Genomic DNA, 72,089 nt, shown 5'->3' on the forward strand with positions numbered 1-72,089 from the left:
GAGTCACTTTCCACAGAGTCACTTTCCACAGACTGACTTTCCACAGAGTCACTTTCCTTAGGGTCACGTTCTACAGAGTCACTTTCCGCAGAGTCACTTTCCACAGGATCACTTTCTACAGAGTCACTTTCCACAGAGTCACTTTCCACAGGGGCACATTCCACAGAGTCACTTTCCACAGAGTCACTTTCCACAGGGTCACTTTCTACAGAGTCACTTTCCACAGAGTCATTACCCACAGAGTCACTTTCCACAGAGTCACTTCCTTCAGTCGCTATCCACAGAGTCACTTTCCACAGAGTCACTTCCCACAGAGTCACTTTCCACAGAGTCATTACCTACAGAGTCACTTTCCACAGAGTCACTTCCTTCAGTCGCTATCCACAGAGTCACTTTCCACAGAGTCACTTCCCACAGAGTCACTTTCCACAGAGTCATTACCCACAGAGTCACTTTCCACAGAGTCACTTTCTACAGTCGCTTTCCACAGAGTCACTTTCTACAGAGTCACTTTCTACAGAGTCACTTTCCGCAGAGTCACTTTCCAAAGAGTCACTTTCTACAGTCACTTTCCACATAGACATTTTCCATAGAGTCAATTTCTACAGACTCTTTCTACAGAGTCACTTTCCTCAGAGTCACTTTCCACAGAGTCACTTTCTACAGTCACTTTCCACAGAGACATTTTCCATAGAGTCAATTTCTACAGAGTCTCTTTCTACAGAGTCACTTTCCACAGTGTCACTTTCTACAGAGTCACTTTCCACAGAGTCACTTTCCACAGAGACACTTTCCACAGAGTCAATTTCTACAGAGTCTCTTTCTGCAGAGTCACTTTCCACAGGGTCACCTTCTGCAGAGTCACTTTCCACAGAGTCACTTTTCACAGAGTCACTTTCCACAGAGTCACTTTCCACAGGGTCACTTTCTACAGAGTCACTTTCCACAGAGTCACTTTCCACAGGGTCACTTTCTACAGAGTCACTTTCCACAGAGACACTTTCCACAGATTCACTTTCTACAGAGTCACTTTCCGCAGAGTCACTTTCTTAAGAGTCACTTTCCACAGAGTCACTTTCCACAGAGTCACTTTCTACAGTCACTTTTCACAGAGTCACTTTCCACAGAGTCACTTTCTACAGAGTCACTTTCCACAGAGTCACTTTCCTTAGGGTCACTTTCTACAGAGTCACTTTCTGCAGAGTCACTTTCTACAGAGTCACTTTCTACAGAGTCACTTTCTACAGTCACTTTCCACAGAGTCACTTTTCACAGGGTGACTTTCTAGAGAGTCACTTTCCACAGAGTCACTTTCCACAGAGTCACTTTCTACAGAGTCACTTTGCACAGTCACTTTCGACAGTGTCACTTTCCACAGAGTCACTTTCTACATTGTCACTTTCCACAGAGTCACTTTCTACATTGTCACTTTCCACAGAGTCACTTTCCACAGAGTCACTTTCTACAGAATCACTTTCCACAGAGTCACTTTCCACAGAGTCACTTTCCACAGAGTCACTTTCCTTAGGGTCACTTTCTACAGAGTCACTTTCCACAGAGTCACTTTCCACAGAGTCACTTTCTACAGAGTCACTTTCTACAGTCACTTTCCACAGAGTCATCTTCCACAGGGTCACTTTCCACAGAGTCACTTTCTACAGAGTCACTTTCCACAGAGTCACTTTCCACAGAGTCACTTTCCATAGCCTCTTTCCACAGATTCACTTTCCACAGAGTCACTTTCTACAGAGTCACTTTCCACAGAGTCACTTTCCACAGAGTCACTTTCCTTAGGGTCACGTTCGACAGAGTCACTTTCCACAGGCTCACTTTCTACAGAGTCACTTTCGACAGAGTCACTTTCTACAGAGTCAATTTCCACAGAGTCTCTTTCTACAGATTCACTGTCGACAGGGTTACTTTCTACAGAGTCCCTTTCCACAGGGTCACTTTCCACAGGGGCACTTTCCACAGAGTCACTTTCCACAGATTCACTTTCCACAGAGTCACTTTCCACAGAGTCACTTTCTACAGAGTCACTTTCCACAGAGTCACTTTCCACAGAGTCACTTTCTCCAGAGTCACTTTCTACAGAGTCACTTTCCACAGACTCACTTTCTACAGAGTCACTTTGCACAGACTCACTTTCTAAAGAGTCACTTTCCACAGAGTCACTTTCTACAGAGTCACTTTCTACAGAGTCACTTTCTAGAGAGTCACTTTGCACAGACTCACTTGCTAAAGAGTCACTTTCCACAGAATCACTTTCTACAGAGTCACTTTCTGCAGAGTCACTTTCCACAGGGTCACTTTCTACAGAGTCACTTTCCACAGAGTCACTTTCCACAGGGTCACATTCTGCAGAGTCACTTTCCAGACAGTCACTTTCCACGGAGTCACTTTCTACAGAGTCACTTTCTACAGAGTCACTTTCCACAGAGTCACTTTCTACACAATCACTTTCCACAGGTTCACTTTCGACAGAGTCCCTTTCCACAGTCTCACTTTCCACAGTGTCACTTTCCACAGAGTCACTTTCCACAGAGTCACTTTCTACAGAGTCACTTTCTACAGTCACTTTCCACAGAGTCACCTTCCACAGGGTCACTTCCCACAGAGTCACTTTCCACAGAGTCACTTTCCACAGAGTCACTTTCCACAGCGTCACTTTCTACAGTCTCTTTCCACAGAGTCACTTTCCACAGAGTCACTTTCCACAGAGTCACTTTCCACAGAGTCACTTTCTCCAGAGTCACTTTCTACAGAGTCACTTTCCACAGACTCTCTTTCTACAGAGTCACTTTGCACAGACTCACTTTCTAAAGAGTCACTTTCCACAGAGTCACTTTCTACAGAGTCACTTTCTACAGAGTCACTTTGCACAGACTCACTTGCTAAAGAGTCACTTTCCACAGAATCACTTTCTACAGAGTCACTTTCTGCAGAGTCACTTTCCACAGGGTCACTTTCTACAGAGTCACTTTCCACAGAGTCACTTTCCACAGGGTCACATTCTGCAGAGTCACTTTCCAGACAGTCACTTTCCACGGAGTCACTTTCTACAGAGTCACTTTCTACAGAGTCACTTTCCACAGAGTCACTTTCTACAGAGTCACTTTGCACAGACTCACTTGCTAAAGAGTCACTTTCCACAGAGTCACTTTCTACAGAGTCACTTTCTGCAGAGCCACTTTCCACAGGGTCACTTTCTACAGAGTCACTTTCCACAGAGTCACTTTCCACAGAGTCACTTTCTACAGAGTCACTTTCTACAGAGTCACTTTCTAAAGAGTCACTTTCCACACAGTCACTTTCCACAGAGTCACTTTCTACAGTCACGTTTCACAGAGTCACTTTCCACAGAGTCACTTTCTACAGAGTCACTTTCCACAGAGTCACTTTCCTTAGGGTCACTTTCTACAGAGTCACTTTCTGCAGAGTCAAATTCCACAGACTCACTTTCCACAGAGTCACTTTCTACAGTCACTTTCCACAGAGTTACTTTCCACAGAGTCACTTCCCACAGAGTCACTTTCTACAGAGTCACTTTCCACAGAGTCACTTTGCACAGAGTCACTTTCCGCAGAGTCACTTTCTATAGTCTCTTTCCACAGAGTCACTTTCCACAGAGTCACTTTCCACAGGGTCACTTTCTACAGAGTCACTTTCCACAGAGTCACTTTCCACAGACTCACTTTCCACAGAGTCACTTTCCTTAGGGTCACGTTCTACAGAGTCACTTTCCGCAGAGTCACTTTCCACAGGATCACTTTCTACAGAGTCACTTTCCACAGAGTCACTTTCTACAGAGTCACTTTCCACAGAGTCACTTTCTACAGAGTCACTTTGCACAGACTCACTTTCTAAAGAGTCACTTTCCACAGAGTCACTTTCTACAGAGTCACTTTCTACAGAGTCACTTTCTACAGAGTCACTTTGCACAGACTCACTTGCTAAAGAGTCACTTTCCACAGAATCACTTTCTACAGAGTCACTTTCTGCAGAGTCACTTTCCACAGGGTCACTTTCTACAGAGTCACTTTCCACAGAGTCACTTTCCATAGGGTCACATTCTGCAGAGTCACTTTCCAGACAGTCACTTTCCACGGAGTCACTTTCTACAGAGTCACTTTCTACAGAGTCACTTTCCACAGAGTCACTTTCTACAGAGTCACTTTGCACAGACTCACTTGCTAAAGAGTCACTTTCCACAGAGTCACTTTCTACAGAGTCACTTTCTGCAGAGCCACTTTCCACAGGGTCACTTTCTACAGAGTCACTTTCCACAGAGTCACTTTCCACAGAGTCACTTTCTACAGAGTCACTTTCTACAGAGTCACTTTCTAAAGAGTCACTTTCCACACAGTCACTTTCCACAGAGTCACTTTCTACAGTCACGTTTCACAGAGTCACTTTCCACAGAGTCACTTTCTACAGAGTCACTTTCCACAGAGTCACTTTCCTTAGGGTCACTTTCTACAGAGTCACTTTCTGCAGAGTCAAATTCCACAGACTCACTTTCCACAGAGTCACTTTCTACAGTCACTTTCCACAGAGTTACTTTCCACAGAGTCACTTCCCACAGAGTCACTTTCTACAGAGTCACTTTCCACAGAGTCACTTTGCACAGAGTCACTTTCCGCAGAGTCACTTTCTATAGTCTCTTTCCACAGAGTCACTTTCCACAGAGTCACTTTCCACAGGGTCACTTTCTACAGAGTCACTTTCCACAGAGTCACTTTCCACAGACTCACTTTCCACAGAGTCACTTTCCTTAGGGTCACGTTCTACAGAGTCACTTTCCGCAGAGTCACTTTCCACAGGATCACTTTCTACAGAGTCACTTTCCACAGAGTCACTTTCTACAGAGTCACTTTCCACAGAGTCACTTTCTACAGATTCACTGTCCACAGGGTTACTTTCTACAGAGTCCCTTTCCACAGGGTCACTTTCCACAGGGGCACATTCCACAGAGTCACTTTCCACAGAGTCACTTTCCACAGGGTCACTTTCTACAGAGTCACTTTCCACAGAGTCATTACCCACAGAGTCACTTTCCACAGAGTCACTTCCTTCAGTCGCTATCCACAGAGTCACTTTCCACAGAGTCACTTCCCACAGAGTCACTTTCCACAGAGTCATTACCCACAGAGTCACTTTCCACAGAGTCACTTCCTTCAGTCGCTATCCACAGAGTCACTTTCCACAGAGTCACTTCCCACAGAGTCACTTTCCACAGAGTCATTACCCACAGAGTCACTTTCCACAGAGTCACTTTCTACAGTCGCTTTCCACAGAGTCACTTTCTACAGAGTCACTTTCTACAGAGTCACTTTCCGCAGAGTCACTTTCCAAAGAGTCACTTTCTACAGTCACTTTCCACATAGACATTTTCCATAGAGTCAATTTCTACAGTCTCTTTCTACAGAGTCACTTTCCTCAGAGTCACTTTCCACAGAGTCACTTTCTACAGTCACTTTCCACAGAGACATTTTCCATAGAGTCAATTTCTACAGAGTCTCTTTCTACAGAGTCACTTTCCACAGTGTCACTTTCTACAGAGTCACTTTCCACAGAGTCACTTTCCACAGAGTCAATTTCTACAGAGTCTCTTTCTGCAGAGTCACTTTCCACAGGGTCACCTTCTGCAGAGTCACTTTCCACAGAGTCACTTTCCACAGAGTCACTTTCCACAGAGTCACTTTCCACAGGGTCACTTTCTACAGAGTCACTTTCCACAGAGTCACTTTCCACAGGGTCACTTTCTACAGAGTCACTTTCCACAGAGACACTTTCCACAGATTCACTTTCTGCAGAGTCACTTTCCGCAGAGTCACTTTCTACAGAGTCACTTTCCACACAGTCACTTTCCACAGAGTCACTTTCTACAGTCACTTTTCACAGAGTCACTTTCCACAGAGTCACTTTCTACAGAGTCACTTTCCACAGAGTCACTTTCCTTAGGGTCACTTTCTACAGAGTCACTTTCTGCAGAGTCACTTTCTACAGAGTCACTTTCTACAGAGTCACTTTCTACAGTCACTTTCCACAGAGTCACTTTTCACAGGGTGACTTTCTAGAGAGTCACTTTCCACAGAGTCACTTTCCACAGAGTCACTTTCTACAGAGTCACTTTGCACAGTCACTTTCGACAGGGTCACTTTCCACAGAGTCACTTTCTACATTGTCACTTTCCACAGAGTCACTTTCCACAGAGTCACTTTCTACAGAATCACTTTCCACAGAGTCACTTTCCACAGAGTCACTTTCCACAGAGTCACTTTCCTTAGGGTCACTTTCTACAGAGTCACTTTCCACAGAGTCACTTTCCACAGAGTCACTTTCTACAGAGTCACTTTCTACAGTCACTTTCCACAGAGTCATCTTCCACAGGGTCACTTTCCACAGAGTCACTTTCTACAGAGTCACTTTCCACAGAGTCACTTTCCACAGAGTCACTTTCCATAGCCTCTTTCCACAGATTCACTTTCCACAGAGTCACTTTCTACAGAGTCACTTTCCACAGAGTCACTTTCCACAGAGTCACTTTCCTTAGGGTCACGTTCGACAGAGTCACTTTCCACTGAGTCACTTTCCACAGGCTCACTTTCTACAGTGTCACTTTCGACAGAGGAACTTTCTACAGAGTCAATTTCCACAGAGTCTCTTTCTACAGATTCACTGTCGACAGGGTTACTTTCCACAGAGTCCCTTTCCACAGGGTCACTTTCCACAGGGGCACTTTCCACAGAGTCACTTTCCACAGATTCACTTTCCACAGAGTCACTTTCCACAGAGTCACTTTCTACAGAGTCACTTTCCACAGAGTCACTTTCCACAGAGTCACTTTCTCCAGAGTCACTTTCTACAGAGTCACTTTCCACAGACTCACTTTCTACAGAGTCACTTTGCACAGACTCACTTTCTAAAGAGTCACTTTCCACAGAGTCACTTTCTACAGAGTCACTTTCTACAGAGTCACTTTCTACAGAGTCACTTTGCACAGACTCACTTGCTAAAGAGTCACTTTCCACAGAATCACTTTCTACAGAGTCACTTTCTGCAGAGTCACTTTCCACAGGGTCACTTTCTACAGAGTCACTTTCCACAGAGTCACTTTCCACAGGGTCACATTCTGCAGAGTCACTTTCCAGACAGTCACTTTCCACGGAGTCACTTTCTACAGAGTCACTTTCTACAGAGTCACTTTCCACAGAGTCACTTTCTACACAATCACTTTCCACAGGTTCACTTTCTACAGAGTCCCTTTCCACAGTCTCACTTTCCACAGTGTCACTTTCCACAGAGTCACTTTCCACAGAGTCACTTTCTACAGAGTCACTTTCTACAGTCACTTTCCACAGAGTCACCTTCCACAGGGTCACTTCCCACAGAGTCACTTTCCACAGAGTCACTTTCCACAGAGTCACTTTCCACAGCGTCACTTTCTACAGTCTCTTTCCACAGAGTCACTTTCCACAGAGTCACTTTCCACAGAGTCACTTTCCACAGAGTCACTTTCTACAGAGTCACTTTCCACAGAGTCACTTTCCACAGAGTCACTTTCTCCAGAGTCACTTTCTACAGAGTCACTTTCCACAGACTCACTTTCTACAGAGTCACTTTGCACAGACTCACTTTCTAAAGAGTCACTTTCCACAGAGTCACTTTCTACAGAGTCACTTTCTACAGAGTCACTTTCTACAGAGTCACTTTGCACAGACTCACTTGCTAAAGAGTCACTTTCCACAGAGTCACTTTCTACAGAGTCACTTTCTGCAGAGTCACTTTCCACAGGGTCACTTTCTACAGAGTCACTTTCCACAGAGTCACTTTCCACAGGGTCACATTCTGCAGAGTCACTTTCCAGACAGTCACTTTCCACGGAGTCACTTTCTACAGAGTCACTTTCTACAGAGTCACTTTCCACAGAGTCACTTTCTACACAATCACTTTCCACAGGTTCACTTTCTACAGAGTCCCCTTCCACATTCTCACTTTCCACAGTGTCACTTTCCACAGAGTCACTTTCCACAGAGTCACTTTCTACAGAGTCACTTTCTACAGTCACGTTCCACAGAGTCACTTTCCATAGCCTCTTTCCACAGATTCACTTTCCACAGAGTCACTTTCTACAGAGTCACTTTCCACAGAGTCACTTTCCACAGAGTCACTTTCCTTAGGGTCACGTTCGACAGAGTCACTTTCCACTGAGTCACTTTCCACAGGCTCACTTTCTACAGAGTCACTTTCGACAGAGTCACTTTCTACAGAGTCAATTTCCACAGAGTCTCTTTCTACAGATTCACTGTCGACAGGGTTACTTTCCACAGAGTCCCTTTCCACAGGGTCACTTTCCACAGGGGCACTTTCCACAGAGTCACTTTCAACAGATTCACTTTCCACAGAGTCACTTTCCACAGAGTCACTTTCTACAGAGTCACTTTCCACAGAGTCACTTTCCACAGAGTCACTTTCTCCAGAGTCACTTTCTACAGAGTCACTTTCCGCAGACTCACTTTCTACAGAGTCACTTTGCACAGACTCACTTTCTAAAGAGTCACTTTCCACAGAGTCACTTTCTACAGAGTCACTTTCTACAGAGTCACTTTCTACAGAGTCACTTTGCACAGACTCACTTGCTAAAGAGTCACTTTCCACAGAATCACTTTCTACAGAGTCACTTTCTGCAGAGTCACTTTCCACAGGGTCACTTTCTACAGAGTCACTTTCCACAGAGTCACTTTCCACAGGGTCACATTCTGCAGAGTCACTTTCCAGACAGTCACTTTCCACGGAGTCACTTTCTACAGAGTCACTTTCTACAGAGTCAATTTCCACAGAGTCACTTTCTACACAATCACTTTCCACAGGTTCACTTTCTACAGAGTCCCTTTCCACAGTCTCACTTTCCACAGTGTCACTTTCCACAGAGTCACTTTCCACAGAGTCACTTTCTACAGAGTCACTTTCTACAGTCACTTTCCACAGAGTCACCTTCCACAGGGTCACTTCCCACAGAGTCACTTTCCACAGAGTCACTTTCCACAGAGTCACTTTCCACAGCGTCACTTTCTACAGTCTCTTTCCACAGAGTCACTTTCCACAGAGTCACTTTCCACAGAGTCACTTTCCACAGAGTCACTTTCTACAGAGTCACTTTCCACAGAGTCACTTTCCACAGAGTCACTTTCTCCAGAGTCACTTTCTACAGAGTCACTTTCCACAGACTCACTTTCTACAGAGTCACTTTGCACAGACTCACTTTCTAAAGAGTCACTTTCCACAGAGTCACTTTCTACAGAGTCACTTTCTACAGAGTCACTTTCTACAGAGTCACTTTGCACAGACTCACTTGCTAAAGAGTCACTTTCCACAGAGTCACTTTCTACAGAGTCACTTTCTGCAGAGTCACTTTCCACAGGGTCACTTTCTACAGAGTCACTTTCCACAGAGTCACTTTCCACAGGGTCACATTCTGCAGAGTCACTTTCCAGACAGTCACTTTCCACGGAGTCACTTTCTACAGAGTCACTTTCTACAGAGTCACTTTCCACAGAGTCACTTTCTACACAATCACTTTCCACAGGTTCACTTTCTACAGAGTCCCCTTTCACAGTCTCACTTTCCACAGTGTCACTTTCCACAGAGTCACTTTCCACAGAGTCACTTTCTACAGAGTCACTTTCTACAGTCACTTTCCACAGAGTCACTTTCTACAGTCTCTTTCCACAGAGTCACTTTCCACAGAGTCACTTTCCACAGAGTCACTTTCCACAGAGTCACTTTCCTTAGGGTCACTTTCTGCAGAGTCACTTTCCACAGAGTCACTTTCCACAGAGTCACTTTCTACAGAGTCACTTTCTACAGAGTCATCTTCCACAGGGTCACTTTCCACAGAGTTACTTTCTACAGAGTCACTTTCCACAGAGTCACTTTCCACAGAGTCACTTTCCACAGACTCACTTTCCATAGCCTCTTTCCACAGATTCACTTTCCACAGAGTCACTTTCTACAGAGTCACTTTCCACAGAGTCACTTTCCACAGAGTCACTTTCCTTAGGGTCACTTTCTACAGAGTCACTTTCCACAGAGTCACTTTCTACACAATCACTTTCCACAGGTTCACTTTCTACAGAGTCCCTTTCCACAGTCTCACTTTCCACAGTGTCACTTTCCACAGAGTCACTTTCCACAGAGTCACTTTCTACAGAGTCACTTTCTACAGTCACTTTCCACAGAGTCACCTTCCACAGGGTCACCTCCCACAGAGTCACTTTCCACAGAGTCACTTTCCACAGAGTCACTTTCCACAGCGTCACTTTCTACAGTCTCTTTCCACAGAGTCACTTTCCACAGAGTCACTTTCCACAGAGTCACTTTCTACAGAGTCACTTTCCACAGAGTCACTTTCCACAGAGTCACTTTCTCCAGAGTCACTTTCTACAGAGTCACTTTCCACAGACTCACTTTCTACAGAGTCACTTTGCACAGACTCACTTTCTAAAGAGTCACTTTCCACAGAGTCACTTTCTACAGAGTCACTTTCTACAGAGTCACTTTCTACAGAGTCACTTTGCACAGACTCACTTGCTAAAGAGTCACTTTCCACAGAGTCACTTTCTACAGAGTCACTTTCTGCAGAGTCACTTTCCACAGGGTCACTTTCTACAGAGTCACTTTCCACAGAGTCACTTTCCACAGGGTCACATTCTGCAGAGTCACTTTCCAGACAGTCACTTTCCACGGAGTCACTTTCTACAGAGTCACTTTCTACAGAGTCACTTTCCACAGAGTCACTTTCTACACAATCACTTTCCACAGGTTCACTTTCTACAGAGTCCCCTTTCACAGTCTCACTTTCCACAGTGTCACTTTCCACAGAGTCACTTTCCACAGAGTCACTTTCTACAGAGTCACTTTCTACAGTCACTTTCCACAGAGTCACCTTACACAGGGTCACTTCCCACAGAGTCACTTTCCACAGAGTCACTTTCCACAGAGTCACTTTCCACAGCGTCACTTTCTACAGTCTCTTTCCACAGAGTCACTTTCCACAGAGTCACTTTCCACAGAGTCACTTTCCACAGAGTCACTTTCCTTAGGGTCACTTTCTGCAGAGTCACTTTCCACAGAGTCACTTTCCACAGAGTCACTTTCTACAGAGTCACTTTCTACAGAGTCATCTTCCACAGGGTCACTTTCCACAGAGTCACTTTCTACAGAGTCACTTTCCACAGAGTCACTTTCCACAGAGTCACTTTCCACAGACTCACTTTCCATAGCCTCTTTCCACAGATTCACTTTCCACAGAGTCACTTTCTACAGAGTCACTTTCCACAGAGTCACTTTCCACAGAGTCACTTTCCTTAGGGTCACGTTCTACAGAGTCACTTTCCACTGAGTCACTTTCCACAGGATCACTTTCTACAGAGTCACTTTCGACAGAGTCTCTTTCTACAGATTCACTGTCGACAGGGTTACTTTCTACAGAGTCCCTTTCCACAGGGGCACTTTCCACAGGGGCACTTTCCACAGAGTCACTTTCCACAGATTCACTTTCCACAGAGTCACTTTCCACAGAGTCACTTTCCACAGAGTCACTTTCCACAGAGTCACTTTCTCCAGAGTCACTTTCTACAGAGTCACTTTCCACAGACTCACTTTCTACAGAGTCACTTTGCCAGACTCACTTTCTAAAGAGTCACTTTCCACAGAGTCACTTTCTACAGAGTCACTTTCTACAGAGTCACTTTCCACAGACTCACTTTCCACAGAGTCACCTTCCACAGGGTCACTTCCCACAGAGTCACTTTCCACAGAGTCACTTTCCACAGAGTCACTTTCCACAGCGTCACTTTCTACTGTCTCTTTCCACAGAGTCACTTTCCACAGAGTCACTTTCTACAGAATCACTTTCCACAGAGTCACTTTCCACAGAGTCACTTTCCACAGAGTCACTTTCCTTAGGGTCACTTTCTACAGAGTCACTTTCCACAGAGTCACTTTCCACAGAGTCACTTTCTACAGAGCCACTTTCTACAGTCACTTTCCACAGAGTCATCTTCCACAGGGTCACTTTCCACAGAGTCACTTTCTACAGAGTCACTTTCCACAGAGTCACTTTCCACAGAGTCACTTTCCATAGCCTCTTTCCACAGATTCACTTTCCACAGAGTCACTTTCTACAGAGTCACTTTCCACAGAGTCACTTTCCACAGAGTCACTTTCCTTAGGTTCACGTTCTACAGAGTCACTTTCCACTGAGTCACTTTCCACAGGATCACTTTCTACAGAGTCACTTTCGACAGAGTCACTTTCTAAAGAGTCAATTTCCACAGAGTCTCTTTCTACAGATTCACTGTCGACAGGGTTACTTTCTACAGAGTCCCTTTCCACAGGGTCACTTTCCACAGGGGCACTTTCCACAGAGTCACTTTCCACAGATTCACTTTCCACAGAGTCACTTTCCACACGGTCACTTTCTACAGAGTCACTTTCCACAGAGTCACTTTCCACAGGGTCACATTCTGCAGAGTCACTTTCCAGACAGTCACTTTCCACGGAGTCACTTTCTACAGAGTCACTTTCTACAGAGTCACTTTCCACAGAGTCACTTTCTACACAATCACTTTCCACAGGTTCACTTTCTACAGAGTCCCTTTCCACAGTCTCACTTTCCACAGTGTCACTTTCCACAGAGTCACTTTCTACAGAGTCACTTTCTACAGTCACTTTCCACAGAGTCACCTTCCACAGGGTCACTTCCCACAGAGTCACTTTCCACAGAGTCACTTTCCACAGAGTCACTTTCCACAGCGTCACTTTCTACAGTCTCTTTCCACAGAGTCACTTTCCACAGAGTCACTTTCCACAGAGTCACTTTCCACAGAGTCACTTTCTACAGAGTCACTTTCCACAGAGTCACTTTCCACAGAGTCACTTTCTCCAGAGTCACTTTCTACAGAGTCACTTTCCACAGACTCACTTTCTACAGAGTCACTTTGCACAGACTCACTTTCTAAAGAGTCACTTTCCACAGAGTCACTTTCTACAGAGTCACTTTCTACAGAGTCACTTTCTACAGAGTCACTTTGCACAGACTCACTTGATAAAGAGTCACTTTCCACAGAGTCACTTTCTACAGAGTCACTTTCTGCAGAGTCACTTTCCACAGGGTCACTTTCTACAGAGTCACTTTCCACAGAGTCACTTTCCACAGGGTCACATTCTGCAGAGTCACTTTCCAGACAGTCACTTTCCACGGAGTCACTTTCTACAGAGTCACTTTCTACAGAGTCACTTTCCACAGAGTCACTTTCTACACAATCACTTTCCACAGGTTCACTTTCTACAGAGTCCCTTTCCACAGTCTCACTTTCCACAGTGTCACTTTCCACAGAGACACTTTCCACAGAGTCACTTTCTACAGAGTCACTTTCTACAGTCACTTTCCACAGAGTCACCTTCCACAGGGTCACTTCCCACAGAGTCACTTTCCACAGAGTCACTTTCCACAGAGTCACTTTCCACAGCGTCACTTTCTACAGTCTCTTTCCACAGAGTCACTTTCCACAGAGTCACTTTCCACAGAGTCACTTTCCACAGAGTCACTTTCCTTAGGGTCACTTTCTGCAGAGTCACTTTCCACAGAGTCACTTTCCACAGAGTCACTTTCTACAGAGTCACTTTCTACAGAGTCATCTTCCACAGGGTCACTTTCCACAGAGTCACTTTCTACAGAGTCACTTTCCACAGAGTCACTTTCCACAGAGTCACTTTCCACAGACTCACTTTCCATAGCCTCTTTCCACAGATTCACTTTCCACAGAGTCACTTTCTACAGAGTCACTTTCCACAGAGTCACTTTCCACAGAGTCACTTTCCTTAGGGTCACGTTCTACAGAGTCACTTTCCACTGAGTCACTTTCCACAGGATCACTTTCTACAGAGTCACTTTCGACAGAGTCTCTTTCTACAGATTCACTGTCGACAGGGTTACTTTCTACAGAGTCCCTTTCCACAGGGTCACTTTCCACAGGGGCACTTTCCACAGAGTCACTTTCCACAGATTCACTTTCCACAGAGTCACTTTCCACAGAGTCACTTTCCACAGAGTCACTTTCCACAGAGTCACTTTCTCCAGAGTCACTTTCTACAGAGTCACTTTCCACAGACTCACATTCTACAGAGTCACTTTGCCAGACTCACTTTCTAAAGAGTCACTTTCCACAGTCACTTTCTACAGAGTCACTTTCTACAGAGTCACTTTCTACAGAGTCACTTTCCACAGACTCACTTTCTACAGAGTCACTTTGCACAGACTCACTTGCTAAAGAGTCACTTTCCACAGAGTCACTTTCTACAGAGTCACTTTCTGCAGAGTCACTTTCCACAGGGTCACTTTCTACAGAGTCACTTTCCACAGAGTCACTTTCCACAGAGTCACTTTCTACAGAGTCACTTTCTACAGTCACTTTCTAAAGAGTCACTTTCCACAGAGTCACTTTACACAGAGTCACTTTCTACAGTCACTTTTCACAGAGTCACTTTCCACAGAGTCACTTTCCTTAGGGTCACTTTCTACAGAGTCACTTTCTGCAGAGTCAAATTCCACAGAGTCACTTTCCACAGAGTCACTTTCTACAGTCACTTTCCACAGAGTCACTTTCCACAGAGTTACTTCCCACAGAGTCACTTTCTACAGAGTCACTTTCCACAGAGTCACTTTGCACAGAGTCACTTTCCACAGAGTCACTTTCTATAGTCTCTTTCCACAGGGTCACTTTCTACAGTGTCACTTTCCACAGAGTCACTTTCCACAGACTCACTTTCCACAGAGTCACTTTCCTTAGGGTCACGTTCTACAGAGTCACTTTCCGCAGAGTCACTTTCCACAGGATCACTTTCTACAGAGTCACTTTCCACAGAGTCACTTTCTACAGAGTCACTTTCCACAGAGTCACTTTCTACAGATTCACTGTCCACAGGGTTACTTTCTACAGAGTCCCTTTCCACAGGGTCACTTTCCACAGGGGCACATTCCACAGAGTCACTTTCCACAGAGTCACTTTCCACAGGGTCACTTTCTACAGAGTCACTTTCCACAGAGTCACTTTCCACTGAGTCACTTTCTGCAGGGTCACTTTCCACAGAGTCACTTTCTACAGAGTCACTTTCCACAGACTCACTTTCCACAGAGTCACTACCTTCAGTCGCTATCCACAGAGTCACTTTCCACAGAGTCACTTCCCACAGAGTCACTTTCCACAGAGTCATTACCCACAGAGTCACTTTCCACAGAGTCACTTTCTACAGTCGCTTTCCACAGAGTCACTTTCTACAGAGTCACTTTCTACAGAGTCACTTTCCGCAGAGTCACTTTCCAAAGAGTCACTTTCTACAGTCACTTTCCACATAGACATTTTCCATAGAGTCAATTTCTACAGTCTCTTTCTACAGAGTCACGTTCCACAGTGTCACTTTCTACAGAGTCACTTTCCACAGATTCACTTTCCACAGAGACACTTTCCACAGAGTCAATTTCTACAGAGTCTCTTTCTGCAGAGTCACTTTCCACAGGGTCACCTTCTGCAGAGTCACTTTCCACAGATTCACTTTCCACAGAGTCACTTTCCACAGAGTCACTTTCCACAGGGTCACTTTCTACAGAGTCACTTTCCACAGAGTCACTTTCCACAGGGTCACTTTCTACAGAGTCACTTTCCACAGAGTCACTTTACACAGATTCACTTTCTACAGAGTCACTTTCCGCAGACTCACTTTCTTAAGAGTCACTTTCCACAGAGTCACTTTCCACAGAGTCACTTTCTACAGTCACTTTTCACAGAGTCACTTTCCACAGAGTCACTTTCTACAGAGTCACTTTCTGCAGAGTCACTTTCCACAGGGTCACTTTCTACAGAGTCACTTTCCACAGAGTCACTTTCCACAGGGTCACATTCTGCAGAGTCACTTTCCAGACAGTCACTTTCCACGGAGTCACTTTCTACAGAGTCACTTTCTACAGAGTCACTTTCCACAGAGTCACTTTCTACACAATCACTTTCCACAGGTTCACTTTCTACAGAGTCCCTTTCCACAGTCTCACTTTCCACAGTGTCACTTTCCACAGAGTCACTTTCCACAGAGTCACTTTCTACAGAGTCACTTTCCACAGTCTCACTTTCCACAGTGTCACTTTCCACAGAGTCACTTTCCACAGAGTCACTTTCTACAGAGTCACTTTCTACAGTCACTTTCCACAGAGTCACCTTCCACAGGGTCACTTCCCACAGAGTCACTTTCCACAGAGTCACTTTCCACAGAGTCACTTTCCACAGCGTCACTTTCTACAGTCTCTTTCCACAGAGTCACTTTCCACAGAGTCACTTTCCACAGAGTCACTTTCCACAGAGTCACTTTCCTTAGGGTCACTTTCTGCAGAGTCACTTTCCACAGAGTCACTTTCCACAGAGTCACTTTCTACAGAGTCACTTTCTACAGAGTCATCTTCCACGGGGTCACTTTCCACAGAGTCACTTTCTACAGAGTCACTTTCCACAGAGTCACTTTCCACAGAGTCACTTTCCACAGACTCACTTTCCATAGCCTCTTTCCACAGATTCACTTTCCACAGAGTCACTTTCTACAGAGTCACTTTCCACAGAGTCACTTTCCACAGAGTCACTTTCCTTAGGGTCACGTTCTACAGAGTCACTTTCCACTGAGTCACTTTCCACAGGATCACTTTCTACAGAGTCACTTTCGACAGAGTCTCTTTCTACAGATTCACTGTCGACAGGGTTACTTTCTACAGAGTCCCTTTCCACAGGGTCACTTTCCACAGGGGCACTTTCCACAGAGTCACTTTCCACAGATTCACTTTCCACAGAGTCACTTTCCACAGAGTCACTTTCCACAGAGTCACTTTCCACAGAGTCACTTTCTCCAGAGTCACTTTCTACAGAGTCACTTTCTACAGAGTCACTTTCCACAGACTCACTTTCTACAGAGTCACTTTGCACAGACTCACTTGCTAAAGAGTCACTTTCCACAGAGTCACTTTCTACAGAGTCACTTTCTGCAGAGTCACTTTCCACAGGGTCACTTTCTACAGAGTCACTTTCCACAGAGTCACTTTCCACAGAGTCACTTTCTACAGAGTCACTTTCTACAGTCACTTTCTAAAGAGTCACTTTCCACAGAGTCACTTTACACAGAGTCACTTTCTACAGTCACTTTTCACAGAGTCACTTTCCACAGAGTCACTTTCCTTAGGGTCACTTTCTACAGAGTCACTTTCTGCAGAGTCAAATTCCACAGAGTCACTTTCCACAGAGTCACTTTCTACAGTCACTTTCCACTGAGTCACTTTCCACAGAGTTAGTTCCCACAGAGTCACTTTCTACAGAGTCACTTTCCACAGAGTCACTTTGCACAGAGTCACTTTCCACAGAGTCACTTTCTATAGTCTCTTTCCACAGGGTCACTTTCTACAGAGTCACTTTCCACAGAGTCACTTTCCACAGACTCACTTTCCACAGAGTCACTTTCCTTAGGGTCACGTTCTACAGAGTCACTTTCCGCAGAGTCACTTTCCACAGGATCACTTTCTACAGAGTCACTTTCCACAGAGTCACTTTCTACAGAGTCACTTTCCACAGAGTCACTTTCTACAGATTCACTGTCCACAGGGTTACTTTCTACAGAGTCCCTTTCCACAGGGTCACTTTCCACAGGGGCACATTCCACAGAGTCACTTTCCACAGAGTCACTTTCCACAGGGTCACTTTCTACAGAGTCACTTTCCACAGAGTCACTTTCCACTGAGTCACTTTCTGCAGGGTCACTTTCCACAGAGTCACTTTCTACAGAGTCACTTTCCACAGACTCACTTTCCACAGAGTCACTACCTTCAGTCGCTATCCACAGAGTCACTTTCCACAGAGTCACTTCCCACAGAGTCACTTTCCACAGAGTCATTACCCACAGAGTCACTTTCCACAGAGTCACTTTCTACAGTCGCTTTCCACAGAGTCACTTTCTACAGAGTCACTTTCTACAGAGTCACTTTCCGCAGAGTCACTTTCCAAAGAGTCACTTTCTACAGTCACTTTCCACATAGACATTTTCCATAGAGTCAATTTCTACAGTCTCTTTCTACAGAGTCACGTTCCACAGTGTCACTTTCTACAGAGTCACTTTCCACAGAGTCACTTTCCACAGAGTCACTTTCCACAGAGTCACTTTCCACAGGGTCACTTTCTACAGAGTCACTTTCCACAGAGTCACTTTCCACAGGGTCACTTTCTACAGAGTCACTTTCCACAGAGTCACTTTACACAGATTCACTTTCTACAGAGTCACTTTCCGCAGACTCACTTTCTTAAGAGTCACTTTCCACAGAGTCACTTTCCACAGAGTCACTTTCTACAGTCACTTTTCACAGAGTCACTTTCCACAGAGTCACTTTCTACAGAGTCACTTTCTGCAGAGTCACTTTCCACAGGGTCACTTTCTACAGAGTCACTTTCCACAGAGTCACTTTCCACAGGGTCACATTCTGCAGAGTCACTTTCCAGACAGTCACTTTCCACGGAGTCACTTTCTACAGAGTCACTTTCTACAGAGTCACTTTCCACAGAGTCACTTTCTACACAATCACTTTCCACAGGTTCACTTTCTACAGAGTCCCTTTCCACAGTCTCACTTTCCACAGTGTCACTTTCCACAGAGTCACTTTCCACAGAGTCACTTTCTACAGAGTCACTTTCTACAGTCACTTTCCACAGAGTCACCTTCCACAGGGTCACTTCCCACAGAGTCACTTTCCACAGAGTCACTTTCCACAGAGTCACTTTCCACAGCGTCACTTTCTACAGTCTCTTTCCACAGAGTCACTTTCCACAGAGTCACTTTCCACAGAGTCACTTTCCACAGAGTCACTTTCCTTAGGGTCACTTTCTGCAGAGTCACTTTCCACAGAGTCACTTTCCACAGAGTCACTTTCTACAGAGTCACTTTCTACAGAGTCATCTTCCACGGGGTCACTTTCCACAGAGTCACTTTCTACAGAGTCACTTTCCACAGAGTCACTTTCCACAGAGTCACTTTCCACAGACTCACTTTCCATAGCCTCTTTCCACAGATTCACTTTCCACAGAGTCACTTTCTACAGAGTCACTTTCCACAGAGTCACTTTCCACAGAGTCACTTTCCTTAGGGTCACGTTCTACAGAGTCACTTTCCACTGAGTCACTTTCCACAGGATCACTTTCTACAGAGTCACTTTCGACAGAGTCTCTTTCTACAGATTCACTGTCGACAGGGTTACTTTCTACAGAGTCCCTTTCCACAGGGTCACTTTCCACAGGGGCACTTTCCACAGAGTCACTTTCCACAGATTCACTTTCCACAGAGTCACTTTCCACAGAGTCACTTTCCACAGAGTCACTTTCCACAGAGTCACTTTCTCCAGAGTCACTTTCTACAGAGTCACTTTCCACAGACTCACTTTCTACAGAGTCACTTTGCCAGACTCACTTTCTAAAGAGTCACTTTCCACAGAGTCACTTTCTACAGAGTCACTTTCTACAGAGTCACTTTCTACAGAGTCACTTTCCACAGACTCACTTTCTACAGAGTCACTTTGCACAGACTCACTTGCTAAAGAGTCACTTTCCACAGAGTCACTTTCTACAGAGTCACTTTCTGCAGATTCACTTTCCACAGGGTCACTTTCTACAGAGTCACTTTCCACAGAGTCACTTTCCACAGAGTCACTTTCTACAGAGTCACTTTCTACAGTCACTTTCTAAAGAGTCACTTTCCACAGAGTCACTTTCCACAGAGTCACTTTCTACAGTCACTTTTCACAGAGTCACTTTCCACAGAGTCACTTTCCTTAGGGTCACTTTCTACAGAGTCACTTTCTACAGAGTCAAATTCCACAGAGTCACTTTCCACAGAGTCACTTTCTACAGTCACTTTCCACAGAGTCACTTTCCACAGAGTTACTTCCCACAGAGTCACTTTCTACAGAGTCACTTTCCACAGAGTCACTTTGCACAGAGTCACTTTCCACAGAGTCACTTTCTATAGTCTCTTTCCACAGGGTCACTTTCTACAGAGTCACTTTCCACAGAGTCACTTTCCACAGACTCACTTTCCACAGAGTCACTTTCCTTAGTGTCACGTTCTACAGAGTCACTTTCCGCAGAGTCACTTTCCACAGGATCACTTTCTACAGAGTCACTTTCCACAGAGTCACTTTCTACAGAGTCACTTTCCACAGAGTCACTTTCTACAGATTCACTGTCCACAGGGATACTTTCTACAGAGTCCCTTTCCACAGGGTCACTTTCCACAGGGGCACATTCCACACAGTCACTTTCCACAGGGTCACTTTCTACAGAGTCACTTTCCACAGAGTCACTTTCCACTGAGTCACTTTCTGCAGGGTCACTTTCCACAGAGTCACTTTCTACAGAGTCACTTTCCACAGACTCACTTTCCACAGAGTCACTTCCTTCAGTCGCTATCCACAGAGTCACTTTCCACAGAGTCACTTCCCACAGAGTCACTTTCCACAGAGTCATTACCCACAGAGTCACTTTCCACAGAGTCACTTTCTACAGTCGCTTTCCACAGAGTCACTTTCTACAGAGTCACTTTCTACAGAGTCACTTTCCGCAGAGTCACTTTCCAAAGAGTCACTTTCTACAGTCACTTTCCACATAGACATTTTCCATAGAGTCAATTTCTACAGTCTCTTTCTACAGAGTCACTTTCCACAGTGTCACTTTCTACAGAGTCACTTTCCACAGAGTCACTTTCCACAGAGACACTTTCCACAGAGTCAATTTCTACAGAGTCTCTTTCTGCAGAGTCACTTTCCACAGGGTCACCTTCTGCAGAGTCACTTTCCACAGAGTCACTTTCCACAGAGTCACTTTCCACAGAGTCACTTTCCACAGGGTCACTTTCTACAGAGTCACTTTCCACAGAGTCACTTTCCACAGGGTCACTTTCTACAGAGTCACTTTCCACAGAGTCACTTTACACAGATTCACTTTCTACAGAGTCACTTTCCGCAGACTCACTTTCTTAAGAGTCACTTTCCACAGAGTCACTTTCCACAGAGTCACTTTCTACAGTCACTTTTCACAGAGTCACTTTCCACAGAGTCACTTTCTACAGAGTCACTTTCCACAGAGTCACTTTCCTTAGGGTCACTTTCTACAGAGTCACTTTCTGCAGAGTCACTTTCTACAGAGTCACTTTCCACAGAGTCACTTTCTACAGTCACTTTCCACAGAGTCACTTTTCACAGGGTGACTTTCTAGAGAGTCACTTTCACAGAGTCACTTTCCACAGAGTGCTTTCTACAGAGTCACTTTGCACAGTCACTTTCTACAGAGTCACTTTCTACAGAGTCACTTTCCACAGAGTCACTTTCCACAGAGTCACTTTCTACAGAGTCACATTGCACAGTCACTTTCGACAGGGTCACTTTCCACAGAGTCACTTTCTACAGGGTCACTTTCCACAGAGTCACTTTCCACAGAGTCACTTTCTACAGAGTCACTTTCTACAGTCACTTTCCACAGAGTCACCTTCCACAGGGTCACTTCCCACAGAGTCACTTTCCACAGAGTCACTTTCCACAGAGTCACTTTCCACAGCGTCACTTTCTACAGTCTCTTTCCACAGAGTCACTTTCCACAGAGTCACTTTCCACAGAGTCACTTTCTACAGAGTCACTTTCCACAGAGTCACTTTCCACAGAGTCACTTTCTACAGAGTCACTTTCTGCAGTCACTTTCCACAGAGTCATCTTCCACAGGGTCACTTTCCACAGAGTCACTTTCTACAGAGTCACTTTCCACAGAGTCACTTTCCACAGAGTCACTTTCCATAGCCTCTTTCCACAGATTCACTTTCCACAGAGTCACTTTCTACAGAGTCACTTTCCACAGAGTCACTTTCCACAGAGTCACTTTCCTTAGGGTCACGTTCTACAGAGTCACTTTCCACTGAGTCACTTTCCACAGGATCACTTTCTACAGAGTCACTTTCGACAGAGTCACTTTCTACAGAGTCAATTTCCACAGAGTCTCTTTCTACAGATTCACTGTCGACAGGGTTACTTTCTACAGAGTCCCTTTCCACAGGGTAACTTTCCACAGGGGCACTTTCCACAGAGTCACTTTCCACAGAGTCACTTTCCACAGAGTCACTTTCTCCAGAGTCACTTTCTACAGAGTCACTTTCCACAGACTCACTTTCTACAGAGTCACTTTGCACAGACTCACTTTCTAAAGAGTCACTTTCCACAGAGTCACTTTCTACAGAGTCACTTTCTACAGAGTCACTTTCTACAGAGTCACTTTGCACAGACTCAATTGCTAAAGAGTCACTTTCCACAGAGTCACTTTCTACAGAGTCACTTTCTGCAGAGTCTCTTTCCACAGGGTCACTTTCTACAGAGTCACTTTCCACAGAGTCACTTTCCACAGGGTCACATTCTGCAGAGTCACTTTCCAGACAGTCACTTTCCACGGAGTCACTTTCTACAGAGTCACTTTCTACAGAGTCACTTTCGACAGAGTCACTTTCTACACAATCACTTTCCGCTGGTTCACTTTCTACAGAGTCCCTTTCCACAGTCTCACTTTCCACAGTGTCACTTTCTACAGAGTCACTTTCTACAGAGTCACTTTCCACAGAGTCACTTTCTACAGAGTCACTTTCCACAGAGTCACTTTCTACAGAGTCACTTTCTACAGAATCACTCTCCACAGGGTCACTTTCCACAGGATCATTTTCCACAGGGTCACTCTCCACAGAGTCACTTTCCACAGAGTCACTTTCCACAGGGTCACTTTCTACAGAGTCACTTTCCACAGGATCCCTCTCCAAAGGGTCACTTTCTACAGAGTCACTTTCTGCAGAGTCAAATTCCACAGAGTCACTTTCCACAGAGTCACTTTCTACAGAGTCACTTTCTACAGAGTCACTTTCCACAGAGTCACTTTCTACAGAGTCACTTTCCACAGTCACTTTCCACAGAGTCACTTTCTACAGAGTCAATTTCCAGAGACTCACTTTCTACAGAGTCACTTTCTACAGAGTCACTTTCTACAGAGTCACTTTCCACAGAGTCACTTTCCACAGAGTCACTTTCGACAGGGTCACTTTGCACAGGGTCACTTTCTAGAGAGTCACTTTCCACAGAGTCACTTTCTACAGGGTCACTTTCCACAGAGTCACTTTCCACAGAGTCACTTTCTACAGAGTCACTTTCTGCAGTCACTTTCCACAGAGTCACCTTCCATAGGGTCACTTCCCACAGAGTCACTTTCCACAGAGTCACTTTCCACAGAAGCACTTTCCACAGCGTCACTTTCTACAGTCTCTTTCCACAGAGTCAATTTCCACGGAGTCATTTTCCACAGGGTCACTTTCTACAGAGTCACTTTCCACAGAGTCACTTTCCACAGAGTCACTTACCTTAGGGTCACTTTCTACAGAGTCACTTTCCAAAGAGTCTCTTTCCACAGAGTCACTTTCTACAGAGTCACTTTCTACAGTCACTTTCCACAGAGTCATCTTCCACAGGGTCACTTCCCACAGAGTCACTTTCTGCTGAGTCACTTTCCACAGAGTCACTTTCTACAGTCACTTTCCACAGAGACATTTTCCATAGAGTCAATTTCTACAGAGTCTCTTTCTACAGAGTCACTTTCCACAGGGTCACTTTCTACAGAGTCACTTTCCACAGAGTCACTTTCCACAGAGACACTTTCCAGAGAGTCAATTTCTACAGAGTCTCTTTCTGCAGAGTCACTTTCCACAGAGTCACTTTCCACAGAGTCACTTTCCACAGAGTCACTTTCCACAGGGTCACTTTCTACAGAGTCACTTTCCACAGAGTCACTTTCCACAGGGTCACTTTCTACAGAGTCACTTTCCACAGAGTCACTTTCCACAGATTCACTTTCTACAGAGTCACTTTCCGCAGAGTCACTTTCTTAAGAGTCACTTTCCACAGAGTCACTTTCCACAGAGTCACTTTCTACAGTCACTTTTCACAGAGTCACTTTGCACAGAGTCACTTTCTACAGAGTCACTTTCCACAGAGTCACTTTCCTTAGGGTCACTTTCTACAGAGTCACTTTCTGCAGAGTCAAATTCTACAGAGTCACTTTCGACAGAGTCACTTTCCACAGAGTCACTTTCCACAGAGTCACTTTCCACAGAGTCACTTTCTACAGAGTCACTTTCCACAGAGTCACTTTCCACAGAGTCACTTTCCACAGAGTCACTTTCCATAGCCTCTTTCCACAGATTCACTTTCCACAGAGTCACTTTCTACAGAGTCACTTTCCACAGAGTCACTTTCCACAGAGTCACTTTCCTTAGGGTCACGTTCTACAGAGTCACTTTCCACTGAGTCACTTTCCACAGGATCACTTTCTACAGAGTCACTTTCTACAGAGTCACTTTCTACAGAGTCAATTTCACAGAGTCTCTTCCTACAGATTCTCTGTCGACAGGGTTACTTTCTGCAGAGTCCCTTTCCACAGGGTCACTTTCCACAGGGGCACTTTCCACAGAGTCACTTTCCACAGATTCACTTTCCACAGAGTCACTTTCCACAGAGTCACTTTCTACAGAGTCACTTTCCACAGAGTCACTTTCCACAGAGTCACTTTCTCCAGAGTCACTTTCTACAGAGTCACTTTCCACAGACTCACTTTCTAAAGAGTCACTTTCCACAGAGTCACTTTCTACAGAGTCACTTTCTTCAGAGTCACTTTCCACAGACTCACTTTCTACAGAGTCACTTTGCACAGACGCACTTGCTAAAGAGTCACTTTCCACAGAGTCACTTTCTGCAGAGTCACTTTCTGCAGAGTCACTTTCCACAGGGTCACTTTCTACAGAGTCACTTTCCACAGAGTCACTTTCCACAGGGTCACATTCTACAGAGTCACTTTCCAGACAGTCACTTTCCACGGAGTCACTTTCTACAGTGTCACTTTCTACAGAGTCACTTTCCACAGAGTCACTTTCTACACAATCACTTTCCACAGGTTCACTTTCTGCAGAGTCCCTTTCCACAGGATCCTTCTCCAAAGGGTGACTTTCTACAGAGTCACTTTCTGCAGAGTCAAATTCCACAGAGTCACTTTCCACAGAGTCACTTTCTACAGAGTCACTTTCTACAGAGTCACTTTCCACAGAGTCACTTTCTACAGCGTCACTTTCCACAGTCACTTTCCACAGAGTCACTTTCTACAGAGTCAATTTCCAGAGACTCACTTTCTACAGAGTCACTTTCTACAGAGTCACTTTCTACAGAGTCACTTTCTACAGAGTCACTTTCCACAGAGTCACTTTCGACAGGGTCACTTTCTAGAGAGTCACTTTCCACAGAGTCACTTTCTACAGGGTCACTTTCCACAGAGTCACTTTCCACAGAGTCACTTTCTACAGAGTCACTTTCTGCAGTCACTTTCCACAGAGTCACCTTCCACAGGGTCACTTCCCACAGAGTCACTTTCCACAGAGTCACTTTCCACAGAAGCACTTTCCACAGCGTCTCTTTCTACAGTCTCTTTCCACAGAGTCACTTTCCACAGAGTCATTTTCCACAGGGTCACTTTCTACAGAGTCACTTTCCACAGAGTCACTTTCCACAGAGTCACTTTCCACAGAGTCACTTAACTTAGGGTCACTTTCTACAGAGTCACTTTCCACAGAGTCTCTTTCCACAGAGTCACTTTCTACAGAGTCACTTTCTACAGTCACTTTCCACAGAGTCATCTTCCACAGGGTCACTTCCCACAGAGTCACTTTCTACAGAGTCACTTTCCACAGAGTCACTTTCTACAGTCACTTTCCACAGAGACATTTTCCATAGAGTCAATTTCTACAGAGTCTCTTTCTACAGAGTCACTTTCCACAGGGTCACTTTCTACAGAGTCACTTTCCACAGAGTCACTTTCCACAGAGACACTTTCCACAGAGTCAATTTCTACAGAGTCTCTTTCTGCAGAGTCACTTTCCACAGGGTCACCTTCTGCAGAGTCACTTTCCACAGAGTCACCTTCCGCAGAGTCACTTTCTACAGAGTCACTTTCCACGGAGTCACTTTCTACAGAGTCACTTTCTACAGAGTCACTTTCCACAGGGTCACTTTCTACAGAGTCACTTTCTACAGAGTCACTTTCCACAGATTCACTTTCCACAGAGTCACTTTCCACAGGGTCACTTTCTACAGAGTCACTTTCCAGACAGTCACTTCCCACAGAGTCACTTTCTACAGAGTCACTTTCTGCAGAGTCACTTTCCACAGAGTCACTTTCTACAGAATCACTTTCCACATGGTCACATTCTACAGAGTCCCTTTCCACAGTGTCACTTTCCGCAGAGTCACTTTCCACAGACTCACTTTCTACAGAGTCACTTTGCACAGACTCACTTGCTAAAGAGTCACTTTCCACAGAGTCACTTTCTACAGAGTCACTTTCTGCAGAGTCACTTTCCACAGGGTCACTTTCTACAGAGTCACTTTCCACAGAGTCACTTTCCACAGTGTCACATTCTGCAGAGTCACTTTCCACTCAGTCACTTTCCACGGAGTCACTTTCTACAGAGTCACTTTCTACAGAGTCACTTTCCACAGAGTCACTTTCTACACAATCACTTTCCACAGGTTCACTTTCTGCAGAGTCCCTTTCCACAGGATCCCTCTCCAAGGGTCACTTTCTACAGTGTCACTTTCTGCAGAGTCAAATTCCACAGAGTCACTTTCCACAGAGTCACTTTCTACAGAGTCACTTTCTACAGAGTCACTTTCCACAGAGTCACATTCTACAGAGTCACTTTCCACATTCACTTTCCACAGAGTCACTTTCTACAGAGTCAATTTCCAGAGACTCACTTTCTACAGAGTCACGTTCTACAGAGTCACTTTCTACAGAGTCACTTTCTACAGAGTCACTTTCCACAGAGTCACTTTCGACAGGGTCACTTTCCACAGGGTCACTTTCTAGAGAGTCACTTTCCACAGAGTCACTTTCTACAGGGTCATTTTCCACAGAGTCACTTTCCACAGAGTCACTTTCTACAGAGTCACTTTCTGCAGTCACTTTCCACAGAGTCACCTTCCACAGGGTCACTTCCCACAGAGTCACTTTCCACAGAGTCACTTTCCACAGAAGCACTTTCCACAGCGTCACTTTCTACAGTCTCTTTCCACAGAGTCACTTTCCACAGAGTCATTTTCCACAGGGTCACTTTCTACAGAGTCACTTTCCACAGAGTCACTTTCCACAGAGTCACTTTCCACAGAGTCACTTACCTTAGGGTCACTTTCTACAGAGTCACTTTCCACAGAGTCTCTTTCCACAGAGTCACTTTCTACAGAGTCACTTTCTACAGTCACTTTCCACAGAGTCATCTTCCACAGGGTCACTTCCCACAGAGTCACTTTCTACAGAGTCACTTTCCACAGAGTCACTTTCTACAGTCACTTTCCACAGAGACATTTTCCATAGAGTCAATTTCTACAGAGTCTCTTTCTACAGAGTCACTTTCCACAGGTTCACTTTCTACAGAGTCACTTTCCACAGAGTCACTTTCCACAGAGACACTTTCCACAGAGTCAATTTCTACAGAGTCTCTTTCTGCAGAGTCACTTTCCACAGGGTCACCTTCTGCAGAGTCACTTTCCACAGAGTCACTTTCCACAGAGTCACTTTCCACAGGGTCACTTTCTACAGAGTCACTTTCCACAGAGTCACTTTCCACAGGGTCACTTTCTACAGAGTCACTTTCCACAGTGTCACTTTCCACAGATTCACTTTCTACAGAGTCACTTTCCGCAGAGTCACTTTCTTAAGAGTCACTTTCCACAGAGTCACTTTCCACAGAGTCACTTTCTACAGTCACTTTTCACAGAGTCACTTTCCACAGAGTCACTTTCTACAGAGTCACTTTCCACAGAGTCACTTTCCTTAGGGTCACTTTCTACAGAGTCACTTTCTGCAGAGTCAAATTCTACAGAGTCACTTTCGACAGAGTCACTTTCCACAGAGTCACTTTCCACAGAGTCACTTTCTACAGAGTCACTTTGCACAGTCACTTTCTACAGAGTCACTTTCTACAGAGTCACTTTCCACAGAGTCACTTTCGACAGGGTCACTTTCTAGAGAGTCACTTTCCACAGAGTCACTTTCCACAGAGTCACTTTGCACAGTCACTTTCTACAGAGTCACTTTCTACGGAGTCACTTTCCACAGAGTCACTTTCGACAGGGTCACTTTCCACAGAGTCACTTTCTACAGGGTCACTTTCCACAGAGTCACTTTCCACAGAGTCACTTTCTACAGAGTCATTTTCTACAGTCACTTTCCACAGAGTCACCTTCCACAGAGTCACTTCCCACAGAGTCACTTTCCACAGAGTCTCTTTCCACAGAGTCACTTTCCACAGCGTCACTTTCTACAGTCTCTTTCCACAGAGTCACTTTCCACAGAGTCACTTTCGACAGAGTCACTTTCCACAGAGTCACTTTCCACAGAGTCACTTTCCACAGTCACTTTCCGCAGAGTCATCTTCGACAGGGTCACTTTCCACAGAGTCACTTTCTACAGAGTCACTTTGCACAGTCACTTTCTACAGAGTCACTTTCTACGGAGTCACTTTCCACAGAGTCACTTTCGACAGGGTCACTTTCCACAGAGTCACTTTCTACAGGGTCACTTTCCACAGAGTCACTTTCCACAGAGTCACTTTCTACAGAGTCATTTTCTACAGTCACTTTCCACAGAGTCACCTTCCACAGAGTCACTTCCCACAGAGTCACTTTCCACAGAGTCTCTTTCCACAGAGTCACTTTCCACAGCGTCACTTTCTACAGTCTCTTTCCACAGAGTCACTTTCCACAGAGTCACTTTCGACAGAGTCACTTTCCACAGAGTCACTTTCCACAGAGTCACTTTCCACAGAGTCACTTTCCTTAGGGTCACTTTCTACAGAGTCACTTTCCACAGAGTCACTTTCCACAGAGTCACTTTCTACAGAGTCACTTTCTACAGTCACTTTCCGCAGAGTCATCTTCGACAGGGTCACTTTCCACAGAGTCACTTTCTACAGAGTCACTTTCCACAGAGTCACTTTCCACAGAGTCACTTTCCATAGCCTCTTTCCACAGATTCACTTTCCACAGAGTCACTTTCTACAGGATCACCTTCCACAGGGTCACTTTCCACAGATTCACTTTCCACAGCATCTCTTTCTACAGAGTCACTTTCCACAGGATCACTTTCCACAGGATCACTTTCCACTGAGTCACTTTCTACAGATTCATTTTCCACAGGATCACTTTCCACAGGGTCACTTTCCACAGAGTCACTTTGCACAGGGTCCCTTTCTACAGAGTCACTTTCCACAGGGTCACTTTCCACAGAGTCACTTTCCATAGTGTCACTCTCCGCAGGATCACTTTCCACAGAGTCACTCGCCACAGTGTCACTCTCCACAGGATCACTCTCCACAGGTTCACTTTCCACAGAGTCACTCTCCACAGGGTCACTTTCCACAGAGTCACTCTGTCCAGAATCACTCTCCACAGAGTCACTTTCTACAGGGTCACTTTCCACTGAGTCACTCTCGACAGAGTCACTCTCCACAGAGTCACTCTCCACTGGGTCACTTTCCGCAGAGTCACTCTCTACAGGGTCTCTTTCCACACGGTCACTTTCTGCAGAGTCACTCTCCACCGAGTCACTCTCCACAGGGTCACCTTCCACAGAGTCTCTCTCCACAGGGTCACTTTCTGCAGAGTCACTTTCCACAGGGTCACCTTCTGCAGAGTCACTTTCCACAGAGTCACTTTCCACAGAGTCACTTTCCACAGAGTCACTTTCCACAGGGTCACTTTCTACAGAGTCACTTTCCACAGAGTCACTTTCCACAGGGTCACTTTCTACAGAGTCACTTTCCACAGAGTCACTTTCCACAGATTCACTTTCTACAGAGTCACTTTCCGCAGACTCACTTTCTTAAGAGTCACTTTCCACAGAGTCACTTTCCACAGAGTCACTTTCTACAGTCACTTTTCACAGAGTCACTTTCCACAGAGTCACTTTCTACAGTCACTTTCCACAGAGTCACTTTCCTTAGGGTCACTTTCTACAGAGTCACTTTCTGCAGAGTCAAATTCTACAGAGTCACTTTCGACAGAGTCACTTTCCACAGAGTCACTTTCCACAGAGTCACTTTCTACAGAGTCACTTTGCACAGTCACTTTCTACAGAGTCACTTTCTACAGAGTCACTTTCCACAGAGTCACTTTCGACAGGGTCACTTTCTAGAGAGTCACTTTCCACAGAGTCACTTTCCACAGAGTCACTTTGCACAGTCACTTTCTACAGAGTCACTTTCTACGGAGTCACTTTCCACAGAGTCACTTTCGACAGGGTCACTTTCCACAGAGTCACTTTCTACAGGGTCACTTTCCACAGAGTCACTTTCCACAGAGTCACTTTCTACAGAGTCATTTTCTACAGTCACTTTCCACAGAGTCACCTTCCACAGAGTCACTTCCCACAGAGTCACTTTCCACAGAGTCTCTTTCCACAGAGTCACTTTCCACAGCGTCACTTTCTACAGTCTCTTTCCACAGAGTCACTTTCCACTGAGTCACTTTCGACAGAGTCACTTTCCACAGAGTCACTTTCCACAGAGTCACTTTCCTTAGGGTCACTTTCTACAGAGTCACTTTCCACAGAGTCACTTTCCACAGAGTCACTTTCTACAGAGTCACTTTCTACAGTCACTTTCCACAGAGTCATCTTCGACAGGGTCACTTTCCACAGAGTCACTTTCTACAGAGTCACTTTCCACAGAGTCACTTTCCACAGAGTCACTTTCCATAGCCTCTTTCCACAGATTCACTTTCCACAGAGTCACTTTCTACAGGATCACCTTCCACAGGGTCACTTTCCACAGATTCACTTTCCACAGCGTCTCTTTCTACAGAGTCACTTTCCACAGGATCACTTTCCACAGGATCACTTTCCACTGAGTCACTTTCTACAGATTCATTTTCCACAGGATCACTTTCCACAGGGTCACTTTCCACAGAGTCACTTTGCACAGGGTCACTTTCTACAGAGTCACTTTCCACAGGGTCACTTTCCACAGAGTCACTTTCCATAGTGTCACTCTCCGCAGGATCACTTTCCACAGAGTCACTCTCCACAGTGTCACTCTCCGCAGGATCACTCTCCACAGGTTCACTTTCCACAGAGTCACTCTCCACAGGGTCACTTTCCACAGAGTCACTCTGTCCAGAATCACTCTCCACAGAGTCACTTTCTACAGGGTCACTTTCCACTGAGTCACTCTCGACAGAGTCACTCTCCACAGAGTCACTCTCCACTGGATCACTTTCCGCAGAGTCACTCTCTACAGGGTCACTTTCCACACGGTCACTTTCTGCAGAGTCACTCTCCACCGAGTCACTCTCCACAGGGTCACCTTCCACAGAGTCTCTCTCCACAGGGTCACTCTCCACAGGGTCACTTTCCACAGAGTCACTCTCCACAGGGTCTCTTTCCACAGGGTCACTTTCCGCAGAGTCACTTTCCACAGGGTCCCTTTCCACAGGGTCACTTTCCTCAGAGTCACTCGTTCAATCTCCATAGGGTTTGTCTCCACAGAGTTACTCTCACCAGGGTCACTCTGCACAGGGTCACTCTCCACACTTTCCCCATATCACTATCTGCATGGTCATCCTCTTCAGGGTCACTCTCTCCATGGTTAGGCTCCACAGGGGAAATCTCCACATGATCATTCACCACAGGATCATTCTTCACAGGGTTACTCTCCACAGGGTCACTGTCTACATGGTCACTCTCCAGTGGATCACTCTCCCCTGAGTCACTCTGAATAGGGTAACTCGGTATGGGGTGACTCTTCAATTCGCTACCACAGAAAGCTGTTGAGGTCAAAACATTGTATGTTTTCAAGAAGGAGTTAGATATAGCTCTTGGGTCTACAGGGATCAAAGGGTATGGGGCGAAAGCGGGAACAGGTTACTGAGGTGGATGATCATCCATGATCATAATGAATGGCGGTGCAGGCTCGAAGGGCTAAATGGCCTACTCCTGCTCCTATTTTCTATGTTTCTATGGGTCACTGTCCACAGGTTCACTCACTACAAAATCAGTATCCTCAGTGTCACTCTCCACAGTGTCACTCTATACAGTGTCACTTTCCACAAAACGACTATCCTCAGGGACTCTCTCCACATAGTCACTCACCACAGGGTTACTCTATAAGTGTCACTCTCTAAAGGGTCAGTCTTCAAAAGTTTACCCTCTACATGGTCTCTGCAGGAACACACTTCACAAGGGGCTGGAGTTCATCACCGATGCCGAGAATGGCATTTTAATTTAAGTTGTGTTTTATTTATCTGGTTTTCGAAACTTGTTTATTTAAAATGTATATAAGGGGGCCTGGGGAATAAAGGCCCCCTCAACAAAAATATATAAAAGGGACCTGGGGTATAAAGGTTTCAGTAAAAAAAAAAAACAGGGCTAGATTCTGAGTGAAGCTCCCTGTACATTGTCCCATCAAACACTCCCAGGACAGTTACAGCACAGGGCTAGATTCAGAATAAAGTTCCCCCTTCACTGTTGCCATCAAATATTCCAAGAGTCAGATCGTGTACCTACCCTGTATCTTAACCGGTACCTGTCCTGGAAGTATCTGGTTCTCACATTGAGGTCCTGAAATGAAAGGTTATACCTGTCTGAGTTCAAACATTCTTCCCTTTGACAAATACAACAATTAACATAAACAAAGTTTTTTATGATTTTTCTTCAGTGGCTGATGATTGCTTTAATAAACACAAAATTTCCACATTGAAGGTTGTGTCTTTTCCAGCAGATAATTAAAAATGGAATTCCAAAAGAAAAAAAAACAGGGTTAGATACAGAGTAAAGCTCCCTCTACACTGTCCCCCATCAAACACTCCCAGGGCAGGTACAGCACGGGGTTAGATAAAAAAAGAAAAAACAGGGTTAGATACAGAGTAAAGCTCCCTCTACACTGTCCCCCATCAAACACTCCCAGGACAGGTACAGCACGGGGTTAGATAAAAAAAAACGGGTTAGATAAAAAAAAACGGGTTAGATAAAAAAAAAAGAAAAAAAAAAACAGGGTTAGATACAGAGTAAAGCTCCCTCTACATTGTCCCATCAAACACTGCCAGGACAGGTACAGCACAGGGTTGGCTGCTGGCTAAGTGGAGTATTGACTGCTGATTGCAGCAACGAGTCTCAGCTGACAGTGCTGGTGGCAGTTGGAGGTTGCAGAGGTGGAGAGAGGAGCTACACTGAGCAAGGGAGAGCAGCTACAACTAAGCAGAGGTGAAACTTTAACAACAATCTCCATTAAAGAGAAGGAAGAGACATTTTTTTGGAAACAAGGCTTTGTCTGGAGGTGGGTGCTGAACACCAGTAATTTACTTTGGACTGTTGGGGGAGGAACAAGTGGCTGGAACAACAAGGGGTGGGGCTGCCAATTCAACAGGAATCTGTGCTGCTGCAAAAGCACACAGGGAAGCTCCCTCCCCACCCCAATTGCCAAGCCTGGTCAGCTGAAGCTGCCCAGCTAAACAGACGGAAGGGGATAGATAGTGCCTGGGCAGCTTCAGCTGACCCAGGTGAAGACGACTCCCCCAACCAGAAGACCGGAAGACCAAGTTCAAAGACTGTTTTAAGTGTGCTGTGAGCACCACCTCCAGAAAGCAAGTCATCCCTTACCTCTATTACCTCTCCTCTATTACCTCAGCCTCTCCACTAACCTGTTGTTTGTTTGCTTGTCTTTAATACATATTCAATATTTTCAGTGAATCCCTGGTATTTGGTGTACAAGCCCACAATTTGGGGTGGGTTTAGTTCTTAGACCCATGGCAAGCCCTTCATCACCGGTGGCGGGGCCCTCTACTACCTATGCAGCTGCAGCTTCTGTGGCTGCCCACGTGGCCCCGTCACCCTTTAAATTAATAACATCCAGCCATGGGGTGAAGAGCTATCCCCACCCCAACATGTCTATTGAGGCCTGCGTAAAGGCAATGGCCGAGGTTGTCGGCCCCTCGGCCATTGTTGCGGCCTCAAAGATGTATGGGAAGGCTGTGTTCTTTTTGAGGACCGAGCGGGCGGTGTCCCTGGCCCTGAGTAAGGGGCTCGCTGTGGGGGGGACCTTCCTGCCAGTGGACCCTCTGGGGGCCACTGCGCATCGGATAATGTTGTCCAACGTCCCACCCTTCATTCCCAGTGAGCTCCTCCTCCTCCACCTGCACCATCTGGGGGAGGTGAGGTCGGGGATCACCCCAGTCCGGCACAGCCTCCAACATGTCTACTCCTTCCGCCGCCAGTTAGTTATGCAGCTGGCGCGGGAGGAGGACACGGAGGGCCAATTTTATGTGGAGTTCCAGGGGACGGCCTACCACGTCTTTTGGACCTCGGACGGGGCGCGGTGCCACGTCTGCAAGGGGGTGGGGCATGTTCGGAAGAACTGCCCCAACCTCCCGGCCGCCAGCTCCACCTCGGCGGCCCAGAGTGGTTCCACAGCACCTCCTCCCACTCCACCCACACTTCCAATAGACACCGCTCAGTCGGTTCCGGAGGCTGTGGTTTTCACAGCCTCCGGTGGGGAGGGGAGCGTCCGTCCGAGCGGAAGGAAGACGCGGGGAAAAAAGAAACATCATGAGGCGCGTCCCCTGGACACTTTGACTCAACCTGAGCCTGAGCTCAGCCCAAAGCCCATTCCCATGGAATCCACCTGTCACAGGGCTGGGCTCAGGCCCAGGGTGACTAAAAAGGAAAAAAAGGGTGCGGAGGCGGAGGCCTCTGATGACATGGAGGTCTCTGAGCCTCCGCGCCCTAGTGGGAAAAAGAGGAGAAGGCACCCCTCCACAGAAATAACACAGGGCCCTGAGGTGCTGGGCCCATCTGTTGGAGGGGAGCTGTCTCCTGTTTCGGATCCTCAGGTTCCCCCTACCGCCACCACCAAGGCTGCAAAGTCCGGGCAGGAGCTCCCTATTCCTTCAGGATGGAGGGGAGGGGAAGGCCCCAGTACATGAGGCCCCTCCTGAAGGAGTAAGTGGGGCCCTGCTTGTGGTGGGGGAGCCTGGGAACGCCTCCCATTCCGCCACTGCTACTGGGTCGGGTGCCCTGAATGAAGGGGAGGGCGACGCCCCAGAGGGTGAGCCCTCCCAGCCAGAGTCCACCACCAACCAGGAGACACCTGACCCGGTGAAAACTGAGAATGCTGCCCCATTTGCTGGACCTGTGGGTGCTGGCGGAGCGGGAGATGGCCTCCTCTCTCCACCTCCGGTCTCGGCTCCGGCTGGATTTCCGGAGTCGGGATCTTATGTCTCCCCTGGACCACTCGTTGGCCTGGGGACGGAGGTGGAGGGGGTTCCTGGGCTGCTGGCGCCCACAGGCTCCAGTTTTACAATAGAACCTAGAGAGGACTCCTCCGCCATCGATCCTGGCGGTGGGATCGTGACGGAGGCGGGACCAGCTGGCGCGGCCGGGACATCCGCCCCACAGTGTGTGGTGGATGTGTCGGCTGCTGGCGGTGACGACCCGGAGGAGGATGGGGATTCACTGTGGGGCACGGAGGATGATCTTGATTCCATCGCCAGTGAGGTGGTGGAGTCCCTCGTGCCTCCCACCGAATCTCCTCTCATCCCCACGGCGGAACTCCGGGATTTCCTCGCGGTTTGCAGGGGCTGCCGCAATAAAGTTTAGCTGGCCCTCGACCGCTGGTCGAATCTGGCGCTGATCATCCAGTCCGTCCGTGCTGCCCTGAAGATAACGGGCAAGCGCGCGTGCGTGAAACTGGTTGAGAGGCGCCGTTTTAATATGTTCCTCAATGGGTTGCTGGGGGAGTGGAAGGCCAGGTGCACTTCCACTCCCTCCTCACAGTGAGCTGTTGGTGACGGGTTTTAAGTACCTTTGACATGAAGATAACCATAGCCAGCCTCAACATCAACGGCAGCAGGGGGTCTCACCGCAGATTTCACAATCTCTCAGTCCTTAGGGAAGGGAGATACGCGGTGAGCTTTCTGCAGGAAACCCACACCGTTCCGGGAGACGAAGCCACCTGGCTCCTGGAGTGGCAGGGTGGGGTCTACATGAGTCACCTCACCCCTATTTCTAGTGGGGTGGCTATCTTGTTGGCCCCGACTTTTCAGCCGGAGATCTTGGGGGTCAAGGACCTAGTGCCGGGCCGCTTGCTCCACCTCGCCGTTTGCCTGGGTAGCGTGCCGCTCCACTTTGTGAACATGTATGCGCCCAGGCCCGGCGCGTTGCAAGCGCGCTTCTTTGAAGAAGTGTCTGCTCTCTTGAGCTCCATCGAAAGCGGCGAGTGCACCATCCTCGGGGGGGAGTTTAACTGCACCCTCGAGGTGGGAGATCGCTCCGGTCCCCAGCGCGGCCAAGCGTCGGTGGAGAAGATGAGGGGACTGATCAGCTCCCTTAACTTGGTGGACGTCTGGCGGAATCTCCATCCCAACTCCAGCGCTTTCACGTGGAGGTCTGGAGGAGGAGGGTCGCGAATCGACCGCCTCTACATTTCGCAGGCGTACGCCTCCCGCGTCTCGGCGGCCTCCATGTGGCTGGTGCCGTGCTCGGACCACCGCTTGGTGTGGGCGGAGTTCACTCCTCTCCGCACGTGGGCGGGGTCTGCGTACTGGCACATTAAACAACCGGCTGCTGGAGGACGAGTGATTTCGGGACTCGTTCTGTCGATTCTGGGCCGACTGGAGAAGGAAGCAGGGGGGCTTCTCCTCCTTGAGGCTATGGTGGGATGTGGGCAAGACTCACATCCGCGTCTTCTGTCAGGAGTACGCGAAGGGGTCGACCAAGAGGCGGGAAGCCGAGATCGGGCGCCTTGAGAGGGAGGTGCTCGACTTGGAGTCCCGCCTCGGTCATGCCGTTGTGGACCCGGCCCTGTGACAGGCGTACAAAGAGAAGAAGGGCGCGCTGAGGGACCTGCAGCTCATAGTGTCCCGAGGCGCATACGTGAGGTCGCGGATCCAGATCCTGGAAGATTTGGACTGCGCCTCGCCCTTCTTCTACTCGCTGGAAAAGTGGCGGGGGGTCTGTAAGCAGCTCGTTGAGCTGCTGGCCGACGATGGATCCTCCATCACGGATCTGGAGGGAATGGGCCTCCTGGTCCGTACTTATTACAGTGCGTTGTTCTCTCCGGATCCGTCCAGCGAGGATGCGCGCAGAGTTTTGTGGGAGGACCTGCCGCAGGTCAGCCCGGAGGGCGCCGAAGGATTGGAGGCTCCGCTCACATTGGCGGAGCTGACTGGCGCCCTCCACCAGCTCTCAAGGGGCAAATCCCCAGGGCTGGATGGGTTGACCGTGGAGTTCCTCAGGGCGTTCTGGGACGTCCTGGGTGACGATTACGCGCAGGTCCTGGGGGAAAGCCTGGCGACCGGGGAGATGCCCCTCTCGTGGCGCAGGGCGGTCATCGTCCTGCTGCCGAAGAGGGGCGATCTCCGCCTGCTTAAAAACTGGCGTCCGGTCTCCCTCCTCAGCACGGATTATAAGATATTTGCCCGGGCTATGTCTACCCGCCTGGGCTCCGTGCTGGCCCACATGATCCACCCCGACCAGTCCTACACGGTCCCGGGCCGGTCCATCCAGGACAACATCCACCTGGTCCGGGACCTGATCCATCTTTCCCAGAGGACTGGTCAGTCGGTCGCCTTTCTCTCCCTCGATCAGGAGAAGGCGTTCGACAGGGTGGATCACGATTACCTTTTCGGGACTCTGCGCGCTTTCGGACTCGGGCCGCATTTTGTGGCCCGGGTCCGACTTTTATACGCCGCCGCAGAGTGTCTAGTCAAAGTTAACAGGTCCTTGACGGCGCCCCTTCGCTTTGGGAGAGGAGTGCGTCAGGGGTGCCCCATGTCCGGCCAATTGTATACCATCTGCGTGGAGCCCTTCCTGTGCCTGCTTCGCAGGAGGTTGACGGGATTGGCTCTGCGCGAGCCGGCCATGCGGGTCGTCCTCTCGGCTTACGCCGACGACGTGCTCCTCGCAATCACAGATCCCGTTGACTTGCGGAGGAAGCTTGACTGCCAGCAGACCTTTTCTGCCGCGTCCTCCGCGAGGATCAATTGGGAGAAATGTTCCGGACTCCTGGTTGGTCAGTGGCGGGTGGACTCTCTGCCGGAGGAGATGACACCTTTTGCGTGGAGCACCACGCACCTCCTCTATCTGCCTCTATCCACCTTAGCCCCGCTGAGGAAGCCTGGCCGGCAAACTGGCAGGAGTTGGAGGCGAAAGTCACCGCTCGGCTGGGACGCTGGACAGGACTGCTCCGAGTGCTTTCCTACAGGGGCCGAGCGTTGGTCATAAACCAACTGGTGGCCTCCATGTTGTGGTACCGGTTGGTCACTTTGGGCCCCCCCCCCCTGTATTTGCCACCAAGATCCAGAAGAAACTCGTCGATTTCTTCTGGGGCAAGAGGAAACACTGGGTCTCTGCCGCGGTCCTGAGTCTCCCGATCGAGGAGGGCGGTCAGTCGCTGGTGTGCGTCCGCACCCAGGCTGCGACTCTCCGCCTTCGGACCCTGCAGAGATACTTGTACGTCGAGCGTCCTCCCAGATGGTGTGCGCTGACGACGTATTTTTTCCGCCAGTGTCACTGCCTTCAAGACGACACGCAGCTCCCGGTGGAGTCCGTTAGCCGCGCCTCTCTGAGGGAGTTGCCTGTCTTTTACCGGGATCTATTCCGAGTCTGGAACATGGTCGCCTCCAGTCAGGGCGCTCCCCCGCCGGCGGAGGAGAGCGCCTCGGCTGTCTGGGCGGCCGACTCCGGGGATGGTCCGGCGGGCGGAGGAGTAGCCGAAACACCTGGGACGCCCCTCACTGCGGGTGGCGAGGGGGCTCGGGAGTGTGGAGCGATCCCGGGCGAGATGACCCCCGCTCGGCCGGAACTGCCCAGGCCCCGAAACCCTCCTCGGGAGCCGATCCCGCACAACCCGAGCCGCCTCTCGGAAATGCCCTCCGTGCCATTCCAATCGGCGCGGAGGGGTTTCCTGTACGGGCTACTCCTGCACACTCTGCACTTCCTCGCCCTTGTCAACCGGCCGGACACACCCTGGCGGTCCGCGCTGCCATCTGGCTGCGAGGGGAAACCCCGATGGAGGTCTCTCTATGCGGGAGTCTTCCCCCTTTACATCGGGGACCTGGGATGGAGGGTGCTGCACAGAGCAGTCCCGTGCAATAGACTTTTAAGTAGGTTCACGGACTCCCAGGCCGCCTGTACTTTCTGCGGCCTGGACGAGTCCGTGTTCCACATTTATACGGAGTGTGCGAGGTTGCAGCCCCTCTTTGAGTATCTGAAGGGGCTGCTCCTCAAATTCTGGCTGCACTTCAGTCCCACGCTCCTGATCTTTGGGCACCCGGTGCAGAGGGGCTTGGGCCGGGAGGAGGATATCCTCGTCGGTCTGCTCCTGGGCCTGGCCAAGGTGGCAATTCACAGGTCCAGGTTGCGGGCCGTCGGGGGTTCCGTCCTCCCTGATTGCCTGCCCCTCTTCCGCGGTTACGTTCGCGCCTGGGTGTCCCTGGAGAAGGAGCATGCGGTGTCCGCTGGTACGCTTGAGGCCTTCCGCGACCGGTGGGCACCGCAGGGACTGGAGTGCATCGTTGACGCCGAGAATGGCATTTTAATTTGAGTTTTTTGTTTATTTATCTGGTTTTAATAAAGTTATTTTAAAAATATAAGTGCGTAGATAAAGGGGGCCTGAGGAATAAAGGCCCCCTCGACATAAAATATATAAAAGGGGCCTGGGGTATAAAGGCCACCTTGGAAAAAAGAAAAAAAAAAGGGGATTAGAAAAAAAAACGGGCAGAGATACAGAGTAAAGCTCCCTCTACACTGTCCCCATCAAAAAAAAAGTGTTAGATACAGAGTAAAGCTCCCTCTACACCGTCCCTATCAAAAAAAAAGGGTTAGATACAGAGTAAAGCTCCCTCTACACTGTCCCCATCAAAAAAAAAGTGTTAGATACAGAGTAAAGCTCCCTCTACACTGTCCCATCAAACACTTCCAAGAAAGAAAAAATAATAACAAAATAAGGTCATTCACCACAGGCTCATGCAAGGCAGAGTAAATCTCCACAAAGTCAGTCTCCATTGGGTCATTCTCCACAGGATCACTCTCCACAGATTGACTCTCCACAGGATCACTCACCACAGGGTCAATCCCCATAGGGTCATGCTCCGTGAGTTCATCTTCCACAGGGCCACTGGCCACAGGGCCACTCTTCTCAGTTGCATGCCTCATGGGATTACTCTACACTTGGTCATACTCGACAGGGTCACTCTTCGCAGATATCATCCCTGCCTCCGCAGGATCTGGAGTGCATCATTGATGCAGACAATGTAATTTTAATACGAGTTTTTGTCTTATTTATTCAATTTTAATAAGGTTATTTTATAAAATCTACATAAGTGGGGTCCAGAGGAGTAAAGGTCCACTCGACAAATAATATATAAAAGGGTCTTGGGTATAAAGGCTTCGGAAAAAAAGGGTTAGATTCAGAGTAAAGAAAAAACGAAAAAATAAGACATCATCCCTGCACCGTTATCGATGATGAACACTGAGAACTGATGTGTAAACATCTCAGTACAGAGAAATACTTTGGAGAAAGAGAACAGGTACTGGCCTTAACTACTGAAAACTGAACCCATCACAGATAACTGTACCCATCATAGATAACAGTACATATCACAGATAACTGTACATATCACAGATAACTGTACACAATGCAGATAACTGTACCTATCACAGATAACTGTACACAATGCAGATAACTGTACCTATCACAGATAACTGTGCATATCACAGATAACTGTACCCAATACAGATAAATGTAGCCAAAACGGATAACTGTACACATCACAGATAACTGCACCCATCACAGATAACTGCACACATCACAAATAACTGTACACATCACAGATAACAGCACCCATCACAGATAACAACACACATCACAGATATCTGTACACATCACAGATAACTGTACACATCACAGATAACTGCACACATCACAGATAACTGCACCCATCACAGATAACTGTACACATCACAGATAACTGCACCCATCACAGATAACTGTACACATCACATATAACTGTACACATCACAGGTAACTGCACCCATCACAGATAACTGCACACATCACATATAACGGTACCCATCACAGATAACTGCACCCATCACAGATAACTGTGCACATAACAGATAACTGTACCTATCACAGATAAATGTACACATCACAGAAAACTGTACACATCACAGATAACTGCACCCATCACAGGTAACTGCACTCATCACAGATAACTGAACACATCACAGATAACTGCACCCATCACAGGTAACTGCACCCATCACAGATAACTGCACCCATCACAGATAACTGTGCACATCACAGATAACTGTACACATCACAGATAATTGCACACATCACAAATAACTGTACACATCACAAATAACTGCTCACACCACAGATAACTGTACACATCACAAATAACTGGACAGATCACAGATAACTGCACACACCACAGATAACTGCACACATCACAGACAACTGTACACATCACAGATAACTGTACCCATAACAGATAACTGCATCCATCACAGATAACTGCACACATCACAGATAACTGTACACATAACAGATAACTGCACACATCACAGATCAATGTACACATCACAGATAACTGTACCCATAACAGATAACTGCACCCATCACAGATAACTGCACACACCACAGATAACTGTACACATCACAGATTACTGTACACATCACAGATAACTGCTCACACCACAGATAACTGTACACATCACAAATAACTGTACATATCACAGATAACGGTACCCATCACAGATAACTGTACACACCACAGATAACTGTACACATCACAAATAACTGCTCACACCACAGATAACTGTACCCATCACAGATAACTGTACACATCACAAATAACTGCTCACACCACAGATAACTGTACACATCACAAATAACTGTACATATCAAAGATAACTGTACACATCACAGACAACTGTACACACCACAAATAAGTGTACATATCACAGATAACTGTACACACCACAGATAACTGTACACATCACAAATAACTGTACACATCACAAATAACTGCTCACACCACAGATAACTGTACACATCACAAATAACTGTACATGTCACAGATAACTGTACACACCACAGATAACTGTACACATCACAGATAACTGCTCACACCACAGATAACTGTACACATCACAAATAACTGTACATATCACAGATAACTGTACCCATCACAGATAACTGTACACACCACAGATAAATGTACACATCACAAATATCTGCTCACACCACAGATAACTGTACACATCACACATAACTGTACATATCACAGATAACTGTACACATCACAGATAACTGTACGCACCACAGATAACTGTACACATCACAGATAACTGTATCCATCACAGATAACTGCACCCATCACAGATAACTGCACCAATCACAGATAGCTGTGCACATCACAGATAACTGCACACATCACAGATAACTGCACACATCACAGATAACTGCACACATCACAAATAACTGCACCCATCACAGATAACTGTCCACATCACAGATAACTGTACACATCACAGATAACTGTACACATCACAAATAATGGCTCACACCACAGACAACTGCAAACATCACAGATAACTGCACCCATCACAGATAACTGTACACATCACAGATAACTGCACCCATCACAGATAACTGTGCACATCACAGATAACTGTACCTATCACAGATAAATGTACCCATGACAGATAACTGTACACATCACAGATAACTACACTCATCACAGATAACTGTACATATCACAGATAACTGCACCCATCACAGGTAACTGCACTCATCACAGATAACTGAACACATCACAGATAACTGCAGCCATCACAGATCACTGTACACATCACAGATAACTGCACCCATCACAGACAACTGCACCCATCACAGATAACTGTGCACATCACAGATAACTGTACACATCACAGATAACTGCACACATCACAAATAACTGTACACATCACAAATAATGGCTCACACCACAGATAACTGTACATATCACAGATAACTGTGCAAATCACAAATAACTGCTCACACCACAGATAACTGTACACAGCACAAATAACTGTACATATCACAGATAAATGTACACATCACAGATAACTGCACACATCACAGATAACTGTACCCAGAACAGATAAATGCATCCATCACAAAAAACTGCACACATCACAGGTAAATGTACCCATAACAGATAACCGCACACATCACAGATAACTGTACACATCACAGATAACTGTACCCATGACAGATAACAGCACCCATTACAGATAACTGCACACACCACAGATAACTGTACACATCACAGATAACTGTACACGTCACAAATAACTGCTCACACCACAGATAACTGTACACATCACAAATAACTGTACATATCACAGATAACTGTACCCATCAAAGATAACTGTACACACCACAGATAACTGTACACATCACAAATAACTGCTCACACCACAGATAACTGTACACATCACAGATAACTGTACACATCACAAATAACTGCTCACGCCACAGATAAGTGTACACATCACAAATAACTGTACATATCACAGATAACTGTACCCATCACAGATAACTGTACACACCACAGATAACTGTACACATCACAAATAACTGCTCACACCACAGATAACTGTACACATCACAGATAACTTTACACATCACAAATAACTGCTCACACCACAGATAACTGGACACATCACAAAGAACTGTACATATCACAGATAACTGTACACATCACAGATAACTGCACGCACCACAGATAACTGTACACATCACAGATAAGTGTACACATCACAGATAACTGCACACATCACAGATAACTATACCCATAACAGATAACTGCATCCATCACAGATAACTGCACACTTCACAGATAACTGTACCCATAACAGATAACTGCACAAATCACAGATAACTGTACACATCACAGATAACTGTACCCATAACAGATAACTGCACCCATCACAGATAACTGCACACACCACAGATAACTGTACACATCACAGATAACTGTACACATCACAGATAACTGTACATATCACAGATAACTGTAGCCATCACAGATAACTGCACACACCACAGATAACTGTACACATCACAGATAACTGCACCCATCATAGGTAACAGCACCCATCACAGATAACCGTAAACATCACAGATAACTGCACCCATCACAGATAACTGCACCCATCACAGATAACTGTGCACATCACAGATAACTGTGCTCATCACAGATAAATGCACGCATCACAGATAACTGCACCAATCACAGATAGCTGTGCACATCACAGAGAACTGTACACATCACAGATAACTGCACACATCACAGATAACTGTACACATCACAGATAACAGCACCCATCACAGATAACTGTGCACATCACAGATAACTGTACACATCACAGATAACAGCACCCGACACAGATAACTGTACACATCACAGATAACTGCAAACATCACATATAACTGCACACATCACAGATAACTGTACATATCACAGATAACTGCGTCCATCACAGATAACTGTACACATCACAGATAACTGTACACATCACAGGTAACTGGACCCATCACAGATAACTGCACACATCACAGATATTTGCACCCATCACATATAACTGCACCCATCACAGATAACTGTGCACATCACAGATAACTGTACACATCACAGATAACTGCACACATCACAAATAACTGTACACATCACAAGTAACTGCTCACACCACAGATAACTGTACACACCACAGATAACTGAACACATCACAAATAACTGTACATATCACAGATAACTGTACCCATCACAGATAACTGCACACACCACAGATAACAGCACACATCACAGATAACTGGACACATCACAGATAACTGCACACATCACAGATAACTGTACCCATCACAGATAACTGCACCCATCACAGATAACTGCTCACACCATAGATAACTGTACACATCATCGATAACTGTACACATCACAGATAACTGTACATATCACAGATAACTGTAGCCATCACAGATACCTGCACACACCACAGATAACTGTACACATCACAGATAACTGCACACATCACAGGTAACTGCACCCATCACAGATAACCGTACACATCACAGATAACAGCACACATCACAGATAACTGCACCCATCACAGATAACTGCACACATCACAAATAACTGTACATATCAAAGATAACTGTACACATCACAGACAACTGTACACACCACAAATAAGTGTACATATCACAGATAACTGTACACACCACAGATAACTGTACACATCACAAATAACTGTACACATCACAAATAACTGCTCACACCACAGATAACTGTACACATCACAAATAACTGTACATGTCACAGATAACTGTACACACCACAGATAACTGTACACATCACAAATAACTGCTCACACCACAGATAACTGTACACATCACAAATAACTGTACATATCACAGATAACTGTACCCATCACAGATAACTGTACACACCACAGATAAATGTACACATCACAAATAACTGCTCACACCACAGATAACTGTACACATCACACATAACTGTACATATCACAGATAACTGTACACATCACAGATAACTGTACGCACCACAGATAACTGTACACATCACAGATAACTGTATCCATCACAGATAACTGCACCCATCACAGATAACTGCACCAATCACAGATAGCTGTGCACATCACAGGTAACTGCACACATCACAGATAACTGCTCACAGCACAAATAACTGCACCCATCACAGATAACTGTACACATCACAGACAACTGCAAACATCACAGATAACTGCACCCATCACAGATAACTGTACACATCACAGATAACTGTACACATCACAGATAACTGTATCCATCACAGATAACTGCACCCATCACAGATAACTGCACAAATCACAGATAGCTGTGCACATCACAGATAACTGCACACATCACAGATAACTGCACACATCACAGATAACTGCACACATCACAAATAAGTGCACCCATCACAGATAACTGTACACATCACAGACAACTGCAAACATCACAGATAACTGCACCCATCACACATAACTGTACACATCACAGATAACTGCACCCATCACAGACAACTGTACACATCACAGACAACTGCAAACATCACAGATGACTGCACCCATCACAGATAACTGTACACATCACAGATAACTGCACCCATCACAGATAACTGTGCACATCACAGATAACTGTACCTATCACAGATAAATGTACCCATAACAGATAACTGTACACATCACAGATAACTGCACTCATCACAGATAACTGTACATATCACAGATAACTGCACCCATCACAGGTAACTGCACTCATCACAGATAACTGAACACATCAGAGATAACTGCAGCCATCACAGATCACTGTACACATCACAGATAACTGCACCCATCACAGACAACTGCACCCATCACAGATAACTGTGCACATCACAGATAACTGTACACATCACAGATAACTGCACACATCACAAATAACTGTACACATCACAGATAAATGTACACATCACAGATAACTGTGCACATCACAAATAACTGCTCACACCACAGATAACTGTACACATCACAGATAAATGTACACATCACAGATAACTGCACACATCACAGATAACTGTACACATCACAGATAACTGTACCCATGACAGATAACAGCACCCATTACAGATAACTGCACACACCACAGATAACTGTACACATCACAGATAACTGTACACATCACAAATAACTGCTCACACCACAGATAACTGTACACATCACAAATAACTGTACATATCACAGATAACTGTACCCATCAAAGATAACTGTACACACCACAGATAACTGTACACATCACAAATAACTGCTCACACCACAGATAACTGTACACATCACAGATAACTGTACACATCACAAATAACTGCTCACGCCACAGATAAGTGTACACATCACAAATAACTGTACATATCACAGATAACTGTACCCATCACAGATAACTGTACACACCACAGATAACTGTACACATCACAAATAACTGCTCACACCACAGATAACTGTACACATCACAGATAACTGTACACATCACAAATAACTGCTCACACCACAGATAACTGGACACATCGCAAAGAACTGTACATATCACAGATAACTGTACCCATCACAGATAACTTCACGAACCACAGATAACTGTGCACATCACAGATAAGTGTACACATCACAGATAACTGCACACATCACAGATAACTATACCCATAACAGATAACTGCATCCATCACAGATAACTGCACACTTCACAGATAACTGTACCCATAACAGATAACTGCACAAATCACAGATAACTGTACACATCACAGATAACTGTGCACATCACAGATAACTGCACACATCAGAGAAAACTGTGCCCATCACATATAACTGTACACATCACAGATAACAGCACCCATCACAGATAACTGCACACATCACAGATAACTGTACCCATTACAGAAAGCTGCACCCATCACAGATAACTGCATACACCACAGATAACTGTACCCATCACAGATAACTGCATACATCACAGATAACGGTACCCATAACAGATAACTGCACCCATCACAGATAACTGTACACACCGCAGATAACTGTACACATCACAGATAACTGTACACATCACAGATAACTGGATCCACCACAGATAACTGCATACATCACAGATAAATGTACACATCACAGATAACTGCTCACACCACAGATAACTGTACACATCACAGATAACTGTACATATCACAGATAACTGTGCACATCACAGATAACTGTAAACATCACAGATAACTGTACCTATAACAGATAACTGCACCCATCACAGATAACTGCTCACAGCACAGATAACTGTACACATCACAGATAAATGTGCACATCACAGATAACTGTACCTATCACAGATAACTGTACATATCACAGATAACTGTACACATCACACATAACTGTACCCACCACAGATAACTGCATACATCAGAGATAACAGCTCACATCACAGATAACTGTACCCATCACAGATAAATGTGCACATCACATATAACTGTAAACATCACAGATAACTGCACCTATAACAGATAACTGAACCCATCACAGATAACTGCTCACAGCACAGATAACTGCACACATCACAGATAAATGTGCACATCACAGATAACTGTACCTATCACAGATAACTGTACATATCACAGATAACTGTACACATCACACATAACTGTACCCACCACAGATAACTGCATACATCACAGATAACAGCTCACATCACAGATAGCTGCACACACCACAGATAACTGTGCACATCACAGATAAATGTACACATCACAGATAACTGCACCCATCACAGATAAATGTACACATCACAGATAACTGTACATATCACAGATAACTGTGCACATCACATTTAACTGTACACATCACAGATAACAGCACCCATCACAGATAACTGCACACATCACAGATAACTGTACCCATCACAGATAAATGTGCACATCACATATAACTGTAAACATCACAGATAACTGTACCTATAACAGATAACTGCACCCATCACAGATAACTGCTCACAGCACAGATAACTGTACACATCACAGATAAATGTGCACATCACAGATAACTGTACCTATCACAGATAACTGTACATATCACAGATAACTGTACACATCACACATAACTGTACCCACCACAGATAACTGCATACATCACAGATAACAGCTCACATCACAGATAGCTGCACACACCACAGATAACTGTGCACATCACAGATAACTGTACACATCACACTTAACTGCATACATCACAGATAACTGTACACATCACAGATAACTGCTCACACCACTGATAACTGTACACATCACAGATAACTGTACATATCACATATAACTGTGCACATCACAGATAACTGTACACACCACCGATAACTGTACACATCACTGATAACTGTACCCATCACAGATAACTGCACCCATCACAGATAAATGTACACATCACAGATAACTGTGCATATCACACATAACTGTGCACATCACATATCACTGTACACATCACAGATAACAGCACCCATCACAGATAACTGTACCAATAACAGATAACAGCACCCATCACAGATAACTGCATACACCACAGATAACTGTACACATCACAGATAACTGCACCCATAACACATAACTGCACCCATCACAGATAACTGCACACACCACAGATAACTGGACACATCACAGATAACTGCACACATCACAGATAACTGTACCCATAACAGATAACTGCACCCATCACAGATAACTGCTCACACCAAAGATAACTGTACACATCATCGATAACTGTACACATCACAGATAACTGTACATATCACAGATAACTGTAGCCATCACAGATACCTGCACACACCACAGATAACTGTACACATCACAGATAACTGCACAAATCACAGGTAACTGCACACATCACAGGTAACTGCACCCATCACAGATAACCGTACACATCACAGATAACAGCACACATCACAGATAACTGCACCCATCACAGATAACTGTACACATCACAAATAACTGTACATATCAAAGATAACTGTACACATCACAGACAACTGTACACACCACAAATAAGTGTACATATCACAGATAACTGTACACACCACAGATAACTGTACACATCACAAATAACTGTACACATCACAAATAACTGCTCACACCACAGATAACTGTACACATCACAAATAACTGTACATGTCACAGATAACTGTACACACCACAGATAACTGTACACATCACAAATAACTGCTCACACCACAGATAACTGTACACATCACAAATAACTGTACATATCACAGATAACTGAACCCATCACAGATAACTGTACACACCACAGATAAATGTACACATCACAAATAACTGCTCACACCACAGATAACTGTACACATCACACATAACTGTACATATCACAGATAACTGTACACATCACAGATAACTGTACGCACCACAGATAACTGTACACATCACAGATAACTGTATCCATCACAGATAACTGCACCCATCACAGATAACTGCACCAATCACAGATAGCTGTGCACATCACAGGTAACTGCACACATCACAGATAACTGCACACATCACAAATAACTGCACCCATCACAGATAACTGTACACATCACAGACAACTGCAGACATCACAGATAACTGCACCCATCACAGATAACTGTACACATCACAGATAACTGTATCCATCACAGATAACTGCACCCATCACAGATAACTGCACCAATCACAGATAGCTGTGCACATCACAGATAACTGCACACATCACAGACAACTGCAAACATCACAGATAACTGCACACATCACAGATAACTGTACACATCACAGATAACTGCACCCATCACAGACAACTGTACACATCACAGACAACTGCAAACATCACAGATGACTGCACCCATCACAGATAACTGTACACATCACAGATAACTGCACCCATCACAGATAACTGTGCACATCACAGATAACTGTACCTATCACAGATAAATGTACCCATGACAGATAACTGTACACATCACAGATAACTGCACTCATCACAGATAACTGTACATATCACAGATAACTGCACCCATCACAGGTAACTGCACTCATCACAGATAACTGAACACATCAAAGATAACTGCACCCATCACAGATAACTGTGCACATCACAGATAACTGTACACATCACAGATAACTGCACACATCACAAATAACTGTACACATCACAAATAATGGCTCACACCACAGATAACTGTACATATCACAGATAACTGTGCACATCACAAATAACTGCTCACACCACAGATAACTGTACACATCACAAATAACTGTACATATCACAGATAACTGTACCCATCACAGATAACTGCACACACCACAGATAACTGTACACATCACAGATAAATGTACACATCACAGATAACTGCACACATCACAGATAAATGTACACATCACAGATAACTGTACATATCACAGATAACTGTGCACATCACATTTAACTGTACACATCACAGATAACAGCACCCATCACAGATAACTGCACACATCACAGATAACTGTACCCATCACAGATAAATGTGCACATCACATATAACTGTAAACATCACAGATAACTGTACCTATAACAGATAACTGCACCCATCACAGATAACTGCTCACAGCACAGATAACTGTACACATCACAGATAAATGTGCACATCACAGATAACTGTACCTATCACAGATAACTGTACATATCACAGATAACTGTACACATCACACATAACTGTACCCACCACAGATAACTGCATACATCACAGATAACAGCTCACATCACAGATAGCTGCACACACCACAGATAACTGTGCACATCACAGATAACTGTACACATCACACTTAACTGCATACATCACAGATAACTGTACACATCACAGATAACTGCTCACACCACTGATAACTGTACACATCACAGATAACTGTACATATCACATATAACTGTGCACATCACAGATAACTGTACACACCACCGATAACTGTACACATCACTGATAACTGTACCCATCACAGATAACTGCACCCATCACAGATAAATGTACACATCACAGATAACTGTGCATATCACACATAACTGTGCACATCACATATCACTGTACACATCACAGATAACAGCACCCATCACAGATAACTGTACCAATAACAGATAACAGCACCCATCACAGATAACTGCATACACCACAGATAACTGTACACATCACAGATAACTGCACCCATAACAGATAACTGCACCCATCACAGATAACTGCACACACCACAGATAACTGGACACATCACAGATAACTGCACACATCACAGATAACTGTACCCATAACAGATAACTGCACCCATCACAGATAACTGCTCACACCAAAGATAACTGTACACATCATCGATAACTGTACACATCACAGATAACTGTACATATCACAGATAACTGTAGCCATCACAGATACCTGCACACACCACAGATAACTGTACACATCACAGATAACTGCACACATCACAGGTAACTGCACCCATCACAGATAACCGTACACATCACAGATAACAGCACACATCACAGATAACTGCACCCATCACAGATAACTGTACACATCACAAATAACTGTACATATCAAAGATAACTGTACACATCACAGACAACTGTACACACCACAAATAAGTGTACATATCACAGATAACTGTACACACCACAGATAACTGTACACATCACAAATAACTGTACACATCACAAATAACTGCTCACACCACAGATAACTGTACACATCACAAATAACTGTACATGTCACAGATAACTGTACACACCACAGATAACTGTACACATCACAAATAACTGCTCACACCACAGATAACTGTACACATCACAAATAACTGTACATATCACAGATAACTGAACCCATCACAGATAACTGTACACACCACAGATAAATGTACACATCACAAATAACTGCTCACACCACAGATAACTGTACACATCACACATAACTGTACATATCACAGATAACTGTACACATCACAGACAACTGTACGCACCACAGATAACTGTACACATCACAGATAACTGTATCCATCACAGATAACTGCACCCATCACAGATAACTGCACCAATCACAGATAGCTGTGCACATCACAGGTAACTGCACACATCACAGATAACTGCACACATCACAAATAACTGCACCCATCACAGATAACTGTACACATCACAGACAACTGCAGACATCACAGATAACTGCACCCATCACAGATAACTGTACACATCACAGATAACTGTATCCATCACAGATAACTGCACCCATCACAGATAACTGCACCAATCACAGATAGCTGTGCACATCACAGATAACTGCACACATCACAGACAACTGCAAACATCACAGATAACTGCACACATCACAGATAACTGTACACATCACAGATAACTGCACCCATCACAGACAACTGTACACATCACAGACAACTGCAAACATCACAGATGACTGCACCCATCACAGATAACTGTACACATCACAGATAACTGCACCCATCACAGATAACTGTGCACATCACAGATAACTGTACCTATCACAGATAAATGTACCCATGACAGATAACTGTACACATCACAGATAACTGCACTCATCACAGATAACTGTACATATCACAGATAACTGCACCCATCACAGGTAACTGCACTCATCACAGATAACTGAACACATCACAGATAACTGCAGCCATCACGGATCACTGTACACATCACAGATAACTGCACCCATCACAGACAACTGCACCCATCACAGATAACTGTGCACATCACAGATAACTGTACACATCACAGATAACTGCACACATCACAAATAACTGTACACATCACAAATAATGGCTCACACCACAGATAACTGTACATATCACAGATAACTGTGCACATCACAAATAACTGCTCACACCACAGATAACTGTACACATCACAAATAACTGTACATATCACAGATAACTGTACCCATCACAGATAACTGCACACACCACAGATAACTGTACACATCACAGATAAATGTACACATCACAGATAACTGCACACATCACTGATAACTGTACACATCACAGATAACTGTACCCATGACAGATAACAGCACCCATTACAGATAACTGCACACACCACAGATAACTGTACACATCACAGATAACTGTACACATCACAAATAACTGCTCACACCACAGATAACTGTACACATCACAAATAACTGTACATATCACAGATAACTGTACCCATCAAAGATAACTGTACACACCACAGATAACTGTACACATCACAAATAACTGCTCACACCACAGATAACTGTACACATCACAGATAACTGTACACATCACAAATAACTGCTCACGCCACAGATAAGTGTACACATCACAAATAACTGTACATATCACAGATAACTGTACCCATCACAGATAACTGTACACACCACAGATAACTGTACACATCACAAATAACTGCTCACACCACAGATAACTGTACACATCACAGATAACTGTACACATCACAAATAACTGCTCACACCACAGATAACTGGACACATCACAAAGAACTGTACATATCACAGATAACTGTACCCATCACAGATAACTGCACGAACCACAGATAACTGTGCACATCACAGATAAGTGTACACATCACAGATAACTGCACACATCACAGATAACTATACCCATAACAGATAACTGCATCCATCACAGATAACTGCACACTTCACAGATAACTGTACCCATAACAGATAACTGCACAAATCACAGATACCTGTACACATCACAGATAACTGTGCACATCACAGATAACTGCACACATCAGAGAAAACTGTGCCCATCACATATAACTGTACACATCACAGATAACAGCACCCATCACAGATAACTGCACACATCACAGATAACTGTACCCATTACAGAAAGCTGCACCCATCACAGATAACTGCATACACCACAGATAACTGTACCCATCACAGATAACTGCACACATCACAGATAACTGTACCCATAACAGATAACTGCACCCATCACAGATAACTGTACACACCGCAGATAACTGTGCACATCACAGATAACTGTACCCACCACAGATAACTGCATACATCACAGATAACTGTACACATCACAGATACCTGTATCCACCACAGATAACTGCATACATCACAGATAACGTCACACTGCACAGATAACTGCACACACCACAGATAACTGTACACATCACAGATAACTGTACACATCACAGATAACTGCATACATCACAGATAACAGTACCCATCAGAGATAACTGCACATACGACAGATAACTGTACCCATCACAGATAACTGCACACATCACAGATAACTGTACACATAACAGATAACTGCACCCATCACAGAGAACTGCACACTCCACAGATAACTGTACACATCACAGATAACTGTACACATCACAGATAACTGGACCCACCACAGATAACTGCATACATCACAGATAAATGTACACATCACAGATAACTGCTCACACCACAGATAACTGTACACATCACAGATAACTGTACATATCACAGATAACTGTGCACATCACATATAACTGTAAACATCACAGATAACTGTACCTATAACAGATAACTGCACCCATCACAGATAACTGCTCACAGCACAGATAACTGTACACATCACAGATAAATGTGCACATCACAGATAACTGTACCTATCACAGATAACTGTACATATCACAGATAACTGTACACATCACACATAACTGTACCCACCACAGATAACTGCATACATCACAGATAACAGCTCACATCACAGATAACTGTACCCATCACAGATAAATGTGCACATCACATATAACTGTAAACATCACAGATAACTGTACCTATAACAGATAACTGCACCCATCACAGATAACTGCTCACAGCACAGATAACTGTACACATCACAGATAAATGTGCACATCACAGATAACTGTACCTATCACAGATAACTGTACATATCACAGATAACTGTACACATCACACATAACTGTACCCACCACAGATAACTGCATACATCACAGATAACAGCTCACATCACAGATAGCTGCACACACCACAGATAACTGTGCACATCACAGATAAATGTACACATCACAGATAACTGCACCCATCACAGATAAATGTACACATCACAGATAACTGTACATATCACAGATAACTGTGCACATCACATTTAACTGTACACATCACAGATAACAGGACCCATCACAGATAACTGCACACATCACAGATAACTGTACCCATCACAGATAAATGTGCACATCACATATAACTGTAAACATCACAGATAACTGTACCTATAACAGATAACTGCACCCATCACAGATAACTGCTCACAGCACAGATAACTGTACACATCACAGAAAAATGTGCACATCACAGATAACTGTACCTATCACAGATAACTGTACATATCACAGATAACTGTACACATCACACATAACTGTACCCACCACAGATAACTGCATACATCACAGATAACAGCTCACATCACAGATAGCTGCACACACCACAGATAACTGTGCACATCACAGATAACTGTACACATCACACTTAACTGCATACATCACAGATAACTGTACACATCACAGATAACTGTACATATCACAGATAACTGTACACATCACACATAACTGTACCCACCACAGATAACTGCATACATCACAGATAACAGCTCACATCACAGATAACTGTACCCATCACAGATAAATGTGCACATCACATATAACTGTAAACATCACAGATAACTGTACCTATAACAGATAACTGCACCCATCACAGATAACTGCTCACAGCACAGATAACTGTACACATCACAGATAAATGTGCACATCACAGATAACTGTACCTATCACAGATAACTGTACATATCACAGATAACTGTACACATCACACATAACTGTACCCACCACAGATAACTGCATACATCACAGATAACAGCTCACATCACAGATAGCTGCACACACCACAGATAACTGTGCACATCACAGATAAATGTACACATCACAGATAACTGCACCCATCACAGATAAATGTACACATCACAGATAACTGTACATATCACAGATAACTGTGCACATCACATTTAACTGTACACATCACAGATAACAGGACCCATCACAGATAACTGCACACATCACAGATAACTGTACCCATCACAGATAAATGTGCACATCACATATAACTGTAAACATCACAGATAACTGTACCTATAACAGATAACTGCACCCATCACAGATAACTGCTCACAGCACAGATAACTGTACACATCACAGAAAAATGTGCACATCACAGATAACTGTACCTATCACAGATAACTGTACATATCACAGATAACTGTACACATCACACATAACTGTACCCACCACAGATAACTGCATACATCACAGATAACAGCTCACATCACAGATAGCTGCACACACCACAGATAACTGTGCACATCACAGATAACTGTACACATCACACTTAACTGCATACATCACAGATAACTGTACACATCACAGATAACTGCTCACACCACTGATAACTGTACACGTCACAGATAACTGTACATATCGCATAGAACTGTGCACATCACAGATAACTGTACACACCACCGATAACTGTACACATCACAGATAACTGCACCCATCACAGATAAATGTACACATCACAGATAACTGTGCATATCACACATAACTGTGCACATCACATATCACTGTACACATCACAGATAACAGCACCCATCACAGATAACTGTACCAATAACAGATAACAGCACCCATCACAGATAACTGCATACACCACAGATAACTGTACCCATCACAGATAACTGCACACATCACAGATAACTGCACCCATAACAGATAACTGCACCCATCACAGATAACTGCACACACCACAGATAACTGTGCACATCACAGATAACTGTACACCTCAAAGATAACTGTACACACCACAGATAACTGCATACATCACATATAACTGTACACATCACAGATACCTGTATCCACCACAGATAACTGCATACACCACAGATAACGTCACAGATCACAGATAACTGCACACATCACAGATAACTGTACACATAACAGATAACTGCACCCATCACAGATAACTGCACACACCACAGATAACTGTGCACATCACAGATGACTGCACACATCACAGATAACTGAACCCACCACAGATAACTGCTTACATCACAGATAACTGTACACATCACAGATACCTGTATCCACCACAAATAACTGCTTAAACCACAGATAACTACACACATCACAGATAACTGCACACACCACAGATAACTGCACACACCACAGATCACTGCACACATCACAGATAACTGCACCCATCACAGACAACTGCACCCATCACAGATAACTGTGCACATCACAGATAACTGTACACATCACAGATAACTGCACACATCACAAATAACTGTACACATCACAAATAATGGCTCACACCACAGATAACTGTACATATCACAGATAGCTGTGCACATCACAAATAACTGCTCACACCACAGATAACTGTACACATCACAAATAACTGTACATATCACAGATAACTGTACCCATCACAGATAACTGCACACACCACAGATAACTGTACACATCACAGATAAATGTACACATCACAGATAACTGCACACATCACAGATAACTGTACCCAGAACAGATAAATGCATCCATCACAAAAAACTGCACACATCACAGGTAAATGTACCCATAACAGATAACCGCACACATCACAGATAACTCTACACATCACAGATAACTGTACCCATGACAAATAACAGCACCCATTACAGATAACTGCACACACCACAGATAACTGTACACATCACAGATAACTGTACACATCACAAATAACTGCTCACACCACAGATAACTGTACACATCACAAATAACTGTACATATCACAGATAACTGTACCCATCAAAGATAACTGTACACACCACAGATAACTGTACACATCACAAATAACTGCTCACACCACAGATAACTGTACACATCACAGATAACTGTACACATCACAAATAACTGCTCACGCCACAGTTAAGTGTACACATCACAAATAACTGTACATATCACAGATAACTGTACCCATCACAGATAACTGTACACACCACAGATAACTGTACCCATCACAAATAACTGCTCACACCACAGATAACTGTACACATCACATATAACTGTACACATCACAAATAACTGCTCACACCACAGATAACTGGACACATCACAAAGAACTGTACATATCACAGATAACTGTACCCATCACAGATAACTGCACGAACCACAGATAACTGTGCACATCACAGATAAGTGTACACATCACAGATAACTGCACACATCACAGATAACTATACCCATAACAGATAACTGCATCCATCACAGATAACTGCACACTTCACAGATAACTGTACCCATAACAGATAACTGCACAAATCACAGATAACTGTACACATCACAGATAACTGTGCACATCACAGATAACTGCACACATCAGAGAAAACTGTGCCCATCACATATAACTGTACACATCACAGATAACAGCACCCATCACAGATAACTGCACACATCACAGATAACTGTACCCATTACAGAAAGCTGCACCCGTCACAGATAACTGCATACACCACAGATAACTGTACCCATCACAGATAACTGCACACATCACAGATAACTGTACCCATAACAGATAACTGCACCCATCACAGATAACTGTACACACCGCAGATAACTGTGCACATCACAGATAACTGTACCCACCACAGATAACTGCATACATCACAGATAACTGTACACATCACAGATACCTGTATCCACCACAGATAACTGCATACATCACAGATAACGTCACACTGCACAGATAACTGCACACACCACAGATAACTGTACACATCACAGATAACTGTACACATCACAGATAACTGCATACATCACAGATAACAGTACCCATCAGAGATAACTGCACATACGACAGATAACTGTACCCATCACAGATAACTGCACACATCACAGATAACTGTACACATCACAAATAGCTGTACACATCACAAATAGCTGCTCACGCCACAGATAAGTGTACACATCACAAATAACTGTACATATCACAGATAACTGTACCCATCACAAATAACTGCTCACACCACAGATAACTGGACACATCACAAAGAACTGTACATATCACAGATAACTGTACCCATCACAGATAACTGCACGCACCACAGATAACTGTACACATCACAGATAAGTGTACACATCACAGATAACTGCACACATCACAGATAACTATACCCATAACAGATAACTGCATCCATCACAGATAACTGCACACTTCACAGATAACTGTACCCATAACAGATAACTGCACAAATCACAGATAACTGTACACATCACAGATAACTGTACCCATAACAGATAACTGCACCCATCACAGATAACTGCACACACCACAGATAACTGAACACATCACAGATAACTGTCCACATCACAGGTAACTGTACATATCACAGATAACTGTAGCCATCACAGATAACTGCACACACCACAGATAACTGTACACATCACAGATAACTGCACCCATCAAAGGTAACTGCACCCATCACAGATAACCGTAAACATCACAGATAACTGCACCCATTACAGATAACTGCACCCATCACAGATAACTGTGCACATCACAGATAACTGTGCTCATCACAGATAACTGCACGCATCACAGATAACTGCACCAATCACAGATAGCTGTGCACATCACAGAGAACTGTACACATCACAGATAACTGCACACATCACAGATAACTGTACACATCACAGATAACAGCACCCATCACAGATAACTGTACACATCACAGATTGCTGCACACATCACAGATAACTGCACCCATCACAGATAACTGTGCACATCACAGATAACTGTACACATCACAGATAACAGCACCCAACAAAGATAACTGTACACATCACAGATAACTGCAAACATCACATATAACTGCACCCATCACAGATAACTGTACATATCACAGATAACTGCATCCATCACAGATAACTGTACACATCACAGATAACTGTACACATCACAGGTAACTGGACCCATCACAGATAACTGCACACATCACAGATATTTGCACCCATCACTGATAACTGCACCCATCACAGATAACTGCACCAATCACAGATAGCTGTGCACATCACAGATAACTGCACACATCACAGACAACTGCAAACATCACAGATAACTGCACACATCACAGATAACTGTACACATCACAGATAACTGCACCCATCACAGACAACTGTACACATCACAGACAACTGCAAACATCACAGATGACTGCACCCATCACAGATAACTGTACACATCACAGATAACTGCACCCATCACAGATAACTGTGCACATCACAGATAACTGTACCTATCACAGATAAATGTACCCATGACAGATAACTGTACACATCACAGATAACTGCACTCATCACAGATAACTGTACATATCACAGATAACTGCACCCATCACAGGTAACTGCACTCATCACAGATAACTGAACACATCACAGATAACTGCAGCCATCACGGATCACTGTACACATCACAGATAACTGCACCCATCACAGACAACTGCACCCATCACAGATAACTGTGCACATCACAGATAACTGTACACATCACAGATAACTGCACACATCACAAATAACTGTACACATCACAAATAATGGCTCACACCACAGATAACTGTACATATCACAGATAACTGTGCACATCACAAATAACTGCTCACACCACAGATAACTGTACACATCACAAATAACTGTACATATCACAGATAACTGTACCCATCACAGATAACTGCACACACCACAGATAACTGTACACATCACAGATAAATGTACACATCACAGATAACTGCACACATCACTGATAACTGTACACATCACAGATAACTGTACCCATGACAGATAACAGCACCCATTACAGATAACTGCACACACCACAGATAACTGTACACATCACAGATAACTGTACACATCACAAATAACTGCTCACACCACAGATAACTGTACACATCACAAATAACTGTACATATCACAGATAACTGTACCCATCAAAGATAACTGTACACACCACAGATAACTGTACACATCACAAATAACTGCTCACACCACAGATAACTGTACACATCACAGATAACTGTACACATCACAAATAACTGCTCACGCCACAGATAAGTGTACACATCACAAATAACTGTACATATCACAGATAACTGTACCCATCACAGATAACTGTACACACCACAGATAACTGTACACATCACAAATAACTGCTCACACCACAGATAACTGTACACATCACAGATAACTGTACACATCACAAATAACTGCTCACACCACAGATAACTGGACACATCACAAAGAACTGTACATATCACAGATAACTGTACCCATCACAGATAACTGCACGAACCACAGATAACTGTGCACATCACAGATAAGTGTACACATCACAGATAACTGCACACATCACAGATAACTATACCCATAACAGATAACTGCATCCATCACAGATAACTGCACACTTCACAGATAACTGTACCCATAACAGATAACTGCACAAATCACAGATACCTGTACACATCACAGATAACTGTGCACATCACAGATAACTGCACACATCAGAGAAAACTGTGCCCATCACATATAACTGTACACATCACAGATAACAGCACCCATCACAGATAACTGCACACATCACAGATAACTGTACCCATTACAGAAAGCTGCACCCATCACAGATAACTGCATACACCACAGATAACTGTACCCATCACAGATAACTGCACACATCACAGATAACTGTACCCATAACAGATAACTGCACCCATCACAGATAACTGTACACACCGCAGATAACTGTGCACATCACAGATAACTGTACCCACCACAGATAACTGCATACATCACAGATAACTGTACACATCACAGATACCTGTATCCACCACAGATAACTGCATACATCACAGATAACGTCACACTGCACAGATAACTGCACACACCACAGATAACTGTACACATCACAGATAACTGTACACATCACAGATAACTGCATACATCACAGATAACAGTACCCATCAGAGATAACTGCACATACGACAGATAACTGTACCCATCACAGATAACTGCACACATCACAGATAACTGTACACATAACAGATAACTGCACCCATCACAGAGAACTGCACACTCCACAGATAACTGTACACATCACAGATAACTGTACACATCACAGATAACTGGACCCACCACAGATAACTGCATACATCACAGATAAATGTACACATCACAGATAACTGCTCACACCACAGATAACTGTACACATCACAGATAACTGTACATATCACAGATAACTGTGCACATCACATATAACTGTAAACATCACAGATAACTGTACCTATAACAGATAACTGCACCCATCACAGATAACTGCTCACAGCACAGATAACTGTACACATCACAGATAAATGTGCACATCACAGATAACTGTACCTATCACAGATAACTGTACATATCACAGATAACTGTACACATCACACATAACTGTACCCACCACAGATAACTGCATACATCACAGATAACAGCTCACATCACAGATAACTGTACCCATCACAGATAAATGTGCACATCACATATAACTGTAAACATCACAGATAACTGTACCTATAACAGATAACTGCACCCATCACAGATAACTGCTCACAGCACAGATAACTGTACACATCACAGATAAATGTGCACATCACAGATAACTGTACCTATCACAGATAACTGTACATATCACAGATAACTGTACACATCACACATAACTGTACCCACCACAGATAACTGCATACATCACAGATAACAGCTCACATCACAGATAGCTGCACACACCACAGATAACTGTGCACATCACAGATAAATGTACACATCACAGATAACTGCACCCATCACAGATAAATGTACACATCACAGATAACTGTACATATCACAGATAACTGTGCACATCACATTTAACTGTACACATCACAGATAACAGGACCCATCACAGATAACTGCACACATCACAGATAACTGTACCCATCACAGATAAATGTGCACATCACATATAACTGTAAACATCACAGATAACTGTACCTATAACAGATAACTGCACCCATCACAGATAACTGCTCACAGCACAGATAACTGTACACATCACAGAAAAATGTGCACATCACAGATAACTGTACCTATCACAGATAACTGTACATATCACAGATAACTGTACACATCACACATAACTGTACCCACCACAGATAACTGCATACATCACAGATAACAGCTCACATCACAGATAGCTGCACACACCACAGATAACTGTGCACATCACAGATAACTGTACACATCACACTTAACTGCATACATCACAGATAACTGTACACATCACAGATAACTGTACATATCACAGATAACTGTACACATCACACATAACTGTACCCACCACAGATAACTGCACCCATCACAGATAACTGCTCACAGCACAGATAACTGTACACATCACAGATAAATGTGCACATCACAGATAACTGTACCTATCACAGATAACTGTACATATCACAGATAACTGTACACATCACACATAACTGTACCCACCACAGATAACTGCATACATCACAGATAACAGCTCACATCACAGATAGCTGCACACACCACAGATAACTGTGCACATCACAGATAAATGTACACATCACAGATAACTGCACCCATCACAGATAAATGTACACATCACAGATAACTGTACATATCACAGATAACTGTGCACATCACATTTAACTGTACACATCACAGATAACAGGACCCATCACAGATAACTGCACACATCACAGATAACTGTACCCATCACAGATAAATGTGCACATCACATATAACTGTAAACATCACAGATAACTGTACCTATAACAGATAACTGCACCCATCACAGATAACTGCTCACAGCACAGATAACTGTACACATCACAGAAAAATGTGCACATCACAGATAACTGTACCTATCACAGATAACTGTACATATCACAGATAACTGTACACATCACACATAACTGTACCCACCACAGATAACTGCATACATCACAGATAACAGCTCACATCACAGATAGCTGCACACACCACAGATAACTGTGCACATCACAGATAACTGTACACATCACACTTAACTGCATACATCACAGATAACTGTACACATCACAGATAACTGCTCACACCACTGATAACTGTACACGTCACAGATAACTGTACATATCGCATAGAACTGTGCACATCACAGATAACTGTACACACCACCGATAACTGTACACATCACAGATAACTGCACCCATCACAGATAAATGTACACATCACAGATAACTGTGCATATCACACATAACTGTGCACATCACATATCACTGTACACATCACAGATAACAGCACCCATCACAGATAACTGTACCAATAACAGATAACAGCACCCATCACAGATAACTGCATACACCACAGATAACTGTACCCATCACAGATAACTGCACACATCACAGATAACTGCACCCATAACAGATAACTGCACCCATCACAGATAACTGCACACACCACAGATAACTGTGCACATCACAGATAACTGTACACCTCAAAGATAACTGTACACACCACAGATAACTGCATACATCACAGATAACTGTACACATCACAGATACCTGTATCCACCACAGATAACTGCATACACCACAGATAACGTCACAGATCACAGATAACTGCACACATCACAGATAACTGTACACATAACAGATAACTGCACCCATCACAGATAACTGCACACACCACAGATAACTGTGCACATCACAGATGACTGCACACATCACAGATCACTGAACCCACCACAGATAACTGCTTACATCACAGATAACTGTACACATCACAGATACCTGTATCCACCACAAATAACTGCTTAAACCACAGATAACTACACACATCACAGATAACTGCACACACCACAGATAACTGCACACACCACAGATCACTGCACACATCACAGATAACTGCACCCATCACAGACAACTGCACCCATCACAGATAACTGTGCACATCACAGATAACTGTACACATCACAGATAACTGCACACATCACAAATAACTGTACACATCACAAATAATGGCTCACACCACAGATAACTGTACATATCACAGATAGCTGTGCACATCACAAATAACTGCTCACACCACAGATAACTGTACACATCACAAATAACTGTACATATCACAGATAACTGTACCCATCACAGATAACTGCACACACCACAGATAACTGTACACATCACAGATAAATGTACACATCACAGATAACTGCACACATCACAGATAACTGTACCCAGAACAGATAAATGCATCCATCACAAAAAACTGCACACATCACAGGTAAATGTACCCATAACAGATAACCGCACACATCACAGATAACTCTACACATCACAGATAACTGTACACATCACAAATAACTGTACATATCACAGATAACTGTACCCATCAAAGATAACTGTACACACCACAGATAACTGTACACATCACAAATAACTGCTCACACCACAGATAACTGTACACATCACAGATAACTGTACACATCACAAATAACTGCTCACGCCACAGTTAAGTGTACACATCACAAATAACTGTACATATCACAGATAACTGTACCCATCACAGATAACTGTACACACCACAGATAACTGTACCCATCACAAATAACTGCTCACACCACAGATAACTGTACACATCACATATAACTGTACACATCACAAATAACTGCTCACACCACAGATAACTGGACACATCACAAAGAACTGTACATATCACAGATAACTGTACCCATCACAGATAACTGCACGAACCACAGATAACTGTGCACATCACAGATAAGTGTACACATCACAGATAACTGCACACATCACAGATAACTATACCCATAACAGATAACTGCATCCATCACAGATAACTGCACACTTCACAGATAACTGTACCCATAACAGATAACTGCACAAATCACAGATAACTGTACACATCACAGATAACTGTGCACATCACAGATAACTGCACACATCAGAGAAAACTGTGCCCATCACATATAACTGTACACATCACAGATAACAGCACCCATCACAGATAACTGCACACATCACAGATAACTGTACCCATTACAGAAAGCTGCACCCGTCACAGATAACTGCATACACCACAGATAACTGTACCCATCACAGATAACTGCACACATCACAGATAACTGTACCCATAACAGATAACTGCACCCATCACAGATAACTGTACACACCGCAGATAACTGTGCACATCACAGATAACTGTACCCACCACAGATAACTGCATACATCACAGATAACTGTACACATCACAGATACCTGTATCCACCACAGATAACTGCATACATCACAGATAACGTCACACTGCACAGATAACTGCACACACCACAGATAACTGTACACATCACAGATAACTGTACACATCACAGATAACTGCATACATCACAGATAACAGTACCCATCAGAGATAACTGCACATACGACAGATAACTGTACCCATCACAGATAACTGCACACATCACAGATAACTGTACACATCACAAATAGCTGTACACATCACAAATAGCTGCTCACGCCACAGATAAGTGTACACATCACAAATAACTGTACATATCACAGATAACTGTACCCATCACAAATAACTGCTCACACCACAGATAACTGGACACATCACAAAGAACTGTACATATCACAGATAACTGTACCCATCACAGATAACTGCACGCACCACAGATAACTGTACACATCACAGATAAGTGTACACATCACAGATAACTGCACACATCACAGATAACTATACCCATAACAGATAACTGCATCCATCACAGATAACTGCACACTTCACAGATAACTGTACCCATAACAGATAACTGCACAAATCACAGATAACTGTACACATCACAGATAACTGTACCCATAACAGATAACTGCACCCATCACAGATAACTGCACACACCACAGATAACTGAACACATCACAGATAACTGTCCACATCACAGGTAACTGTACATATCACAGATAACTGTAGCCATCACAGATAACTGCACACACCACAGATAACTGTACACATCACAGATAACTGCACCCATCAAAGGTAACTGCACCCATCACAGATAACCGTAAACATCACAGATAACTGCACCCATTACAGATAACTGCACCCATCACAGATAACTGTGCACATCACAGATAACTGTGCTCATCACAGATAACTGCACGCATCACAGATAACTGCACCAATCACAGATAGCTGTGCACATCACAGAGAACTGTACACATCACAGATAACTGCACACATCACAGATAACTGTACACATCACAGATAACAGCACCCATCACAGATAACTGTACACATCACAGATTGCTGCACACATCACAGATAACTGCACCCATCACAGATAACTGTGCACATCACAGATAACTGTACACATCACAGATAACAGCACCCAACAAAGATAACTGTACACATCACAGATAACTGCAAACATCACATATAACTGCACCCATCACAGATAACTGTACATATCACAGATAACTGCATCCATCACAGATAACTGTACACATCACAGATAACTGTACACATCACAGGTAACTGGACCCATCACAGATAACTGCACACATCACAGATATTTGCACCCATCACTGATAACTGCACCCATCACAGATAACTGTGCACATCACAGATAACTGTACACATCACAGATAACTGCACACATCACAAATAACTGTACACATCACAAGTAACTGCTCACACCACAGATAACTGTACACATCACAGATAACTGTACACATCACAAATAACTGCTCACACCACAGATAACTGAACACATCACAAATAACTGTACATATCACAGATAACTGTACCCATCACAGATAACTGCACACACCACAGATAACAGCACACATCACAGATAACTGGACACATCACAGATAACTGCACACATCACAGATAACTGTACCCATAACAGATAACTGCACCCATCACAGATAACTGCTCACACCAAAGATAACTGTACACATCATCGATAACTGTACACATCACAGATAACTGTACATATTACAGATAACTGTAGCCATCACAGATACCTGCACACACCACAGATAACTGTACACATCACAGATAACTGCACACATCACAGGTAACTGCACCCATCACAGATAACCGTACACATCACAGATAACAGCACCCATGACAGATAACTGCACCCATCACAGATAACTGTGCACATCACTGATAACTGTATCCATCACAGATAACTGCACCATCACAGATAACTGCACCAATCACAGATAGCTGTGCACATCACAGATAACTGTACACATTACAGATAACTGCTCACATCACAGATAACTGTGCACATCACAGATAACTGTACACATCACAGATAACTGTACATATCACAGATAACTGTAGCCATCACAGATAACTGCACACACCACAGATAACTGTACACATCACAGATAACTGCACCCATCATCGGTAACTGCACCCATCACTGATAACCGTAAACATCACAGATAACTGCACCCATCACAGATAACTGCACCCATCACAGATAACTGCACCCATCACAGATAACTGTACTCATCACAGAGAACTGCAACCATCACAGATAACTGCACCAATCACAGATAGCTGTGCACATCACAGAGAGCTGTACACATCACAGATAACTGCACACATCACAGATAACTGTACACATCACAGATAACAGCACCCATCACAGATAACTGTACACATCACAGATAACTGCACCCATCACAGATAACTGTACACATCACAGATAACTGTACACATCAGAGATAACAGCACCAATCACAGATAACTGTACACATCACAGATAACTGCAAACATCACAGATAACTGGACATATCTCGGATAACTGCAACCATCACAGATAACTGTACACATCACAGATAAATGTACACATCACAGGTAACTGGACCCATCACTGATAACTGCACACATCACAGATAACTGCACCCATCACAGATAACTGTGCACATCACAGATAACAGTACACATCACAGATAACTGTACACATCACAAATAACTGCTCACACCACAGATAACTGAACACATCACAAATAACTGTACATATCACAGATAACTGTACCCATCACAGATAACTGCACACACCACAGATAATAGCACACATCACAGATAACTGCACACATCACAGATATTTGCACCCATCACTGATAACTGCACCCATCACAGATAACTGTGCACATCACAGATAACTGTACACATCACAGATAACTGCACACATCACAAATAACTGTACACATCACAAGTAACTGCTCACACCACAGATAACTGTACACATCACAGATAACTGTACACATCACAAATAACTGCTCACACCACAGATAACTGAACACATCACAAATAACTGTACATATCACAGATAACTGTACCCATCACAGATAACTGCACACACCACAGATAACAGCACACATCACAGATAACTGGACACATCACAGATAACTGCACACATCACAGATAACTGTACCCATAACAGATAACTGCACCCATCACAGATAACTGCTCACACCAAAGATAACTGTACACATCATCGATAACTGTACACATCACAGATAACTGTACATATTACAGATAACTGTAGCCATCACAGATACCTGCACACACCACAGATAACTGTACACATCACAGATAACTGCACACATCACAGGTAACTGCACCCATCACAGATAACCGTACACATCACAGATAACAGCACCCATGACAGATAACTGCACCCATCACAGATAACTGTGCACATCACTGATAACTGTATCCATCACAGATAACTGCACCATCACAGATAACTGCACCAATCACAGATAGCTGTGCACATCACAGATAACTGTACACATTACAGATAACTGCTCACATCACAGATAACTGTGCACATCACAGATAACTGTACACATCACAGATAACTGTACATATCACAGATAACTGTAGCCATCACAGATAACTGCACACACCACAGATAACTGTACACATCACAGATAACTGCACCCATCATCGGTAACTGCACCCATCACTGATAACCGTAAACATCACAGATAACTGCACCCATCACAGATAACTGCACCCATCACAGATAACTGCACCCATCACAGATAACTGTACTCATCACAGAGAACTGCAACCATCACAGATAACTGCACCAATCACAGATAGCTGTGCACATCACAGAGAGCTGTACACATCACAGATAACTGCACACATCACAGATAACTGTACACATCACAGATAACAGCACCCATCACAGATAACTGTACACATCACAGATAACTGCACCCATCACAGATAACTGTACACATCACAGATAACTGTACACATCAGAGATAACAGCACCAATCACAGATAACTGTACACATCACAGATAACTGCAAACATCACAGATAACTGGACATATCTCGGATAACTGCAACCATCACAGATAACTGTACACATCACAGATAAATGTACACATCACAGGTAACTGGACCCATCACTGATAACTGCACACATCACAGATAACTGCACCCATCACAGATAACTGTGCACATCACAGATAACAGTACACATCACAGATAACTGTACACATCACAAATAACTGCTCACACCACAGATAACTGAACACATCACAAATAACTGTACATATCACAGATAACTGTACCCATCACAGATAACTGCACACACCACAGATAATAGCACACATCACAGATAACTGTACACATCACAGATAACTGCACACATCACAGATAACTGTACCCATAACAGATAACTGCATCCATCACAGATAACTGCACACATCACAGATAACTGTACCCATAACAGATAACTGCACACATCACAGATAACTGTACACATCACAGATAACTGCACACATCACAGATAACTGTACCCATAACAGATAACTGCATCCATCACAGATAACTGCTCACACCAAAGATAACTGTACACATCATCGATAACTGTACACATCACAGATAACTGTACATATCACAGATAACTGTAGCCATCACAGATACCTGCACACACCACAGATAACTGTACACATCACAGATAACTGCACACATCACAGGTAACTGCACCTATCACAGATAACCGTAAACATCACAGATAACTGCACACATCACAGATAAC

The 72,089-nt window shown here is 44.4% G+C and overlaps 1 protein-coding gene across 1 annotated transcript; it reads right to left on the minus strand.

The window, feature by feature from the left end:
• Nucleotides 1-27,528: 27,528 nt before the first annotated feature.
• LOC137375679 (uncharacterized) lies at nucleotides 27,529-40,400 on the minus strand. The gene is made up of 6 exons (XM_068043068.1): nucleotides 40,203-40,400; nucleotides 32,757-32,810; nucleotides 31,783-31,964; nucleotides 31,168-31,691; nucleotides 29,429-29,881; nucleotides 27,529-27,623 (listed from the first exon to the last, which is right to left on the minus strand). Exons 1-6 carry the CDS (start codon nucleotides 40,398-40,400, stop codon nucleotides 27,529-27,531), a joined length of 1,506 nt encoding a protein of 501 aa, XP_067899169.1.
• Nucleotides 40,401-72,089: the final 31,689 nt, after the last annotated feature.

The sequence above is a fragment of the Heterodontus francisci genome, chromosome 12, assembly GCF_036365525.1.
Source record: "Heterodontus francisci isolate sHetFra1 chromosome 12, sHetFra1.hap1, whole genome shotgun sequence".
Lineage (NCBI taxonomy): Eukaryota > Metazoa > Chordata > Chondrichthyes > Heterodontiformes > Heterodontidae > Heterodontus > Heterodontus francisci.

Coding starts and splice junctions, on each gene's coding strand:
- LOC137375679 (XM_068043068.1), bottom strand. CDS start 40,400: ATGAGGCATGCAACTGAGAAGAGTGGCCCTGTGGCCAGTGGCCCTGTG. Junction 31,692..31,782: donor GATAGTGATATGGGGAAAGT/GTGGAGAGTGAC, acceptor CTCTGAGGAAAG/TGACCCTGTGGAAAGGGACC. Junction 29,882..31,167: donor AGAAAGTGACCCTGTGCAAA/GTGACTCTGTGG, acceptor GTGACTCTGCAG/AAGGTGACCCTGTGGAAAGT.